At 34.2% G+C, this 59544-nt stretch overlaps 1 protein-coding gene and 4 pseudogenes across 1 annotated transcript; all 5 read left to right on the top strand.

Moving 5' to 3' along the window:
* Positions 1 to 5985: 5985 nt before the first annotated feature.
* Positions 5986 to 6709, top strand: LOC150035091 (uncharacterized; annotated as a pseudogene).
* A 1291-nt stretch (positions 6710 to 8000) lies between these two features.
* LOC150035090 (uncharacterized) lies at positions 8001 to 9317 on the top strand (annotated as a pseudogene).
* A 96-nt stretch (positions 9318 to 9413) lies between these two features.
* On the top strand, positions 9414 to 10243 carry LOC150035089 (uncharacterized; annotated as a pseudogene).
* Positions 10244 to 11114: 871 nt separating this feature from the next.
* Positions 11115 to 12242, top strand: LOC150035088 (uncharacterized; annotated as a pseudogene).
* Positions 12243 to 36246: 24004 nt separating this feature from the next.
* LOC120080773 (amino acid transporter AVT6C-like) lies at positions 36247 to 42676 on the top strand. Its single transcript, XM_039035399.2, has 5 exons — positions 36247 to 36729; positions 36927 to 37079; positions 37825 to 38028; positions 41115 to 41580; positions 42386 to 42676. The coding sequence occupies exons 1-5, from the start codon at positions 36372 to 36374 to the stop codon at positions 42510 to 42512; spliced, it is 1308 nt and encodes a 435-aa protein (XP_038891327.1). The 5' UTR covers positions 36247 to 36371; the 3' UTR covers positions 42513 to 42676.
* The last annotated feature ends 16868 nt before the right edge of the window (positions 42677 to 59544 follow it).

Raw genomic sequence — 59544 nt, 5'->3', positions numbered from 1 at the left:
ATTACACACATTAAGCATGAGCGTAATTGTCAAAACCAACCCGCCTGGACAACTGCAACACACATGTGGGGGAAGAGCCTTAACTATCACTCTATCTACTTTTACAAAGAGCTTCATATTTATCCCTCTCCACAACCCTTAAACTTCAAATATGTGACAAAGAAACCTCTCTCAAATGTGAGCATACTTTAGGCCATGGGCTGAAGTAGTTGTGGGTCATCGCCAACAGTCTTCCACGAATGACTAACAAGTATCAAGAAAACAATGAAAAACAGTAGTGATTTAAAGCAAGAGAATGATGGTAAACTTAAACATCAATATCTTGTGATTGGAATTAATGCATAGTGAAATAGGGCAACAACTAAAATTTAAGAAAATAGATGACCTCTTGAAATTTCTTAAATTTTGTTTGAGACCCCCACAACACAGTTCAATCTCTTTGATTTCTCTCTTGATTCTGCGATAAAATCATACATCAAATGTTATTTAGGTCATGCATATAAAACCTTGAGTCATCATGAAAATTCTAGAAAGAGACCCTTAAACTCTTTCGTAGAAGGCAACCACACGTTTAACATTCTCATTAATCGCTTCATCAAGTCTATCATAATAGACCATTCAAAATTGAGTTATGAAGACTTTCTAGATCATCCATCAATTTTATACCAATAGGGCCACCTAAATAAAAAGATATGGTTAACTATAAGGGGTGTTTGTTTCAATGGTTGGGCTTGGATCACTATCCCAATAGGTTACCTTTTTTCTTTTGCTCTTTTTTTTTTTTTTTTTTTATTTATATAATTTAATTTAGGAAATTTGCCATCTGACTTTTGGACATCACCTCTGGTGACTGTCGCCACCTCTAGAGACCCTTGTCAACCAACTAGTCACCACTTCTAGTGACCTTGCCAACGAACTTTTTATTGGATTTGTCTATCGTAAAACTCACAGTTTGTAATCTTTAAACTTATTATGTTTATAATAAAGTTGTCATTGAGGTTTATTCAATAAAGTAGTTATTGAATATATGACTTGCTTTTTTCATTTTAGAAAACTTTAAATCAATAAACTAAGATCCATGGCTATAACATGATTACTTGGACTTTATGTAGCAACATAAAAGTGGATCAAATTCGAGTAAAGAGTCTAAACGGTCTATAGTGTATGGATAAGGTTGTGTACCTTATTCTGGAGATATATCTGATGCAGCCCACTTTGTATGTAGTACAAACAATGTGATCCTAAATTGTTCATGTGGAGACATTCGAGTAGGGGCGTCCTGTGCAAAGAGTTTGTATAAGACCGAACCAAGAAATAAGTCACTCTTACTTTATAACGTTGTTTACTACTTAAGACTGACTATTTCAAAGCGATGATCTAGGTAACATGACCTTAATCCTGAGCTAATTGTGAACTCTTACTTATTTGGGTTATCTTTAGATTTGCATGAGTGAGGGTTGGCTCATCAGGGCCGACTCAATAAACCCCACATTTTAGGGGTAAGATCGAGTAGATAATTAGGGACATAGAGTGCAGAATGGAATTCATTCCTACTCGCTTTCTGGGCTAGTAGAGAGGTTGTTCCCTTAAATGTTGACTCCAGGTCTTGAACAAAGGGTCCCATCCTCTCGTTGGCTCGGGAAGGACTCGGTTTGGTGATTGGATCACAAACCAATTGTTCATTAGAGGATCAGTGGGACTTAAAAAGCAATATGTAATCTTGGGGATAAAAACAGCTTTTGACTCAGCCATTATTACAAACAAACGTAAAAATGGTTGACTTACTAATTATTGTTATATCAAGTGGACAGAAATATATACTATAAGGGGAATGAAACTACTGGGTTTTAGTGGAGTGACCCGATAGTTAATGAATGTTGGTTAATTAGGTTAAATAGTTTAGTCGATTAATCTCGGATCGTTGGAGCCCATGATTTGTAGGTCCATTAGGTCCCCCTACTTGCTCATATCAAACTAAACCTTAAAACAGTGTGACAAACGAGTTCGAAGTTTTCGAATTTGGTTTTTGGAGTAAAGTGTTGAATATATCCAATATATTTAACCTAATGTTTAATTATGAATTAAACATATATATAGAGAAAAAATATTTAAATAAGATTTGAATATCGAAATTTTCTAAATAAGGTTTAAAAAATGGTCAATTAGGATTGATCGGGATTAGTGTGGTTTTAATTACTTAAAATTTTTAATTAATTGTTTAAATTACTTTTAAATTAAAGAGGCCATAATTGGATTGAAATTCAAAATTGTAGACTAAGTCAAAATTAGATAAAAGTCAAAATGTTGACTTTTGACTTTAAGAGTCAAAAAGTTGGAATGTTGACTTTAGACTTTGAGAGTCAAACTTTGACCTCTCGACCAACTTAGTAGGAAAATCCAAGATTGATTCTAGTGGAAAAATCCAATATTTGTTATTGCTAGGTGTTGATTCCACTTGAATGATATGATATACAAGCATGCAACGGAAGCAAGCAGAATCAATAAGCGCTCTAATTACATTTAATTTGAGTTCATGCTTTTGTAGAAAATCACAAGTGGGTTTCAAATAAACATACCTTTGATGAATTCTTCCAAATCCAAACTGCTCTTTACGTCAATTCAACTCCAAATCATTAGTGAGTCACCAAGAGATCTTCTCTACTATTATCAGCCTTGAATTTGAATGGTAGAACTCGAATTTAAGTGAATTTATGAGGTAAAGTTTCTGGGTTTGAGAGGAAGAAGATGAAGCTTGCAGAGAACCTTTTTTTAGCAACAAAAGTCTGATCTTCTTCAAAATTCAGGAGTTTTTAATCACCATCAGCATGCAAGCACTTCAGAAGATTGACAAATCCAACAGTTGCTTTAAGTTGATGGTGGGATTTGTGTGAATTTGCATGGGAGACACCTTATGCTTGGAGGAAAAAAATGGGAAATTCCCATGTTAAAGCTCAATTTCCATTTCAAATCAATTTTCTTTTAATTAATTCTATAATTAATCAAATTTTTACTTAATTAATCCTCAATTAATAAAATCTAAAATTAAAAAATTCAATTTCTCAAATTGAATTTAAAATTAGAAATTAATTTGATTTTTAATTAATTAAATATATTTAATTAATCAATTTAATATCAAATATTAAATTAATCACACACTTAATTTTAAACATGAATCCTATTCATGTAAATAATATTTAAATCAATATTATAAACTCTCCAACTTTATTTAGTTTCAACATATTAAATATTAATTATATCAAATATAATTAAACAAACTCTAATTTGATTTCAAAGAAGCAAAAACTTGTCAACAAATTGACAATTGAAATGGGAACTTGAAGGAGATCAAGTTGAATCTGAGTTGTTTGTGAAGAATAATGTAGAAAAGACTTTGAAGAAGAACATGAAGAAGAAGTTATCAATGCTATGACTGAAACAAAAAAGGAATATTGAATCTCTAGACCTGAATGATAAAGATTTGAAAAGAACCAAGCCCCATCACTTGAGGAACTGCCAACACTGGAGTTGAAACATTACCGACACACCTGAAATATGCATACTTAGGGAAAGACAACAAGTTATCAGTTATAATATCTTCCTAATTGAACACCTTTGATGAATAATCTTTAAAGAAAGTGCTCAAACGCCACAACAAGGCCATTGGATGGACCTTGGCAGACATTAGAGGTATAAGTCTATCATATTGTATTCATAAAATTCAACCAGAAGAAGGGCACACGGGGACTATTCAATGTCAACGAAGACTAAAACCTATAATGAAAGATGTCGTGAATTAGGAGATCAATAAATGGCTCAACGCAGGAGTTATTTATCCGGTAAGCCCTATCCAATGTGTGCCTAAGAAAGGGGGCATGACTGTAGTTACTAATAATGAAAATGAGTAGATACCTACCAGAACAGTGATTTGGTGGCGAATTTGCATGGATTATAAAAAGCTCAACGCCACTACCAAGAAGGATCATTTCCCCTTACCTTTCATTGATCAGATGTTGGTAGATTTGTACGTGGAGATTTTCATGGTTACTCAGCTTATAATCAGATAATGATTGCACTTGAGGACTAGGAGAAGACCACCTTCACCTGCCTATATAAAATTTTTGCATTTTGTCACATGTCGTTCGACTTGTGCAACGCACCTGGTACCTTCTAGAGGTGCATGATGGTGATTTCTTTAACTTCCTAGAACAATCTGTGGAGATTTTCATGGACCACTTCTATGTTTTTTTACATTCTTATGACGAGTGCTTGATCAATCTAGAGATTGTACTCAAGAGATGCAAGGAGATCAACCTTGTGTTGAATTGGGAAAAATGTCACTTTATGACGATAGAAGGGATTGGGCTTGGGCACAAGGTCTCTCAGAAAGGTTTGGAGGTAAACCCTGCCAAGGTCGATGTGCCAGCAAAATTGCCAGGCTTTTTGATATTAAAACATTACAAAGCTTTTTGGGACACATTAATTTTTATCAACGCTTTATCAAAGGATTTTTCCCATCTTGCCAAGCCTTCATGCAACTTACTCAGACTCACACTACAAGAAAAAGCACATTTCTTGATGTTTTCAATGTTAAATACTCGACGTTTTTATGAAAAAATGTCAAGAAAGAGGTGGTTTTAAAGAGAAAACGTCAATAATTGATTTTAAAAAGTAGGGGTTGTATATTTTTCCTGGAAAATACAGACTTGACGTTTTAAAAATGTCAAGTTCAATTAATAGATTCTTGATGTTTTAAAAACGTTAAGAATTGTAGAATATATAGGGTAGCGTTGCAACGTTACATATTTTGACGAAAAAATGAAAACGCGTGCGCCTCATGCACGCAGCGTTGCTACGCTCTCAATGGCGTTTCAACGCTACGGGATTTGATGAAAAAATTTTGTGCCTTTTGAACAGCGTTGCAACGCTCTTTTAGTAGTGTCGCGACGCTATCAGACAGATTTGAAAGAAATTCCAGCAGTCGATTTTCAGTCTATCCTTCACAACGCTTTTAATCGATTTTTTACGCAATACACTCAATATCTTCTTGGTTTTTCACTTCCCTTTGATGCATCTTTGTTATTCCATCAATCTTCAAAAGATTCTTCATTGAGGTAAGTAGATTTGAGACATGCTTTCAAAGTTAGGGTTTAATCTTGATTTTCTTTTTTAGATTGGGTTTAAGTCTTGATTTTCTTGGTTTGATTAGGCTTAATCTTGATTTTCTTTTTAGATTAGGTTTAATTCTTGATTTTCTTGGTTTGAGGCATGAAGTTTCAAAGTTAGGGCTTGATTTTCTTGGTTTGAGGCATGAAGTTTCAAAGTTAGGGCTTGATTTTCTTGGTTTGAGGCATGAAGTTTCAAAGTTAGGGCTTGATTTTCTTGGTTTGAGGCATGAACTTTCAAAGTGAGGGCTTGATTTTTTTGGTTTGAGGCTTGAACTTTCAAAGTTAGGGTTTAATCTCTCATGTATATTCTTGAATCTCGTAATAAACTCTTGTTTCATATTGTTCTTGAATGAGATTGAATTTTAGAGAACTTGCCAAAGTTGGGATTTCCACTTTGCCAAAGTTAGGGCTTCAATTTTAGAGAACTTACAAGAACTTGCTACTTTTCTTTAATTAAATGCTTGCCAAATTAGATATGTCAATGTGTCTAACTTGTTAGGGCTTTATGAACTGAGTAATTCTTTGCCAAAGGTTCTATTTTTAGTTATTAGAATTATTATATATTTAGCACATTAGAGCATGTGCACACCTTGGGTTCAATTTTTTGAGGTTTGATTACACCTTTGGTTCAATTTTTTTAGATGTGTTTGTCTTTGTTCTCTTATTTTCCTAAAAGTTCTTTGATTTGTCTCATTTTCTTGAGGTTGGAATGTTGTAGAGCTAGAAATGACAAGTTATATGTATTGGGAACTTTGTTTTCCATTACTTGTTTTTTGAAGTTGATCATTGTTTATCATCTTTTTTTACTAGATTTACAATCATGGATAAATCATGGGTGTATAAGAGTAAGTTATCGAAAGATTATGAATTGGGTGTGAAATACTTCATAAAATTTGGATTTTCTAATACAAATAGCTCATATATTAGTTGTCCTTGTTTAAAATTTGAGAATTGTGAAAAGCATAGTAGCAAGGATATTAGAGATCATTTATATGTTAATGGGATTGATGAAAGTTATAAATTTTGGTTTTGGCATAGGGAAAAACTTCCTAACTTATCATTTTGTGGAGAATCTTCTAAGTTTGACACCCATATGTATGAAGAGGCTGATGTTGGAAGTTTAAAAGAAATGGTTGAAGTTTCTCACAAGGAATATTCAAGAAATCCGAATGGATTTGAGAAGTTTCTTAATGATGCTGAAAAACCATTATACGAAGGGTGCAAAAAATACAATAAATTGTCTACATTAGTCAAATTGTATAATTTGATATGGATGGAGTGATACTAGTTTTTCAGAACTACTCTAAACCTTAAAGGAAATTTTGCCCACTAGCAACGAGCTCCCAAATTCAATGTATGAAGGAAAGAAAACTTTAGGTGCACTTGAAATGGAATATGAGAAGATTCATGCATGCCCTAATGATTGTTGTTTATATAGAAAAGAATATGCAAATGCAATTGAATGTCCTGAATGTGGTGAATCAGGGTGGAAAAACGGGAAGGATACAAAATGTAGTAAAAAAAACAAATATCTTCAAAAGTGATATGGTACTTTCCATCAATTCCACAATTCAAAAGGCTTTTTAGAAGTATTGATTGTGCTAAAAACTTGACTTGGCACATTGATGAAATAATTGTAGATGGTAAGTTATGACATCCAACAGACTCTCTGGCTGACTCTAAGTGGCCAGACTTTGGTTCTGAACCTAGGAGTCTTCGTTTAGCATTGTCAGCCAATGGAGTAAATCCGCATGGTAAAATGAGTTCTAAATATAGTTGTTGGCCTGTAATGTTGGTTATTTATAATCTTCCACCATGGTTGTGTATGAAAAGAAAGTACATGATGCTATCAATGTTGATTTTGGATCCAAAACAACCAAGGGATAACATTGGCACATACTTAGCACCACTAACTGAAGATTGAAAACTTTTATGGGAAAGTGGTGTTGAATGTTACGATGCTTATCGAGAAGAACTATTCAACTTACGGCCTATTTTGTTGTGGACAATCAACGATTTTCCTGCATATGGCAACCTAAGTGGATGTTGTGTGAAAGTGTATAAGGCGTGTCCAATTTGTGGAGACAATACGTCTTCTATAAGATTGAAATATGAGGAAAAAAATGGCATACCTTGGACATCGAAGATTTCTAGCACAAAATCATCTGTACCGGCACAAAAAAAGTCGTTTAACGGTCAAAAGAAACTTGGTACAATTCCAGAACCACTATTTGAGAAGGCTATATATTTAAAAATCAAAGATCTTGAATTTCCTAAAGGAAAGAAGAACAATAAAAAACAAACCACAAGGAAGTTCAAAGATTTGTTGGAACAGGTTGTCTTCTTTTTTTCAACTACCATAATGGAAAGATTTCATATCAGACATTGTTTAGATGTGATATATATTGAAAAAAATGTTTGCATGAATATCTTAGATATGCTTTTTGATATTTCAGAGAAAAGTAAGGATGGATTGAATGCTAGACGTGATTTAGTTCATTTAAAATTCGACCAAAGCTTGCACTTATTAGCGGTGACAAAAAAATCTTCATTCCTCCCGCATGTTATATTCTTACAAAGAAAGAAAAATGTTGTGTTTTAAAGATATTATCAGGAATAAAGGTTCCTGAAGGTTGATTTAAAGCTTAATAGTTTAAAATCTCACGATTGTCATGTGCTCTTACAACAATTATTTCCTATTGCGATAAGATCAGTGCTACCAAAACATGTTCGGTATGCTATAACTCGATTGTGTATATTTTTCAATTCGGTATGCAACAAGGTTCTAGATGTTCAACAATTAGAAAAGTTTGAAGAAGATATTGTACTTATATTATGTTTATTGGAGAAGTATTTTTCTCCTTCATTTTTCACAATTATGGTGTCACAGTACACATAATTAGGGAAGTCAAACTTTGTGGGCTATATATCTACGATGGATGTATCCCTTTGTAAGATTCATAAAAGTTATTAAAAACTCCATGAGAAATAGATATCATCCAGAAGGTTGTGTTGCTGAAAGTTATATAGTAGAAGAAGCCATTGAATTTTGTTCTGATTTCCTATCTGGAGTAGATTCTATTGGGGTTGGCACTTATAATTCACAAGACTGTTTAGACAATTCAAATATTGGTAGACCATTGTCCAAAGGAGTTTCTTTAAAACCTGAACAAAAACTTTTATATCAAACTCATCGGTATGTTTTGGAAAATACAATTGATGTGCAACCATATTTAGAGTATGTTTTTTCAATGATTTTGGTTTTATTTTTTCATTTAGTTTTATGATATAGATCTAACTATACAATGTTTCAATGTTCACTTCAAAGACAACATATGATAGCTTTGCAATTACAACATCGAAATAAGTCCAAAAATCAGAAATGGATTCAAGAGGAACATAATTAGATTTTATATCTTGGCTACGAGAAGAGGTAAAATGTTGAACCTATTATTTTACATACACTTTTTAATGCCTGAGTTGGAATGGAAATTCTCATGGTAGGTTGCAACTGAGCTTGAAATGGGGAATGCTGAAGTTTCAGATAACTTGAGATGGATCCCTCATGGTCTTTATCCTTTTGTGATTATGTATGGCAGTTACGTAATTAATGGATGCCGCTATCACACAAAATCTTGTGAAAAGGATCGAAGTGTACAAAATAGTGGAGTTGGTTTAGTTGCAAAAACGATGTAAGTGTCTAGTTCAAAAGAAAAAAACCTCATCATTGGAGATATGACTTTTTATGGAGTGATACAAGAGATATGGAAACTAAATTATCATACGTTCAATGTTGCTGTGTTTAGATGTGATTGGGTTGAGAACAATAGTGGTATCAAAATTGATGAGCTCAGTTTTATCTTAGTTGGATTAAATATAATAGGTCACAAGTTTGATTTTTTTATACTAGCTACCCAAGCAAGACAAGTATTTTATGTTGAGGATCCAAGTGATGTTAAATGGTCAATTGTGCTTACTCCATCACAAAGGGACTTTGAAGATAGATAAAATGGCGACGAACTTAGAGATACAATATTACACTGTCAAGGAATACCCAATGATATGTCGAATGTTGATGTACATAATGCTTTGGATGAGAACATGTGAACATATGTTCCAACGAATTGTGAAGGCACATGGATACCTACATAACATTTTATGGGTAGGTTATATATTATGTAATATGATAATTTTTTTTAGTTTATAATTTTTATCAATCATATTTGATTTTTTGTTAATATGTATACAATGCTAATTGTTTCTTAAATTTGATTGCTGATTTTTTATTTATACACTAGATCGAGCATAGTACAGTAGGTGACGAAGATTTAGAGTTTGGTGACAAAGAAATAGTAGTTGTTAGGTCGAATGAAACCATCAATCAAAAGAAGAGAGAATGGAGAGTTACTGTTATGTTTGATGTAACACGTATTAGGAGTGGGGGAGAAAAGAAGTTTGTGGAATACAATGAAGATGGCGTACCCATTGGTGAAAATGGAGCTAAGTTAAAGTCTTTCATTGGGTCCTCTATGCATTATCATGTACATATTATATATACCTCTTGGAAACGTGTGCCTACTGAGTTGAAAGATAAGATATATAGTATAGTTGAGGTATATATATTCAACTTTTTATCTTGATAATATTGTAGATGTATATGTAATGTTTTCACTAACTTTTCAATGTTTAGGCCGTCTTTTTAATTGATATAAGATCTAGGAAGAACATTATGGAAACTGCAAACATAGCTTTTCGTTAGTTTAAGAATTGGTTAACAACAAAATACACTGTCATTTAAAGATGAACCTCAACTTCTGATAAATCCACAAGAAAAGTATTCATTTATTGATCAAAGTCATTGGGAAGAGTTTGTAAGATCGAGATTGTGTGTAACGTTTCAGGTAAATTATTAATTTAATTTTATAAATATTTGTTATGTCATTCCCTACTAATAATCATTATGTTTGTGTAAAAAAAAAAGATGCTTGCAACAAGAACGTCGATCTAAGAATAAGTACAATCATCGAATTTCAAGGAAAGGTTATGCTAATCTTGTTGAGGAGATGATAAAAATTTAATATATGTTCTCACGATTCCTAAATTTATCACAATATCTAATTTTTTCTTCTTTTGAATGTAGAAGAAAGTATCTTCAAATGAAAGTGATTTCGACCGAACTAACATGTGGAAGAAGGTTTGAGTTAATAAGAGGAGAATACGACAATGAAGATGTTCAAGAAGTCGTCAATCAATAGTAAGACAAGTATTAAATTTACATGAAGTATATGACATATAGCTTAATTATATTAAATTTCATTTCTTTTTAGGATCATATCTCAAAGAATAATATAGATCCATTATGCCACAAACATCACTCTCCCATTGATATCTTAACACAAACTTTGGGTACTCAAGAAAGGCACGAATGTGTGCATGGGGTTGGTGGTTTTGTTACTCAAACGGCTTACTTTCATACAGTGAAACGAAAGTTAAAACATGGGAATGATGAAAACAAGAAAATTGTAAGTGAGGATGAAACACGTCGTCAAGGTATTAGAGAATTAGAAGCTCGTCTTTAAATGTCATTTTCTATAGTATTTTTCGGACTTGAAAGTTGCTCCAAGCAATTTTTAGCAGATGAGATCGAATCTCAAGATAAACAAAAAGGCAAGATAGAGACTGCATATGAAAATAAACGAAAGAGAAGATTAAGGTGGAGGAGATTAAGTTTCCAAAAAAATGAAGAGACAAGATAAATGTAAATGTAAATTGCAGCACAGAAGATTTGAAATTTGTTATGGTAAGTGACACTAATAAAATCAATTAAGTTCATCAAACGTCTAATTTTTTTTTATTTATATACTCTCGTTGCTATGATTTTGCTGCATTAGGAGAATGGAAATGACTAAGAAAAAAGAAGTTAGTGACTCAATGACATTGGTTCTTCCAGTATCTTTGAAATCCATTCTTAGATATGCTGAGAAGGTGATGGCCAAAGAGTCTAGTATTTATTTACAACTTCCAATTAGACTTTTTGGCATTAGTAGAAAGTCCTGCGAGAGGATATAATTAACTTTTGTAACATGGATGAAATCAAGACATTGACTTTGGTGGCTTACATGGTGTAAATAATGTTATTACGTTTGTAGACTTCAGTTCTAACGTTTCTTTCCAATTTTGGTCATCTATATTCATGTTATGAATCTTTCGTAGGTACTTGCACTCATCCTTTATTGATTTAAAGGAAAGTTCACAATACACTTTTGTAGATCCATCTCTCATTTCCTCTAAACATAACTCTCAAGAAGTTAAAACTCGAAACCTGTGTAGTAGACTGATGGTCTTAGAAGCAAACTAATTAGTTCTTGCTCCTTTTAATCTTGGGTGAGTTAAAACACGTTTTGTTTTTATCAATTTACATTAGCAATAAAGATACTAATTATATTTTATTAACTAGTGGTCATTGGTCACTTCTTGCTATAAATGCATACGATGATACTGTGTACTACCTAGACTCAATAAGGATAATATCACGGGTAGATATATGATATATAATTGACACGTAAGTTAATCTTTTTCATTTGTAGTATTTGTTTTAAAGTGTACTTTATTTTAGAATAATTTGTGGTTATTTCTTGACAAATAGGACAATTACGATATTAATCTCAAAATAATATTAAAAAAAGCCAGAAGCAAACCTTATGGGGAACAGTAAAGGCAAGTATAAATTAACAACGACTACTTATTCATAACATTAAGTAGACATCTTGTGCATAAGGATTACTTCAATCTTATTTACTGGTTTTTTCTCTGTATTGTCCTTTACAAGTTAGGAGCACTGAATGTGGATACTATGTCATGAGGTATATGAGGGATATTGTGACCAAAATAAGCATTGTCATCTCAGATTTGGTATGTAATCGTTATTTCAACATTTCAAATAGCATAGAGAAAAATAGAATCCATTATAATATTTGGCTTTTATGTTTATAGATTGATACAAGAAAACCTTACTCATAAATCGAGTTAGATGAGGTGCGGATAGAGTTGACTAAATTTTTAGGTTGCTACATGTGATTGTGGTAGGTCATTTTGGATGTGTTTATTCTAGATGGTCAATTTCTGGACTTACTGGGGGCGGGGGGTTAGGGATAGTTTTGGATGGGTACATGTGTGGGTAGGTGGATGGTTTTGTTGATAGAAGTTTTGGAAATGTATTTTTGAAACTGTTCATATTGGGTTGACAGAATTATGTTCCTTATATTATTTTGGAAGTGCCCATATGAGTTGACTGTTAGAATTATGTTGCTTAGGTTGTATATATTGTCAATGTTAAAGAAGTTAAGTTGTTATAAAGAAATATTGGTGCTTTTTGGTTGATATATAAGTTTGTCAAGGCGTATATATTGTTTATTTGATTGATGAATTTATGTCATATATATACCAAATGTGGTTGTTCAATCAAAATACAGGAGCAATTATAGGTAAAAACGTCAACATTGTAGATTTTTCAAAAAAATCACAAGCAAATTTCTTGATTTTTTTAAATATCAAGTTCACAAAATTTCTTAACTTTTTTCCTTGTTAAGGATGCCCATATTCTTGACATTTCAAAAATGTCAAGTTTCTGTGTTTCTTTACATTTTTTAAATGTCCAGTTCACAAAACTTCTTGACGTTTTTTCCTTGTCAAGAATGCGCATATTCTTGACATTTCAAACATGGCAAGTGTTTGTGTTTCTTGACATTTTTGACACTAGCTCCATTGATGTTTTTAAAAACATCAAGAAAAGTCATTCTTGACATCTAAAATACTGTTTTTGTAGTAGTGTCAATCAACCATACGAGTTTACTGATTCATGTGACCACACATCTCTCAAACTCTCAAGTAAGCACTATCTTCAGCGTCTATTCTCATAACACCAGATTGGATGCATTCCTTTGAACTTATGTGCGATGCGAGTGATGTGGCAATAGGCATCATGTTATGTAAAAAGAATGACAAGATGATTCATCCAATTTACTATGCGAGCAAGACCCTAAATTAAGCCTAAGAGAATTATACAACTACATAAAAGGAGTTTCTAGCAGTAGTTTTCACCACAGAGAAATTATGCACGTATCTTATTGGATCAAAAGTGACTGTCCATACTAATCATTCAACAATCAAATATCTAATGGCGAAAAAGGATGCTAAATTGCGCTTGATTTGATGGATTTTATTGCTTCAAGAGTTTGACGTGGAGATTGTGGACCGCAAAGGCACTGAAAATCAAGTTGCCGATCATCTTTCAAGACTTGATAGTGGGCCTTTTCAATGCACTAAACAAGATATTCAAGACAGTTTCCCTGATGAAAAGCTAATGAAGATAGCAGAAAAGAAATCGCGGTATGTTGATATTGTAAAAATACTTAGTCTGAGGGGCGTGGCCAAATGATTTCAACCACCACCAACGCAAAAGGTTGTTCCATGAGTGCAACTTCTATAGATGGGATGAACCCTCCTTATACAAGTTGGGTCCTGATCACATTTTGAAAAGATGTATTCCAGAGTTTGAAATGGAAGAAATTTTATCGAAGTGTCATGAAACACTTTATGGTGGGCACTGTGGGGGACAAAGGATGGCAGCGAAGGTGTTGCAATGTGGTTATTGTTGGCCAACATTGTTCAAAGATGCTGCACCTATATGGTCAATTGTGATCGCTGTGAAAGGGCTGAAAATATATCCTAGAAAACTAAGATTCCACTCACATCAATCCTAAAGGTTTTATTTTTTTGATGTTTGGGGTGTTGACTTTATGGGACAGTTTCCTTCTATAGGTAGCCACTAGTACATCCTCTTACTGTAGACTATGTATCCAAATGGGTTGAAGCCATCTCCCATACAAAGAACGATGCATCGACCGTATTTAAATTCTTAAAAAAGAACATCTTTACACACTTTGGGACTTCTCGTGCCCTAATAAGCGATGAAGGTACACATTACATCAATCACATAGTTTCTAAATTATGGATCAAGTTCAATATTAATCACAAAGCTTCCACCGCCTACCACCCACAAACAAATAATCAGGCAGAAGTATCTAATAGAGAAATCAAATCTATTTTTGAAAAAGTTGTGAGTACTTCAAGAAAAGTTTGGGCAAAACATCTGGATAAGGCACTTTAAGACTATCATACTGCATACCAAACTTCCATTGGGATCTCTCCACATGTGTTAGTGTTCAAAAAGGCTTGCCATTTACCACTAAAATTGGAACATAAAGCACTTTGAGCGCTCAAGAAGATTAACCTTGATTTATATCTTACAAGTGAAGCCAGGACGAATTAGTTGCATGAATTGAATGAATGGAGGCTTGACGCGTTCAAAAACGCCAAAATTTATAAAGAAAAGACAAAGGCATGGCATTACAGCCACATTCGTAAGTGGGAGATTTTCGTGTAGGACAAAAAGTTTTACTGTTTAACTCTTGCCTACGTCTTTTTCCAGGAAAGCTAAAGTCAAGATGCTCTGGCCCCTTTGTCATTTTTCCCACATGTCGTGGAATTGACAAAAGAAGATGAAACAAACGCATTTAAGGTCAATTGGCCAACAAATTAAGGCATACTATGGAGGTGAATCGATAGAGTGAAGTCCTCCATAGACCTAACTGACCCTGAGTGATGGAAGAACGCGTGGATAATCCCTGGGATGAACTCGACCACACCAATTCAAGGATGCATCCTTCTCTTTTTTATGAAGTTTTGAATTTTTCTTGCTTTCCTTTAATTTTTCTATCTATTTAGTTTATTGAGAGAATTGTTGTTTGGATGAATATGATTACTTTGAATGGAGATTGGGAGGTTTTTAATTAAAGGAGAAATGAAAATAAAAAAGGCAATGAGTTATTGTGGCGTCGAATAATCATATTATTCGTCAGACCATCGCCTAAAGTAGAATACTAAGGGTTTTTATCTGTTAGGAAGTGGAGGCGTGTTCCAACAGGAGTCAGATCAACATTTAATATGGAATGATCACGCTAATGATAATCCTTACACGTACGTAAGCCTTCACATGCATGATATTTCCTTTAAAAACCTTCCACTATGTATTTTTTTCCCCTTCACTTTCGTTTTTTCGAATTTCCTTGCACCCCAAATTCTCTCAGCTTTTCGGTGATCATCCATCGACCATTCCAGCTTAAAGCTCCTATTTTTCTTTCTACATTCCTTCAATAACACCCATGGCCATCCAAAAGAACATTGCTTCTTCCGTTGGTTGAGCCAAACTTGGCCCAAAGACCAAAAGACCTTCTTCACCTTCCATTCTTCAGCCTAGCCTAAGTCGTCCTTTTGTGACTTCGGGTGTTCATCATCTAATTTCTCCTATCACTCAACGGATTTATTCTGCCACTAAAACCAAATGCCACAACTTCTCTTCCTAAACCATCCGAACCTCTCCAACTATTGCCCCTTCATCTGCCTAGAAGCTCAACCTTCCTGAAACCATGAGCTTTTAGAGATAATCCACCCACCACGACTTGCCCTATCGCGTTCATCTTCACCACTCGAGAGGAAACATCAAACAAAATCTTCCACCACCATGCAGGATAGGGAGAGAGTCCACCCCGATGGTTCTGAATAGGGAACAAGCAAATAATCGTTCCCACCAACTACTAATGACTTGGTGGGTGCGAGTGAAGCAAGGAGATGGGATGAAAGACACGTCTTTAGAGATATTCTCCAAAGTATTGAATGAAGGGAATAAGGCAAAGAAGAAAAAGGAGAAGTCAGATAGCCAAGAAGGAATGAGGTTGCTAAGAAGAAGAATGTTGAGAATAAGAAATTGGAAGTTTCACGATATGGGTTAATCCTTGCGGTAAGAGGCCCTGAAAAGCTGCCATCTAACCAATCAATCCCAATCACTATAAGGAGGGGCCAATGAAGGAAAAGGCAAAGAAGGCAATCAAGAAGATGAGAGCCGAGGTGCAAGATGAAAGCTTATGAGGAAAGAGTCGACAGAAAGGCAGCCAGTCCTGAGGTCGATCGTATTAAGGTTGATGAAGAGGAACTATGCAAAATTATTTTTCCCACATCCTCTTTGGAGTGGATGGCCAACAAATTTTCCGAAAAAATAGAGAAATTTAGTCAAAGGCTCAGAAACTCAAAATACGAAGCCCAAAGCCTTCGTGCAACCATTGAGAAAAAGAAAAAGTTGTGCAAAAAAGTCTTAGGAGAAGGGAGTAGGGTGCCCCAAACTCTACTCAGGAGGAAGGAAAATAAATTGATGAAGAGGAAAAACCAAGGGTAGAAGGCCAATCAAAACTGCTCTTGGAATTGGGATTCTTCCCAATTGATGGGCCTTTGCTTGAATTGATCACTGATGTGGTTGATGCTTTTGGTTGGCAGAAGCACTGTGAAGACCACACATCAATCACAGACCAAGCGTTGTAGTTTCTTTCTACACCAACAACTTTCATTGCAAGTTGGATTATGCAAAGATTAATGGGATCAGGGTGCATTTCGATAAAGAGACCATCAACAAATTATACGACTTGCCCAATAACCCAATGCTGAAGGGAACTGCATAAGCCACAACCCCACAGAAGAAGAGTTGCAGCATGTGTTAGAGGTGGTGGCCAAACTGAGGCTACATGGACTTCATTACCTATAGGGTTGTTGTTCTTAACCTCAAATTGCTCATATCTAAAGCCAACATGTGGCTTTACTTCATTAAGAAGAAGATGACCCACTTGCCACGACAATTCAATCAAGAGACAGGGTGATGGTCATCTACTATATAATGCAACACATTCCTATGGATGTCGGAAGCATTATGGCCGCTTAAATTCGTGGCATGCATCAGAAGTCAAGGGGACAAGTTTTTCATCCTTCAACGACAAAGAAGCTGTGTCTGAAGGCCATTTCTGAAATAGCAAATAAGCTGGAGGAGCCCATAAAAGGCACTACACCAACACAATCCTCCGTTGTTAATAAATTCGATGCATCAACCAAAGGCAGTTAAGCTTAAACGACCAATGCAATAATCTCAAGTAGCTCATTCCCCATAGCCTCCTCAGCCAAAAAGAAGAAGATTAGTGAAAGGTGACGCAGTGAGCTCCTAACCAAAAATTGAATAACGCGCCTCGAGTGCCATAACCCTTGTCCCCCTTCTTCCCCCTCCTCCTCAGAAAGAAAAATCTCCTCTCCCTTCTCAACAACTAAAACCCTAGCCCAAACATCAAGCATAACCTCCACTTCCTCGCCTTGAAGAGGAAGAAACTAAACAAACCCCTTCCCTCTTGGTCATTTTTCCAGAACTAATATTACCACCTCCTCCTCTGCTAGTTCAAACGAGATAAGGAAAGGGAACTGCCTAAACAAGAATTCTTGAACAACGAACAACCAGAGTTATTACCCACTACATCAAAAAATTTCCATTAATGAAAGATGTAAATCCATTGGAAAATAAAAAATACGCATGCCGGATGAAATGGTTGTTGCTATCTATTTTGTCCAAAGCCGGTGTAGTCCTCGCGTCTCATGCTTCTACCTTCTCCCACACCTGTTAATGACCCACGCGATCAAGGCACCACTTCATATACTCAGCCTAGATCATTTATTGGTAAGACATGACCACCTCCCAAACCCTCCAATGATACACGACCATCTCAGCTTGTCAGAGATTCATCTTGGGTGGAGTCAGAAGATTTCTATGCCTTCATTACCAACCACGTCATGCGCCCTATCCTTGAACATGCTTGGCCAAGTTTCAAGTAGTTAATAGAGCATGACGTTCAACAATTTGATTTTCAATGCGATAAAAAAGCGTTGGTTAATAAAATTGAGGTGTTAAGAGAAGTTGTCCAACAGTAAACTGAGCGACATGCCCACTTTCAGCACCAACAAGATCAAATCCTACACCAGCTAGAACAGTTGAGGAGAGAGCAGGTCGAATTGAGGAACTTCATTCAGAGGCAATCCCAGCGAAAAGATGAAGAATTTACTGATGGAACACGAGACATACGCAGCGGAAAAAGAACCTAATTACACTCTAATTGCTTTTAATTAAAAGGAAAAGAACATGCAATTGAAGGAAAAATACATTAAAATAAAAATTACCTTTGAAGCTCCCGAAAACCGTTTTTCCTCATTGAATCTCGACCCAAACTCTTCCGGACCACCACTAGAGTTGACCTACTATTCTTTGGACTCAGAACCGGATTGTGGAACCCGTTGGATGAAGAAATCGAGAGAGAGAAAGAGATGGAAATGGAATTTTGGGTTGGGTTTGGGTTAAAAATTTTTCTCCAAAAATGTGATTTTTCCAGCCCAAATTACAAAACAATTTTGGTAAAATGGCAATTTTTTTTTTATTCAAATTGAAAGCCCAATTTATAGAAAAAAGCCATGCAACAATTGCATGAAACAAATCCATAAAAACCCAACACCTAGAATCTACTATCTAAGTAAGCTTAATGTGTCCACTATAAGCCAACACCTAGTCCACTATTTTGTTAGTGGAATTATCCAACAAAAGTTTGGATTTTCCCACTAACTTTAGTCAAAGGGCAAAATAGTCATTTTGTCAAAGTCAAACTTTGACCAAAAAGTAAACATTTTGACTTTTTACGATTTTTTTCTTGTTGACTAATTTTGACCTCCCGAGCATGAATCCGCATTCATTTTCTCGAAATTCAAATCACATTTGAATATAAGGTCGGTCAAATTTTGACTTTTCAAAGTCAAAAGTCAACTCTTTGACTTTTTACATCTTTGACCATTTCTATTATTTTCGAGCTTCCGAATATGAACGTATTCATATTCTTGATATTTAAATCACATTTAAATATTAAAGCTGTATCTCTAAACTGAAAAACTGACCACTATTTCACATATACTTATCGGTTTCTCTCTCTTCACCTAATTCGAACAATTCGAATTATTCTATCATACTTTTCTAAATTTATTCCATTTGAGCTAGTAGGGGAACCTAATGGACCTATAGATCATGGGTTCCAACGATCCGAGATTAGTTGGCTAAAACTCTTTTAGACGAAGCTAATCAATATTCGTTAACTAATGGGTCATTCCACTATAGTCCCGTAGTTGCACTCCCCTCACTATAGATATATTTGTGTCCATATGATATAACCATGATTAGTAAGCTAATCCTTCACAGGTTGTTCGTAATCTTGGCTGGGTCATAAAAACCGTTTTATCCCCAAGACTACATCTTGTTCCTTAAGTTTCATTGATCCTCTAATGAACAATTGGTTTAAGGTCCAACCTATAAACTGAACCCCTCTTGGGCCAAGGAGAGGGTGGGACCCCTTGTTCAAGACCTGGATTCAGTACTAAAGGGAACAACCTATCTACTATCCCTATAACGGGTAGGAGTGAATTTCGTCTTGCAGCCTATGTTCCTAGCTATCCACCTGATCTTACCCCTGAAATTGGAGGCTTATTTGGCCATCGATAATGAGCTGTCCTCACCTATGCAGATCTAAGGATAATTCCGAGTGAACAAGAGTTCATAGTTTGCTCAGGATTAAGATTAAGTTACCTATGTCATCAATTAACGAAATAGTCAATTTTATACGTAAAACGGTATTTAGAATGTAAAATGTGACTATTTCATGTTTCAGTCTTATGTAAACTCTTTACATAGGATGCCCCCACTTTCATGTCTCCACATGAACGATTTAGGATCACATCGTTTGTTCTAACTACAAAATGGGTCACATCCATAATGTCTCCAGAATAAGGCGCCCAACCTCATTCATATACTATAGACCATTTTGGTTATATATTTGAACTTGATCCACATTTATGTCACTACATAAAGTTCAAACTACATTAAATAGCCTCAGAACCTTAATTTATTGGATTTAAGATTACAATTTCAATAACAATTTTATCGAAAAACAAAACAAAATATGTTTATTAATTTACAAACTACGAGTTTTAGGACATAAAATCCAACATTTACAGCATTGATGAATTACATTCATGACGTCTTTGTCCAACGTGTTTCTACTTTAACCATCCCACCAACACTTCAAAAACCCCTACGATTCCAACCGAATAATGCTTCTCCCATGCCCATCGATGACAATGATGTGAGGAGAAACTAAATTTAAGGGAGTTGTATTTTGGTTGTGTCTTTTCTTACATTTTCTAAATTTTTGTAATACTTGTGATCACCATGTTTTCAGTGTCATTTTTATGAATACATCATAAGTTATCCATTCTTGGCTCACTTTCTTTTTCGCTTGTTCCTTGTTTATTTTTATTGCATCTTCTTATTTTAATATGTTTGCAATTATGACTTCAATCATAATACTTATGCTCACCCTACCTTGAGATTCAATAGTTAGGCGTTCAACTCTAGTTCTAGGACATTTTCCTTAGGAAGCATTTCTTACATTTATTATGTACGCAAGATTTATCTCAAACCTATTTTACAAAATTTTTCTACGACAATCTCATTCCTCGATTTCAATAATAGGGACCTTGATGCCTTCATAAATTTAGAGGGATGTGAGGTTTGAGCTAAAATGCGTTGTTCATTTATTTTTCTATTTCCTTTAAAAAGAAAGAAGTGTTGAGATTGGAACCTACTCGTAATTGGATGTCCGCATGACACCCGTGGGGCAAGCCAAAAAAAAAGTTGGAAATCATGATCAATGCAAGAAGAAAATAATTACAACTCCATTGCCTATACTGAAGAAAAATTCCAAGGTAAGAGTTGAGTTTGGAAAAGGGCTCTTTCTTGTAGTTGGATGTCCGTATGACACTCGTAGGGCAAGCCAAAATGAAGGTGAGATACCTGGATCAACACATAACTACTCAATAATACAAGAAGTAACGTTATTTTTTTTATTTTTTTTTTTATTTTTTTTTTTTTGTAAACTTTGAACCATAAGCTCATTTCTAAAAGGAGAAATAAGATCATCTGGAAATGAGTAAGGGTATTTTGAGACTTAAATTTGTCGCATATAAATCAAAGAGATACTTCTATAGGAGATGGAATAAAACTTAGAGGCGATCAGTCTGCCTAGTGAGTCTTGAACTTGGAAGCATCTAAAAATATTCTTGAGGACAAACATTGTTTTAAATTTAGGGGTGTGATAACTTGTGGAAACACAATTTATGATAGCCTTTTATTTAGAATAATTAAGGAAAATGAGAAAAAATTACATTAATTTGATATGAATTCATGAGAATAATCTAAGCTACGCGATCACATGTTTACAAAAGTCAATATCCTAAAATTTAAAAATTTTGACATCCTTAAATGCAAAATTTAATTGAAAGAAGCAAATATTCTTAAGGATTGAAAGCTGCAGTCTTGATCGCAGAAAAGGAAGAAAGGTGATAAAAACTTGCACACGTAGAAGATCCATGCAATGAAGTTGAAGCACGCGATGAGAACCATAAAACAACAAGCATGGTTGGCAAACTGTCAAATTATAGAGCAAGTTGGTAGCCGACTTCGACTCAAGCATGCCAAATAAAATTAATCTATGAATTGTTTAGCCAGTGCAGTAGGGCATAGAATTAAATGCAAAGGTGTCGGATCATCATTGGAAGTATACTCAGAACAAGAGAGACTTTTTACAAGAGATTGGCAAAAGCTCTGTCAAAATTCGTTCATCTTCAACCTCTCGACTTTACTCTGAAGATTCTAAGTGAGAGCACAGTCTCTTCTCTGGAAAGTAGAGAACTCCTCCTCCATCCCAATAGCAATCACCTCAAGCAGATAGCATCAAAGCCAAAGCAAGCAAGAGATTGCAATCAGTGGATTGACACTTCTTCCTTCCACTTTTACTTTTGTCTTTCATTTCTTATTTTTGTTAAGAATTATATGTTTGAGAATTCTGTCATTTTTAATATGAATATGAATACCATTCATTTCCTCTCATCTATGTTCTTTATCTCTTTCATCATGTAAAACTAAATTTTCAATGGGTTGAGAAGATAAACCAACATTTCTAAAAGCATGCATATGTAGAAGTACATCTTGTTTAATTGTGTTTAATTCAATGCCTAATTTAGTGAGAACTTGGTTTAGGTAAAACATAGTCAATTGCTTGAGATAGTAAGCAACTTAGTCATCATTAAACAAGGAAAGAATTAGCTTTAGAGATAAAGTTAGATATTTTTTGTGAAATCAACTCAACATGCATTCTAGAGATAGAGTAAATGTGGCATTCAACACCGAGAGGTGGACTGAGTGTAAGAAGTTGAAACATGAATGCCTATGTATGCATTGCTCAAGGAGATGTTAGTGAATCTTCTTAACCCTACTTCATCAATTAATTTTCTTTCACTTTCATTGCCTACTACTCTTAGTGAGTGTATAAACCATTGCATCCATACACTTCACCATGCACAACATCACATTCGTCACGTCACCATTAACATCTTCGTATTTATTAGATTATACTTAGTTAAATCACATATACAAATATTGCATATAATTCACACTTCATCGAAAAAGATCACTAAAAAAATTCAAGACACTCATTTTACTAAGTCGTTCGACTCTAAACTTATCAGGAAACCTTGTTGTTATTTATACTTGGATTCAAAACAATGAAAACTTGTGCTGCATTGTTATATTCACTACATACATCATCTAGGCACGAATTAAGGCTATAAAGCTCACGTTCTCTCATTCTTTGAACTACAAGATAGCTCATCACCTCGAATACACAAGAGAATACATGAACACAATCAAAATCAATTTATATCGAGAAGTAAAACAAACATGAGAAAAGAAAAGACTATGGGTCATTCCCTATAATGAATCAAACATTGTACAATGATTTAGAGATTCAATCCCTTTTCAGTATAATATTTAATAAAAATTTGGGACAAAAATAGCATTTGAGGTGCATTGTATGTGTGCCTATTTATTATGAATTTTTTCCATATTTACGAGGTCCCTTTAATGTCGGAGAGAGAATATGCATTTATTGTAGAGTATTAATTAGTTGAGATTTCCTTCACATTTTCAATTAATATGATTGTATTTTTCATTTCATGTATCGAACATTTTTATGGCATTGTTAGCTTGTTGGTTTCACGACAACTTATTTTTCTTTCTTCTAGCAAATTCGTGGTTATTTTAAATATACCTTAGAACATTATATTAGGCATTTGAAAATATTCTAACCAATATAGGAAATATACTCTAAAACATATGTCTGTTTGGCACAACTCCATTTGTAAGTATATTTGAAATATACCCAGATAAACGGTTGTACCATTAGAATGTTTCAATATAACAGTATCCATATGGCAGTAATATATAAATTAAGAATATATATTGTTTAACTCAATTTCTTTATTAGTTTTATCACAGTATATAAATTACTCAATGTTCAACATAAATCACAGTATATATCATAAATTCCATTTGAATAATCAGAAATCCCAATAAATCAAAATATAACATCATTCACTATTGATTTATTAACTTCAAATTAATTATGAAACCTCATAATCTTCAAATAAACAAAATATCTACCACATTATATAAATCACAAATGGACTCAATATTCAGCATAAGATATATATACATATAAGCATAGATATCATAAAAAAATAAGTCTAAATAAAAAAAAAAACTCTAAATAAAAAATCGACTTTCACATCTCATTATATCAAATAAACTAATACTTATATCATAGTATATATTGAAATTCCAATAAAATATTAGAGAATCTGCCACATCAGCTACCAAGGAAGAGTCAAGAAATTACATCAGTTGAAGAATGTCATATCACTAAGGTGAGTCATGAAGGATTATTCCCTTAGTGCTCTAGATTTCTGTTAGGATTAGGTGATAACAAACAAATATTCTTTCTCCATGTATTGAACCATGTGTCCTCATTTCATTAGTTATTCGTTATATAATTTTTTTAATTCTTTGTATCCCTAAAATAGGGAATAATGTATAAATTAGGCAGATTGCTCCTTTCCAATGTAAGAAAAGAATACGAAGAGGCAAGTGACAAAGTTCTCTGTCTATCGTTTAGTATTTCAGTCCTATCGTGTACAACGGAGAGCTAAACGATTCAATATTCCATTCATTGTTTAGCGCTGAGAATCCATCGTGTACAACAAAGAGGTAAACGATCAATCGTTTCACTATCTTTTAGTTCTGAGACTTCATCGTGTAGAACGAGGTAAACGATAAGATATACTTTCCATTGTTTGCTCCTTGACTCTATCGTGCACAACGAAGAGGTAGGCGATACCAATCCCATCCGTTTTATTTTCCTAACTTGGTATCAGAGCATCTATGGCAAATGCCACTGTCATAGGATCCAGCATGACCTCTGAATCAACGAAGTTCAAAACACCTCATCTAAATCAACTGCTAAATCTAATAACTAGCACCAAGTTGGAGAGAGGCAACTTTATGCCATGGAAGACGCTAACTCTTCCAATCCTAAAAGGATACAGACTTGAAGGTCATCTGTCTAAAGCTAAGGTATGTCCTCCTATGTTCATTATTGCTACTTTATTAGCTGCTAAACCTGGTGAAGCAGATTCTCAAGCCTCAGAAGAAGCTTGGAGCTCCACCAGCATAAAGTCCCTGAACCCACTGTATGAAGCTTGGGTTACAGCAGACCAACTCTTGTTAGGGTGGTTATACAACTCCATGACTCTTAAAGTTGCTGTACAGCTGATGGGGTACGAAAGTGCTAAGAGTCTATGAGATGCCATTCACTCATTGTTTGGAGTTCAGTCGAGAACAGAAGAAGACTATCTTCGCCAAGTTTTTCAACAAACCCGTAAAGGTAATATGACAATGTCTGAACATTGAAACTTATGAAGCTTCACACTAATAACCTGGCTCAAGTTGCAGCCTAGTTTCTACACGTAACCTAGTGTCTCAGGTACTCCTTGGGCTAGATGAGGAGTATAATCCAGTGGTGGTTGTTATCCAAAGCAAACCTGAGATCTCTTGCCTAGATATGAAGTCTGAGCTGCTATCATTCGAAAAAAGGTTGGAACACCAAAATACATAAAAAAACCACTACAGTGTTTGCACACAATAGATCGACTAATGTTGCTTTCAATCGAAACAATTCCATATTCAAGACATCTGGATAGGGTAACATACAATGAGGTAAGAGGCAATAGTTCAATGGATCTAGAGGAAACAATAACAGTGGAGGAAACAGAGGAAGAGGTCGAGGCAGAGGAAATAGACCTACTTGTTAGGTCTGCTTCACGTATGGACATGCTGTAGATGTGTGATATCAAAGGTACAATCGAGAATTTGTTCCAAATCAAAACAATGGTAAAGGAAATAGTCAAAACCAAGGGAACTCAGGGGCCAATCCTTTAGCCTTTGTTACCTCTCAAAACTTGAATTCATTTCTTCAAAGTGAGTCTGCAGGGGATTTTAATTGGTATGCAGATAGTGGAGCAACCAACCATGTCACAACTGATCCCAACAATATAGCAAGTCCTTCTGAGTACACAGGTAATAAACATATTATGGTAGGGAATGGACAACAATTAGACATATCCTCCATAGGCAATACATGTTTACGTTCTTCTAATTGCAATCCGAGTCTGAAAAACATCTTATGTGTACCAAATATTGCAAAGAATTCGGTTAGTATATCAAAACTAGTTCAAGATAATGATGTTTCTATTAAGTTCTATAATGACAGTTGTGTTGTTGAGGACAAATGTTCAGGACAAGTATTGGTAAAAAGAACTCTTAAAGACGGACTATATTATTTGAATGAAGCAACGATGATCCCAGTCGATGTAAATACCAAAGAGGCAAGCTATTTCCCAACCCAATGAACAAAAATAACAATTCTTCCGCATTTTTTCTGTCTAAAAGTGGAGCAAACTTAGTAGAATCAAAAGGGTTGTGACATTGGAGACTAGGTCACCCTTCTCTTCGAGTTTTGGAGACTATACTAAAAACTGTTAATCTTCCTACTAAGTTGAATGAAGTTTTGTGAACCCTACTGTCTTGGTAAAGCTCACTCCCTACCCTTCCCTAATTCTTTGTGTCGTGCACAACACAAATTTGATTTAATCCATTCAGATGTATAGGGTCCAACCTCTACAAACTCCACTGAAGGATATAGATATTACATATCATTTATTGATGATTACAGTAGATACCTCTAGGTCTATCCTCTTAAACAAAAGCTAATACACTACAGGCCTTCAAACACAATTTAAAATAAACATTAAAGCACTGTAGTCAGATAATGGTGTGAATATATTAAATTGCATCAGTTATGCAGTTCACAAGGCATTGCATCTCGGTTTTCTTGTCCCTATACATCTCAACAAAATGGACGAGCTGAAAGGAAACACAGACATCTAGTAGAGATGGGACTAACCTTACTAGCACAAGCATCAATGCCTCTTCAGTTCTGGTGGGATGCCTTTCTTAATGCTTGTCATGTGATAAATGGTCTTCCCTCGCAAGTACTAAAGAATCAACCACCTATACAACTAATGTATGGAAAACGACTAGATGTTACAAAACGAAGAGTGTTTGGTGGCGCAACTCCACTGTCAACGTTGATGGTGTGATGGTCATGAGCGTGGCTTATTAGCGATTCATTGCGTTACCATGAGTGTTGTTTCTCAAGGATGCTTCATTCGGATCCTATATACCAGAATTTCCTTACGTCTTATTCAAGTGTCTTCTTAAAATATTTCTAAGACCTAGGGATTGTAAGCTTACCTTTCAAAAGAACAACTACTAAATTCCGGAATATCGCATGATTTATTTCAAAAAAATTTTTTTCCCGGGGTGTTAAATGATTTTTTCTTTTTATAAAAATTTTCTTCATTGATATTTTTTTCCGACCTTGCGCTGATCCAAGTGCCTTGCCTTCGTTTTGGATTGCCCCCACGGGTGTCATGTGGACATCCAACTACGAGCAATGCACTCTTCCTCAGACTAAACTTATACCTATTTGGCAATGGAGTTGCGGTCATTTATTTATGCGTTGATCCTGGTGACTTACTTTCATTTTGGCTTGCCCCCACGTGTGTCATGTGGACATCCAACTACGGGTAAGTGTCTTTCATAACTTAACTCTTATCAACATAGGTTTCCCATTGCGTTGACAGTGGAGTTGTTATTCTCAATATATATATATTTGATTTTTTTTTTGAAATAGCAAGGTCAAAAATAAATACCTCACCCCTAAATTTAAAATATGGCAATGTTCTCATTGTTAAAAGATTAAAATAAGTCATGCGATATTCTTAGAATGTGTTGTACAGAGAGTTTGAAAGAAAGCTAGCAAACCCCTAACTTCTAGAAATATTTTATGAGGTGACTATCTTAAGATTAAGTTGACTTTAGTATATACGAAAGAAATAGAAGCATATTTTTCATCATTGAAATCATACTTGACAAAGAGACAGAATGCGGTAAACTAAATTTATCTACGTCAAATGGTTGCGATAATCAAAGAGGATGCGGTGATAAAGCTTTTAAAACTAACATGTGATGTGATAGCGCAAAATTTGAAATAAAGATAAGGAAGAGTACATCCTCAAATTTTGCCATGTATTGACGCATCCATCTTTGCGGCGATCTCTCTTCTTTAGATTGCGGTGATTGAGTAAGATAAGAGGCTTCTTCGCGTAACATCTCCGCAATCCAGTGCCTCGATCTTTTGCAAGAAAAACAAAGAAAGGGTCAAATGATTTAAAACAAAACAACAAGTTTTTTTTAGAGCAGTGTAGATAAATAGTAAACAAAATAATTGCGATAGTAGATAGTAGCAAGTAAGATAGAAGTTGACGAAGTATTTGATACAGGCAAAGGATATTCAAAAGGATTGCGTCCCTGATAAGGTTGAATCATATAATACTCAAAGATCATTCCCATCTCTAGGATGCATGCGATGCAGGTTGACAATCTCTAAGTCCCTATCTCTTGTTTATGCAGTTCTAATCTTGCTCTCTCGAGTCCAGATTCTAACCCAACTCTCTCGAGTCATTAGGTTCTTTCTTTAGACTCTCTCTCGAGTTGCTCTAAAGGGTATTTGGCACAACATAAATCAAGACAATCACAAGCAATGAACTTCCTAGGTCATGTTAGCTTAGTTTTCCTCAACCCATTCGACTAGTTTAGCTATTCATGCATGCCAAGAGAGTGAACAGATGTAGAAATAAAACTTCCATTGTATAGATATGAAGATGAAGTACAAAATAACAATGCAAGTATAGAATAAAAGGCATGGAAGCAATCTTTTGCTGCCCGGCTTTTACACTGATTTCTACTCGTGTTCAAAAGATAATCTCACTCTTGCGAGAGTCGGCCCGCTCTCTGCTTCTTCACCCCAAGGTTCTCTCTCGAGTTGTTCTGAGCGATCTTCAGTGCCACCACTCTTCTCTTGCCCCGCCTTAAAATGAAAAGGTAAACTATGGACAGCGGCGTGAACTTGTGGAACAAAATTGTAAAGAACCCCTTTTCTGAAGAATACCCCTGGTATTTATAGGGCATCCATGGTGAAAGGCAGATTCTCTCTCATGGTTGTACATATGGGACAGCTTTAATTCCTAACTGATGCGCCGAATAATTGTCACCAAAAAGCTGAATGTACTTTGTGACCGTTATCAGCTGTCAACTTAATTCGGATTCGATTGTCTTCAGCTTTCTGTCCCATCGCAATTGATTTGCCTTTCACCCAGATGCACCCACCATGTTGTGCTGACCAAGTTGTGACGATCCTTCTCGAGCGAATGTTTGCGAACACAATCATCACAAAGCCTTGGGGTGAAGTTACGCTCGACCAAAGATTTCCTATGATCACAATTCTTGCATTGCGTCAACGCATATTCTGCACAAAAATAAAAAATGAACTGTTCTAATGTGTTGAACACATGCGACCGCAATATGATGAAATCGATGTTTAATGGACGCAAATTAACATATTTCATCAACACAATCCAATATTGTTTAAGAACTTAGCACTATGATTGAACACATGCGACCGCAATAGGTCCAAGCATGAAATCGATGTCATTTTTTAATGGAGGTGCTCGGCAAATTAACATATTTCATCAACAACGCAATCCAATATTGTTTAAGAACTTAGCACTATGATAACGTGCATTTTTGCCCGTTATCAGTGTCTGCTTTCCATGTCTTCAACCATACCAGCCAAACAAGTTTTAGTTCCACTCTGATAAATGTGTATACTTAGGTCCAAGCATAGTTCACAAGGGAAAACGATGCCTGAACAAAGATGGTAAAGTGTTCATCTCCAAAAATGTCATTTTTAATGAGTCTGTTTTTCTTTCTCCTATGGCTTTCAGGTGCTCGGTCCACCAAACATACAAAACTATAGTGAACAATGGCCCTGTTGAACACATGCGACCGCAATATTATGAAATCGATGCTTAATGGATGCAAATTAACATATTTCATCAACGCAATCCAATATTGTTTAAGAACTTAGCACTATGATAACGTGCATTTTTGCCCGTTATCAGTGTCTGCTTTCCATGTCTTCAACCATACCAGCCAAACAAGTTTTAGTTCCACTCTGATAAATGTGTATACTTAGGTCCAAGCATAGTTCACAAGGGAAAACGATGCCTGAACAAAGATGGTAAAGTGTTCATCTCCAAAAATGTCATTTTTAATGAGTCTGTTTTTCTTTCTCCTATGGCTTTCAGGTGCTCGGTCCACCAAACATACAAAACTACAATGAACAATGGCCCTCAAGTCCTCTCTCCCATCATGACTTCATTGTTGCACACTGCTCCATTCAACCACCACAACCTTCCTCAAATCAATGTAACATTCCCTCACCATTAAATATCTCTGTACCAGATATCCATCCAGCCTTTCCCTTCCTTTATGTCTCAGCTGAAGCTATCCCTTGTCCCCCAATACTAGATGCATTGCCTAGCCCTTGTCCAGACCATATAGCCATCAATCTCCCTTGTCCAACCCTTCCACTCGGTCACCTAGCACCATATCTCCAAATGTCTCACATACATCCCCTGTTCCTAATACCTCTCATCCTTTGCAACCTAATCATCTAATGATTACGAGAGGCAAAGATGGCATCTTCAAGCCAAAAGCTTAGCTAAGCACTGTCCAACGTCACTGGTTCTTAACCGAACCAACGCGGGTGTTTGATGCACGTGCTACACTCAGTGGAGGCAAGCCATGGATACTGAATTTCAACCTTTCATCAACAACCAGACTTGGCACATGGTTCCTCCCTCACCATCGTTCAATGTGTTGGGCAATAAATGGATTTTCAAACTTAAGAAGAATCCAGATAGGCCAATACAAAGATACACACCTAGCAGCCAAAGGATTTCATCAACATCCTAGAGTTGATTTTTTTTTAAACATTTATCCCAATGGTCAAAGCATCAACAATCAGAGTTGTTCTAAGCATTACTGTCTCCAAAGGATGGGCCCTCCATCAACTTGATTTCAACAATGCTTTTCTCAATGAAAAACTAATAGAAGATGTTTATATGCATCAACCACCCGAGTATGTTAACTTTGATTTCCCAAATCATGTGTGCAAGTTGAACAAGGCTATATATAGACTAAAATAGGCCCCTCGGGCCTGGAATGATCTACTCACCACTACTCTAATCAATTGAGGATTCACTAACTCGAAGGCAGATACCTCACTGTTTATACTAAACTCAAAGGGCTCAACTATACTACTCCTTGTTTATGTTGATGATGTAATAGTGACAGGTAGCAACAACAACTTGATCTCTTGGTTAGTAACCACTTTGGATAGCATGTTTACTCTCAAAGACCTAGGAAAGTTGAATTACTTTTTAGGTATCCATGTTCAATATCTGGAGTATGGCTTTATATTGAATCAGTCGAAGTATGTTGATGATCTATTACAAAGGATTGGTTTTTCAGATCTGAAACCTGCAGCCTCACCTAGCAACTTAGGCAAACACTTGTCTATTATTGATAGAGTTCCTCTCACTGATATATTTTTAAACAGAAGTACAATCGGAGCACTTCAATATCTAACTCACGCTTGTCCAGATATCACCTATATGGCGAATCATCTCAGCCAATTTCTCAAAGCTCCCACAGATGCTCATTGGCAAGCAACAAAAAGAGTTCTCGGTACATCAATGGTACTAAAAACTATGGACTACTGTTTCAACCAAGCCCTTCACTTGAAGTTTTAGCCTATTCAGATGTAGATTGGGCAGCAAACATTGATGACCGGAAGTCAGTAGCTGTGTATTGTGTTTTTGTTGGTGAAAATCTTGTCTTCTGGTCCAAAAAAACAACAAACAATAGTAGCTCGATCAAGTACTGAGTCAGATATCGAGCCCTTGCACACACGGCCTCAGAAATTGTTTGGCTTCAGCAGCTACTAAGTGAGATCCAGCAGTCCCATTCATCCAAACCAATAATCTAGTGTGACAATGTGAGTGTAGGGGCATTAACCAACAACCCTATCTTCCATGCTCGGACCAATCATATTGAAATAGACGTCCACTTTATCAGAGACCTAGTCTTTAAAGGGAAGCTTGAAATTAGTTATGTTCCTTCATTAGATCAGTTAGCTGACTGTCTCACAAAACCAATGACACACTCTCAATTTTTCAACTTACGGTCCAAACTTGGGATTGTTGAACTCCCGACAAGTTTGAGGGGGGATGTTAGAGAATTTACCACATCAGCTGCTAAGGAAGAGTCAAGAAAACACATCAACTGAAGAATGCCATGTCACTGAGGTGAGTCATGAAGGATTATTCCCTTAATGCTCCAGATTTCTATTAAGAATAGGTGATAACAAATAAATATTCTTTCTCCATGTATTGGACCATGTGTCCTCATTTCATTTGTTATTCGTTATATAATTTTTTAATTCTTTGTATCCCTAAAATAGGGAATAGTGTATAAATTGGGCAGGTTACCCCTTTCCAACGAAAGAAAAGAATACAAAGAGGCAAGTGAAAAGTTCTTTGTCTGTAGTTTAGTATTTCAGTCATATCGTGTACAATGAAGAGCTAAACGATTAAATATTCCATTCATCGTTTAGTGCTGAGCATCCATCGTGTACAACAAAGAGGTAAACGATAGCCTCTATCGCATAGCTCTCGAATCTTATCGTGTACAATGAAGAGGTAAATGATTAACTGTTTCATTATCTTTAGTTTTGAGACTCCATCGTGTAGAACGACGAGGTAAACGATAAGATATACTTTCCATCGTTTAGCTCCCTGAATCTATCATGCACAACAAAGAGGTAAACGATACCATTCCCATCCGTTTTGTTTTCCTAACTTAAAAGCTTCAAAAAATCGAAGTACTTATATCACAAAATCAAAGAAGAAAAAGAATAAGGAGGCAGAGCGGTGTGAGGTGGTGAGAGCTGAGCAGATCTGACTGGGTAAGATCTGGGTAGAGTTGGGTAGTGTTGGATCTAGGCAGAGCAGCAACGTCGATGGTGGTAGGGTGGACTGAGGAAAACGACGGGGGCGAACTATTACGAACGACGTAGTTCTTAGAGAGAGAGTCAATTTTCTAAGAAAGAGAGATAGGCACCCTCTTCTACGCAGTGGCTCCCGGCGCTGAAGAATGGTGATAGACAAGCTTGGGCAAGCGGTGAGTGACGAACAAACGGTGAGCTGCTGTGAACGGTGGTGGATGACGATCACAAGCCGAGTGAGCCAAGGATAAAGAGAGTCTGGAGGAGGGGAGGGTCTCGCATGGGTTTGCTAAAAAGGGAATCTCGGTGGACTGATTTTGAAAAAGAATTTTGGTTAAAATAAACATTCCACGTGAATCGAGAAAACATGTGAGTCTTCTATTTTGAAATACGTGTATTGATTGTAGGTCAAGGACAAAAAAAAAATAATTGGACTCTAATATTTGTGTAATTAAGAAGTCCATTTAGACATCTTTATAAATAATAGAAAAGTTGGATATAAATATAATTATAGGATTTTTATTGGGCGTATATGTTGTATCACTTATACAATATCACAAACTCAACTAACGTGAAGGAAGATTTTTTAATTAAAAAAATGTCCAAAGTAGTAATAAAAAAAAAAAAAAAACAAATAATCCAAACTCAACCCAATCCCCGAAATCTAAATTCGGGAAACCTAGCAAACTCAACTTTGGATCCAAAATACAACCTTTAACATCTTCAGTAATCTTAATTTTATAAAACCAGTTTTATAGAATTAGATTTTCAGTAATTCTAATTTCATACCAACCAATAATTCAAAAATGTGAATGATAAATAGAAAAATTCAATGAAGTCTCTTAGCATTTCAAAGCAAGACATAGGTTATGCTTTATTGGCCCATAATGTCTACATTTCATAACTTAGCCTCTCATGTTCCATCCTATTATATTCACTACATATATGGTGGGTTTTGTTCATAAATTACTAAATTCTTCAAGAAAAAATGAGTTATCATTTTCTATCTATCTTTTTCCATAATTTCGAACATATTACTATTATTTAATGAGTGAAAATAAATTATTGAAAATCATGTTGTACAAATATATTTGAAAAACAAATGAGTTTTGGTTACCATTTAAAAAAAAACATGTTTTGGTAATTACTTTCTGTTTTAGAAAATTTTAATTACTTTCTGTTTTAGAAAATTTTTACATATTGAAAAAATGTCAAACTATTTACAGAAATAGAAAAAAAACATTAATTAATATTGATAAATTTTTATCAACGTCTATCAGTTTTGACTTCTATCAGTTTCTATCACTGATAATCACGGATATACTTCTATCTGCCTCTACTAGCATCTATTAAAGAATATTAAAATTTTACTATTTTGTGTAAATAGTTTCCCTTATTTTTCTATTTTGAAAATTTTTCTTCTATTTTTTTTCTTTTGTAAAATTGAAACAAAAAGTATGTTTGATAATTGTATTTGTATAAAAAAAAAAATCAAAATGAATTTGGATGACTTTTTAGTTTTATACTTTTTTGACAAGGATAAAATCAAACTATTTCTATAATGACTTCCCATCTATTACACATAATTATAAAATTATATCTTTAGTTTAATTTTCTTTTTAAAAAATCGTATTTATAAAAATATTATTGATATTTTATATACACGTATTAATCACAAATCTAATGAAAAAAATAACAAAAATAAATATATTTATAAAATACAAGAAAATAGTTTCTTTTATTTTTCTTTTTTTTAAGAGCAAATTATAGGAGGATAAGAAAATATTGAAAATAATATATCTAAACCTTATGAATTTAAGTTGTTTTGTGTCTAAAAACAAATTTATGTAGTTTCTTTAAGACAATTTTGTTTTCTCTCTAACACTCAATGTATCATGAACAATCATCCCCCAAGTTATTATGGATTACTAAATATGTGAATGCAACATTTCAAATAATAATAATAAATGTTGGAAAGTTTGTTTCTGCAGTATGATTGACTAATTTTATTATTGGTAAAATTTGAATAACATGTTTTTATAATATGTTTCTTGTCAAGTTGATTCTGCTTTGAGATTGGTTTTTTATATGTTGTTATTTGTAGTGCATATTTCTGGTGTGCCTTTCTATTCTCAACAACATGCTAGACATTTTTAAGGACATTGTAATGTGAAAGGCAGTAGATTCTACATAAATATTTTTTTTCCTATACGTCAGCAAGATTATGTAGATTTTGTCCGTTGTTTTTTTTTTTTCCTTGCAAAACTGATTTATTCTTTCTTGGAAGATTTTCCTAAAGTATGTATATATATATATATATATATGTTGGTCGTTTTGAAGGATAGTTGAGCCGTTAACTTGTGCCAAAAAACACAAGTGTCTCATTCCATGAGATTGTGAAACTTTTGCCATTATCGATATTGAGTGATTCTCTAGATCATCTTATTAATTCGTTCTATTGTATTTTGAGAAGGGATTCTTTCCCGAACAAGCTTTTTATTTGGTAGGTAACATTGATGAAGCTACTGCGAAGGCTACAAACTTAGAAATGGAGAGCAAATTGAAGAAATGAATTAATTCGTTATCAAACCTATCCCTGAATTGTTACACATTAAAGTATAAAGGGACTAATTCTTTACAAATTAAAGTTTAACAATTAAATTGTTACCCCAATTCAAGTACCATAAATGATTTTCAACCAAAAGATCACAATTATTAGAATAAACTAGAAAAAGAAAAAAGATATTATTGATGGATGCACAAAAGCCATCTACCCAACATAAAGGCCAAATACATTCCTTTGCCTTTTTTATGTACATTTTTGTTGTTTGTTATTTTGAAAACTCCTTTTTTGTTGAGCTTGTTATAGAAATATGTATGCCTTCAATGAATACAAAATTCTACCTCAATCATTGCTTGCTATATTTATTTATGGTGACTTACAAAAAAAAAAAAAAAATGAACTGAAATTTCCCATCTTACCCTCGTTAACAACTCTATCCCGAAAGGGTGATAGTTTGGTTTGTAATCTTTGAAGCCAAACAAAAATCAAACCAATCAAATCGATTTTATAAAAAAGAGATCCACATTGATGTTCAATAATGAACAAAACCAATATATTGTTTTTTTATTTGGTCCAGTGAGTTACATTTTCTTTTCTTCTAAAGTTTTTTTTTTATTTCTACTTTTATTTTGAATATGTGTTTTTCAGCTATATTTTAATTAAAATTGCGACAGTTTCTTTTTTTTTTTTTTTTATAAATTAAAATTGGACATTTTTATCTTTTTTCTTGACATTTTTCTAAAAAAAATAAAAGAAAATACACGCTCCATAATAATTGGTCTATTTTTTCTTCTAAACACATATATTTGACTTACGCCGGCGTAATGAAGCGTGTATTTTATTTTTTTTAAAAAAAGTATACATACCTTTAATTCGGGTTTGATTGATTTTTTCAACAACAAAAAAAAAATAAATCGATCTGAACAAATACATTTTGTGTTTTCTCTAAAATACAAATTAAGATTTCCAATTTTATAATTAAAAAAGAAAACTAAGCTGCTTGATCGGTTTGGTTTTCGATTTTTCGGTTTTTTGTTGCCCTCCACTACCCCATCCAACACCTTTCCCCTATTGGGACAATTTAGTAAATTCAACTTTTCCACATGATTCACTCCGTGAATTACACTATTATAGTACCAACACTTCCTTCTTCCTTCTTCCTTCCGCGTTCATCATTTTAGTATTTTCCTCACCGCCGAAATGTCGCCACCGCCGGAGCACGTACCTCTCCTGCCGAAGATGAAGCCGGCCATAAAAACCGCGTCAGTCTCCGGCGCCGTGTTCAATGTCTCAACGAGCATAATCGGCGCCGGAATCATGTCGATTCCATTCACTCTTAAGGTCCTCGGCATAATCCCAGCCGTCGTCGTAATCATGCTTGTGGCTTTCATGACCGACTTATCCGTGGAGCTTTTACTGAGATTCACTCACTCCGGTGACTCAACGACTTACGCCGGCGTAATGAAGGAGTCATTCGGCCCGATTGGTTCGGTTGCAACGCAAATTTGTGTCATGATTACAAATCTCGGATGCTTAATCATGTACTTGATTATAATAGGTAAATTCCTTTTCAGATTAATTCAAAATCTATTTTAAACTTGGGGTTTGAGATTGTTCATTGAATTTGGGAGAATGTCTGGTGAGATCGGAAATTGTTAGCGATTTTGACTTCGATTGATCTCAATTTTAAATTAATTTGCAGCAATTACAGAGTAGGATTGGAAAATTGATCTCCGATTTTGCCCTAATTTGTAGGGGATGTGTTGTCTGGAAATAAAGGAGGAGAAGAAGTGCATTTGGGAGTACTACAACAATGGTTTGGAATTCATTGGTGGAATTCGAGAGAGATTTCAATTCTTTTCACCGTGGTCTTCATTCTATTTCCTCTCGTTCTTTATCAACGTGTTGGTTAGTAAGCGAAAATGGTGAGAAATAACACACTCGAGTTTTCAGTTTTCAAAACTAGCACGTTTTCTCTCGGTTAGATCGATCTTGAAGATTTAGTCCTTCTCGAGACATCTCAAATATATTACAGTGAGGTTTGCTAAATTTTCGTATCTTAATCTTCCCAAATCCTTTTTTGTTCAATAGTGGTATGAATTTCTAAACTTTCAAATAAATTTATTAATGATCTAATAGATATTCAAGATTGTATTTTGATTTTTAAATTTTGGAAAAGATAAGGACCCTATTTAATAACCATTTCGTTTTTTATTGTTAGTTTTTTTAAAATTAAATCTATTTCCTCTTTGTTTATACGATTTAGAGTACAATAGTTGAATTCTCCACCAAAAATAAGTTTTTAAAAGTTACCATTTTTAATTTTTAAAATTTGGCTTAATGATCAAAAGCTTATCAAACGATCTAAATTTTGCAAAAACAAAAAAAAAAAAGGAAAATATATAAAATCATGACATGTATAGAGAATGTCTAAAACAATCAATAATCAATAAATTAGGAATTTTTTTTTTTATGACGGTCTTATTGGAGATGGATAAAGAAAAACTAGTTTAAAGAACATTAAAAAAATGTGCTCGATTTGAAAAGAGAAAAGTTGAGAGTGTTATTTTTGAGAATTTGGTATTCAATTAATAAAAATGAGGAGTGCATGATTTTTCATGGTTTTAATGGGCGTGGGAACTGGAATTTTCAGATTCATTGAGATTCAGTTCGTTTGTATCGGTTGTTTTGGCGGTGGTTTTCGTTGGGATAAGCTCGGTAATGGCGGTAATGGCGATAGTTGAAGGGAAAACGAAGAGAACGAGATTGGTACCGGAGGTTGAAGATGAAAGCTCCTTCTTCGAATTATTCACTGCGGTGCCAGTTCTTGTCACAGCCTTCACCTTTCATTTTAATGGTACGTACATCAACTGTTCACTCCGTACTACAACGAATCTTCATGATTATTTTGGAGAAAATTACTTTTTAAATAATAATAATAATAATGTCCAAAAGTTATAAAAAATCAACTCTTTTTAAGTTCATTCACAACTAACTCACTCTTTAATAAATTTGTTAAAATAGTTTTTCTCGATGTTTTTCAATCGAGATCGACTACCGAAATTTGTATAAAAAAGTTAACATTTTCAACTTACATTCAAACGATCATCTTTTTGGGCTTTTTCGGTGAATCTCGACTATAAATTTTTAAATCTTACTTAATCTTCCCAAGTCCTTCCATATGTTAAAAAATTTAAAAATTACACTACCAAATATTATTAAAAATGTGTGTAAACATAAATTGGACATAAGATTTACAAGCTTTTATATGAGATTTAAGAAATATTATAGAAGATAATATTTGAAAAGAATTATATGGATATCGGTTAATCTCGAATAAAATTGTACTGAGAAAGTCCAAAATTATCCATTCTTTTGTCCGTACAATTTTGTTTGGGATGAACACGAAGCAAAATTTTGTTCGGAATGAAGTGAAATCCACATAATTTTTCAAATATCTTCGCAAAATTTGGTCTTTCCCAAAATTTAGTCTTTTCCACAATTTAAAAATGACACTAATCCATTTAGATAATTGGTAAATCTATTTAGAAATTTGAAAATCCAGATGACTGAAATAGAAATTGGGTGAAATTTTTGAAAATTTCAATATAAGATTTAATAAAGATAACATAATTTGAGGTAAGATTTTGTATAAAATTTGTAAAGATTATATAAATTTTGAAAAATTAGGAGAATCTTCATCAAGTGTGAGATTTCACAATAAAATCCAAAACAATCAATAAGATGAAAAGGTTAACTTTTTATTCAAATCTTGCTGGTCTATCTTAGCCAAGATGAACCAAAAGAAACCATTTCGAGTTTTTAAGAAGGGTGCTAGTTTTGAAAGATAGAAACTTTTAGGTGCTAATTATGACAATTTCTCCTTTTGGTTGTAGTTTTTGAGTTTGGTATCTATTTGATCCATAAAATTTAAAATGGTATATTTTTAGTCTTTGATTTCAATTTGTACTAGGTTTCAAAATGCTATCATTTTATATTTGAGTTTTGTTTCAATTTAATTCATGTATATCAAGATTTTTACTTTTAGCCTTGATTTTTATCAAATATTCATTTTTGGTCTTTAGTAGTAATGTCTATTAATTGATTTAAAAGAATTATGGAGCGAAGTTTTAAATTTAATTTTAATAGGGATGAAAAAAGTGAAATTTAATTAATTATAATTATTTTAATTCTTTAAATTAATTAATAAAATTAATACTAAATATTGAAAGTAAATATTTAGTAAAAATCAAGAATGCATGTGTAAATCTTAATATACGGGGATCAAATTGAAATAAAACTCAAATCTCAAGGAAAACTAAAACCAAGTTCCAAACTTAAAAACTAAAAGTATAACATTGTAAAACATCAAATAAAAACTAGATTCAAAATTTAGGAACAAAAAACGTGTCTTAACATTTTTTTTTTGTCTAATTTCTATCTAGTCTCTATGATTTAAAATGCTACATTATTCATCGTTTGCTTTTGAGTTTAACTCTTATTTGATTTCTAAATTTCAAAATGTTACATTTTACATCTTTCTTTAGTTTTTAGATTTCATGTCTAAACCTAAAAGGTAGGAAGCAAAAAGGTATATCATTGAAAAAAAAAGAGTATAATTCTCCTTTTTGTATGATGTTACTAAAAAAATTGGTTTAAATACTATTTTTTTGTTCTCAATTTGGTCAACATTCAAAATGTTCGATTTAGTATTCGTATTTTTACATTCAATTTGATCCTTGTGCAATAAATTCAACATATCTATTTTAGTTCTTGTACTTTCATAAAAGGACCATTTTGCTACATTGATTTTCATTTTCATATTTTCTTCTAAATTTTATGTTGAAATATTACAAAGACGAACCAAAATGATCATTTTCAAAAGTAGAGAGAGATAAATAAATATTTTGAAAATATAGAAACTAAATTGAATCAAATTTAAAAGAATAAATACCAAATATAATGAAAGAGAAAAGTATAGGGAGTAAAATAATATTAATCAAACAAATTTCTACTTCTAATATTTTTGAAGTTTTATTAAGCTACTTTTGTATATATTATGAAGTTGAGAGGATTTTAAAAGAATTTTCAAAAATGGTAGTTTTGAAAAATTAATTTAATGGTTGTTTTTATACGCGCTCGAGCTTAACTTTGTGAAAAAAAGTGTTATTTATCAAAATTAGTAAATTCTTTAAATTGTTTATATAATGTTTGTTTTTGTACAAATTTGTAGATGATACTTACCTAAGTTTTATAAGTAGCATATTTCGTGCTACAAGTATTTCTTGTAAGAGATGTAGGCTCATTTGGATTGACTTGAAAAAAAGTATTTTTCAAACAGTTTATTTTTATTTAAATATTTTTTTTTTTATCAAAATTGATTAAAATATACTTGAAAAACTATTTTGAATGATCGTTCAAATACTCAATTTTCTTTCAAAACGACTTTTTTTTTAATTAAACAATTAAAAATGTATTTCAAACATATCCTTTAAATCTTTTGATTTTTTTATTGAGAGGGTGTATATTCAAATTAATCGAGCTATTTTATTTGACATTTAAATTGAATTAGATTATAAAAGCATGACCTTTCTTGCCATAATTAAAAAATTATAGTAGTTTTTTTTTTCTTCAAAAGTAAAGAAGACTTAAAATAGTCTTTTGATCTATAGCACATATCATAATAAGTTCATAAGTCATAACTAGTTGTGAGTATTTTCCACTTTAGTTCTCCTTGCTTAAAAAGTTTGAATTTATTTACTCTCTTCTCATATTCATATTGTCCAATTTTTAACCTCTTATCTATCGTATTTTTCAATTTCGCCCCTCACCTTTAGTGAATATTACTTCATCATTCACACATTTCTACATTCACCAATAATAGTGATTACACAATCTTTGTCAATGAATATTTCTCTCATTACTATTGTACTATGTGGGCAGTTCATCCAATAAGTTTCGAGCTTCGAAACTCGAGAGATATGATGACGGCAGTTCGAGTGGCTCTCCTTCTATGTGCCATCATATACTTCACTATAGGCATTTTTGGGTACTTGCTATTTGGGGACTCTTTAATGTCGGACATTCTAACCAATTTTGATCAAACTTTTGGTTCATCAACAGGAGCTTTATTGAATGATATTGTGAGATTAAGCTATGCATTTCATCTCATGCTGGTTTACCCTTTGCTCAACTTCTCATTAAGGTTCAATATAAATGAATTCTTGTTCCCAAACAAGCCTCCTTTGGCCTCAGCTACACCAAGGTTTTTTACCATAACAATGGCTTTGCTCCTCTTCTCCTACTTGGCTGCAATTGCTTTCCCAAATATTTGGTCCATTTTTCAGTTCATGGGCTCTACTTCAGCAGCCTGCCTTGCCTTCATCTTTCCCGGTGCCATTGCCCTCAGGTACTACGTCGCTCCCCTCGAATTCATGTATGTTCATGTTTGTTTAGCTTGAAATTATAAGGATAGAACTCCGTTTGATAACTGTTTAGTTTCTTGTTGTTTGTTTTCTCATATGATCATATTTTTTCATCTTATTTGAGTAAATTTAAAATTAATTTGTTTCTTCTGTTTCGAAAATTTGGCTAGGATTTTGAAAATATTTATATTAAAAAATATAATATAACAAATAATCCAACATGTGAATGTGGAAGTAGTGTTTATGTACTTAATTTTTAAAAATAAAAATAGTTATCAAATGAGGTCTTAGTTATTTTAAATGCTCCCTATTTTTCTATTTTACCTTGTTTTTAAACTAATAAGGGAAAAATATTAAAATTAAATACACATTAAATTATGGCTTAAATACTACTTTGGTTCCTTTGTACTTTTAATTTTGACTCATTTTAGTTCTTGTGATTTCAAAATGTTAGTTTGGTGCCTACAATTTTAACTTTGAACTTTTTAAATATTCATTTTGGTCTTTACAATTTCAACTTAAAAGCATTTTGGTCCACACTTTTATAATATAACTATTTTAGTTCATTCATTTTTCATTTTTCATTTTTATTTTATTTTGAAGAGATCAATAAGATTACTTTTTTAAAGTTCAATGGCCAAAATGAACCAAGTAATAATATACTTTTTGGTAAAAAAATTTCAAACTTTCCATTCTCAAATGTTGAGTCGATTTCAAAAAATATATTTACGTAATAAAAGAAAATATTGAAAATATTATATTAATGAAGTTATTTATTTACACGTGTAGGGATGTGAATGGAATATCCACAAAGAGAGATAAGATGATTGCTTCAATAATGGCAACTCTAGCCGTGGTGACAAGCATTATTGCTATTGCTACAAACATAAACAAGGCATTGAATAATAAGTCTTAAGAAATCATTAATGTTTTGGGAATTTCACTTTTTGTTTTTGGGTTATAGCAATTAAGAGTGGATTTATAGTTTGTAATCATTCCTCTCCTAGATCCAATTTTGTATATTTTGTAAACAATATTTTAATGCTTACTTTAGTAGTGATTTCCCTTTTAGTTTTCAAATTTTATTGAGCTTGTTTCTTTATTGAATAATTTCAAAGCTCAGTTGGATTCTTAAGGGGGTGTTTAGATTGAGGGAATTGTGATGAGAATAAGGGTGGAATGAGTACGGGATACACATCCCCTTGTTTGATATAAGTTTTGAAGCTTAGGCATGAGAATAAGCTATTCCCATGCATTCCTTATACCCATTGATGATACCCATAAAAAAATATGGGTCTATACCCCTTGTTAGAGTTAGATAACATGCAGTGGAAGTATCAAGGATTCATAAGCATTCAAATTCACTAATTTTAGCAGAAACTAAAGCATGCTCTTCTAAAAAGAGGGTTTTAAAATCACACCTTTGAAGAACACTTCAAGAACTTGATCAGTTAGTTGTAGTCTTCACCAAAGATCACTGTGAATCACCTCAAGATTTTCTCCACTATCCTCTTGGAGCTTTAGACTGAGTTGTGGGACTCAAGAATAACTTGAAATGATGAAGAATAATGAAATACTCATAACAGCTCACTTTGAAGAATTCTTTCTTCTTTATTTATTGCAGATGAACATGCAAAAAAGAGAATTATATGGCTTGCAGCTCATGCTTAGAGTATTAATGAAGAAAAGGAAGTGAGCTTTGTGTGAGCATGAATTAGATGATATTGGAAAATCAAGATTTTCCATTTTTAAGCATGTAAAACGATTTTTCCCATTTTTGTTTTAAAACCAAAATTTGATTTCAAAATTCAATTTTGATTTTAATAACTGAAAAATCATGTTCTAAAATTAATTTAATATCAAATATTAAATAATTTTTGTACAATAATCATCTTCATATATTTAATTCATATTTAAATATATATTCTCCTATTCCATTTAATTTGAACGTTTCAAATTAATTTCTCAAGCTACTCTAAAGCTTAACCATTTACGAGCTAGTAGAGGGACCCGCAGACCTACAGATCATGGGCTCCAACGATTCGAGATTAATCAACTAAACTCATTAGTCCAATCTAACCCCCATTCGTTAACTAATGGGATACTTCACTATATAGTTGAACTCCCCTCACTGTAGATATATTATGTCCACCATATAACCATAATCAGTAAGTCGATCATTCACAGGTTGGTCAAAATTATCGGTTTACCCCTGTGAATACATCTTGTTCCTTAAGTTCCTACTAACCCTCTAATGAACAATTCTGATTCATAATCTCTATGAATCAAAACCTTTCTCTATCATGAGAAGGCGAGGTCTCGATTGTTCAAGACTTGGAATTAGTACTTAAGAGAACAACTTATCTGCTAACCCTAAATAGAGTATGATGAATTTTGTCTTGCAAGGCTATGTTCCCAGCTATTCATCCGGTCTTATCCCCAAAATGGGAAGCTTATTGAGTAGTTCTGTTGGACTACTCTCACCGTTTTTAGATAAAAGGATAATCCCGAACAAACATGAGTTCATAGCTAGCTCAGGATTAACATCGAGTTAACCTAGGTTATTTGATAAAAGAAATAGTCAGTTTTAACAGTAAACGGTCGTTATAAAGAAAAATGACTATTTTTGTGGTCTAGTCTATATGCAAACTCATTACATAGGATGCCCCCACTCACATGTCTCAACATGAACGATTTATGGATCACATCGTTTGTAGCACTTGTCAACTTTTTGTAACAACTACAGAGTGGACCGCATCCAATAGTGTTACTAGGATGAAATACCCAATTTCATCCATATACTTATTAGACTATTTATGCTATATACTATTAACTTGATCCTGTTTATGTCACCACATAAAGTTATAGTACTCAGACTATAGCCAATAATACGTTTATTGGATTTTGATAATAAGATGCAAAATCAACAAGTCATTATTATTGATAAATAGAATGTTTAACACGAAGCGAGTTCTAGGACATTCTACGTTTGTGACTCCTGGGTTCCTTTGAGTTGGCAACTGCACCACTATTGTCACAATACAGTATGATAGACAGGTGCATATTTGGAACGACTTCCAAATCAACCAAGAATTTGTGTAGCCATACTGCTTCCTTAGCAGCTTCGCATGCAGCCACATATTCTGCTTCCATGGTGGAGTCAGCGATACAACTTTGCTTGATGCTTCTCCCAACTATAGCTCCTTCGTTAAGAGTGAAAACTGATCCTAAGGTAGATTTCCTAGAATCTACGTCTGTCTGAAAATCGAAATCAGTGTATCCTGTAAGGATCAAATCCTTAGGTCCATACACAAGCATATAATCCCTCGTTCTTCTTAGATACTTGAGGATATTTTTTACAGTGGTCCAATGACCATGTCCTGGATTAGATTGGAACCTGCTGATGATTCCAACTGCAAAACATATGTCAGGGTGTGTACACAACATAACATACATCAAACTCCCAACTGCATATGCATATGGAATTCTGTTCATCTTCTCAACTTCTTGGGGTGTCTTAGGACATTGTTCCTTTGACAAATAAATTCCATGCTTAAAAGGTAATAAACCTTTCATGGAATTGTGCATATTATACCTTGACAACATCTTGTCAATATAAGATGCTTGAGATAGTGTCAATGTTCTATTCTTTCAGTTCCGAAAGATCTGTATTCCTAGAACAAACTGAGCATCACCCAAATCTTTCATTTGTAGTTGTGTTGCTAACCATCTCTTTATGTCGGCAAAGAAAACTTGTCTCATTCTCAATGAGCAAGATATCATCAACATATAAAACTAAGAATGCTATAGTTTTGTTGATTATCTTCTTGTATACACAAGGTTCGTCAACGTTCTATTCAAAGCCATAAGATTTGTTCGCAGTGTCAAATCTTATATTCCAAGATTTGGATTCTTGTTTCAATCCATAAATGGATCGATTAAACTTACAAACTTTCTATTCCTGTCCTTTTTCGATGAACCCTTCTGGTTGAGACATAAAAATACTTTCATCAAGATAGCCATTTAGAAAAGCTGTCTTGACATCCATTTTCCATATCTCATAGTCATAATATGTGGCAATGGCAAGAAGTATTCTTATTGATTTGATCATGGCAACAGAAGAAAGTTTCTTCAAAATCAACTCCTTCTCTTTGGGTAAAATCCTTTGCCACGAGTCTGGCTTTATAGGTCTGTACCTTGTCAGTTTGGTCTCGTTTTCTCTTGTAGATCCATTTACAACCTATAGGTGTAACACCATGTGGTTGATCTACAAGTTCCCAGATAGAGTTGAAGTATATAGACTCAATTTCATCGTCCATGGCTTTTATCCATTGTTCCCTATCGACATCTTCCATTGCCTTCTTATAGGTTAATGGATCCTTTAAACCATCATCTTGTATGACGTTTTGAACTTCTGTTAAACCCATGTAGCGTTCAGGTTGTTGAATAATCCTCCCACTACGACGAGGCATCCCGAACTCTTGGGATGGACGTGACGGGATAACAACCGTTGTTGATAGACCAGCTTGATCAACAACTCTTGTTGATCTTTCTGTAATATCTTTAGATAGTTCTTGAAATATTAGTTTACTGCGAGGTAGATGATTTTTAATATGATTCTTTTCCAAGAACGTTGCATTTGTCGATACAAACACTTTATCTTCTTGATGATTATAAAAGTATCCTTCTTTTGTTTCTATGTGGTATCCTACAAATAGGCATAATTTCGAACGTGTTTCCAATTTGTTAGGATTCTGTACCAACACGTGTGCTGGACAACCCCAGATCCGAAAATAACATAAACTCGCTTTGCGTCATTTCCACCAGTCATATGGTGTTTCTGAAAGACTTTTGGACAGAACAATGTTTAGAATATAAACTACAGTTTGTACTGCATACCCCCAAAAGGATTGAGGTAATTGAGCATAACTCATCATAGACCGAACCATGTCCAACAAGGTTCGATTTCTCCTTTCTGCAACACCGTTTTGTTGTGGTATTCCAGGTGCTGTGAGTTGGAATTTTTGGGTTTTATGTCCTAAAACTCGTGGTTTGTAAACATTAGAACTTATTCTGAGAATTCAATAAAGTTGTTGTTGAATATATTGTTTTTTAGAAATCTAAAAACCTTAGTCCCTTGACTATTATATGAGTACTTGAACTTTATGTGGAAACATACACGTGGATCAGGTTCGAGTAAATAGTCAAAATGATCTATAGTATATGAATAAGGTTGGCTACCTTATTCTGGTAACACTATTGGATGCGGCCTACTCTATAGTTATTATAAAGAGTTGTAAAGTGCTACATACGAAGTGATCCTAATTCATGCATGTTGAGACATGAGGAGTGAGGGTGTCCTGTGCAAATGAGTTTTGTGCAAGATTGGACCATGAAACCTGTCATTCTTACTTTATAACGTTGTTTACTGTTTGAAACTGACGATTTCAAAACGATGACCTAGGTAACTTAACCTTAATCTTGAGCTAACTATGAACTCCTATTTGTTCAGGATTATCCTTTGATCTGCAAACGTTGAGAGTAGACCAATTACCTCTGCTCAATAAGCTTACCATTTTGGGGATAAGACTGGATGAATAGCTGGGAACATAGGGTGCAAAAGGGAATTCACTCCTAACCAATTAGGGTTAGTAGAGAGCTTGTTCCCTTCAAGTGATGATTTTGGGTCTTGAACAAGAGACCTCACCCTCTCATTGACCTCAGAGGGATTCGATTTGTTGATTGGATCACAAATTAATTGTTCATTAGGGGATCGGTGGAACTTAAGGAACAAGAGGTAATTTCGAGGGTAAAACAGAGATTCGACCCAACCGTTATTACGAACAACCTGTGAAGGGTTAACTTACTAATCATGGATATATCAAGTGGACATAATATATCTACAGTGAGAGAAGTTCAACTATGGGCTTTAGTGGAATCACCCATTAGTTAACGAATGGAGGTTAGATCGGTCTAATGAGTTTAGCCAATTAATCTCGGATCGTTGGAGCCCATGATCTGTAGGTCCGCGAGGTCCCCCTACTAGCTCGTAAATGGGTACGCTTTAGGATAGCTTTAGAAATTAATTTGAAACGTTCAAATTAAACGGAACAAGAGAATAAATATTTAAATATATAAAGATGATTATTGTGCAAAAATTAATTTAATTTCTGATATTAAATTAATTATTTTTAATTAATTTAAGAAAATCAAATTTTAAATTAAAATGATTTAAAAGCCTTTTTTTTATTTTAAAAAGGAAAATGGAAAAATCATTTTGCATGGCACAAAGTGGAAAAAGGTTATTTTCCGTTATCATCATCTTTATGCTCACACACAAACCATGATCTTCTCTACCTTGATTCTCCAAGCATGAGCTGCAAGCCATGAACTCCATCTCTTTGCATGTTCATCTTGATATATAAAGAAGATTGGAGTTGTTGGAGAAGAAGATGGATACAGAATTTTGAGAGAAAATCGTAGTGAAGAAGAAGTTGTCTTCTTCAATTTGCTGCTGTGAGCTTCCCTTGTTTCTCCACATCTACAAGCTATTCTTGAGTCCCACAACTCTGCCTAAAGCTCTAAGAGCATAGTAGGGAAGGCTTTGAGGTGGTTCACTTTGATATTAAGTGAAGACAGCAGCTGAACATCAATTTTCGTGAAAAGTTCTTTAAAGGTATGTTCTCAAAACCCATTTTTATGAACAACATGCTTTAGTTTTTGCCAAAATTAGTGAATTAGAATGCTTATGGATCCTTGATACTTCCGCTGCATGTTTTTAACTCTAACAGGAATCGAATTCCATGATCTACTAGATAGTTCTAGAATTGCAAATCCAAATATTCACCACCTCGATCAGATCGAAGTGTTTTAATTCTTTTACTTAACTGATTTTACGTCTCGGCCTTAAATTCTTTGAACTTTTCAAGAGTTTCAGGCTTGTGACTGATTAAGTAAATATGGCCATATCGAGAGTAATTGTCAATAAAACTGACAAAGTACTGATATCCTCCTCGAGCTTTAACATTCATCGGACCACATAGGTCTGAATGTATAAGTTCAAGAGATTATTTGGCACGAAGACCTTTGTCAGAAAAAGATAATTTCGTCATTTTTCCCTCAAGACATGATTCACATGGAGGTAGGGAGCTGTCTTCTAACTGATTTAGGTGACCATTTTTTACCAATCTCTTAATCCTATTGAGATTAATGTGACCAAGCCTGAGGTGCCAAAGATAGGTGTTAGGAGAAATTTTCCGCTTTTTATTATGAGTCTCAGTCGTTTTAAACATCTCTATATTTAAAATGGCTCTTGGTTCAGTTGGTTGTAATATGTATAAGTTATTTTCAAGTCTAGTAGAACAAATATGAACACCTCTTGAATAAACAAACATTTCATTACATTCAAAAGATACACTATACATATTCTCTAATAAACAGAAAATAGAGATCAGATTTCTTTTCATCTTTGGTACAAAGAACACATTCTTGAGCAAGATCAAAGAATCTCCAAAAAACAACTTCACATCTCCCACTGCTTCAGCTGAAATGACTTTACCTATTCCCACCGTAAAAGTCATGTCATATTCAAAAAGTCTTCTCCAAGAACTAATTTCCTGTAGAAAAGTACAAACATGATTAGCGGTGCCTGAATCCAATATCCAGGTTAGGTGAGAATTTTCCACTATACATGTTTCAACAACCAGTAAATCAGATTTACCTTATTTAGCCTTTTCTGCTTTCTTTTCAGCCAGATATTTTGGGCAATAAAAATATTTTTCCTTGGGAGTTTTGTTTTTATTTTTCTTTACAATGGCTTTCTTTTTCCATTTTCCTTTCTTCTTCATTTGTACGGTTTTATCTTTAGAAGAAGAAGGACCAACTTTCTTATCATCAGTTGGTTTTGTACCTGGCGTTGACCCTTTATAAAACTTTTTCGACTTCAAAATAATATTTATTTCTTTTTCCTTCAGTTTCATCATAGATTGATAAGTTTGCAACTCATTCAACAGCATCGTTAAGTTATAAGTGATTTGTTCATGACAGCGTTTATCTTGAACGACAGATAACTCTCAGAAAGAGATTCTAGTATCATGCTCACTTGACTTGTCTCGTCTTTCATTGCCCTGTGAGCCTCCACAATTTTAAAATAAACGATCATGTCGAGAACATGTTCTCTTACGTTCGTTCCATCTTTCATGTGTGTTACGTAAACATATTTGATAGCTTCATGTCTAATAAAAGATAACGGTTGCCCGAACATCTCCTATAATGATGCCATAATCTCACGGGCTGTGGGCATGACCTCATGCTTCTTGTTGAGTACATCAGATATACTCGCCAAGATATAGGCACAGGCTTTCTCATTCGCCTTCACCCACCTATCACAGACGTCCCGAACATTTCGGGTAGCTGTTGAACTGGGAACTGAAGAACACTCCTCCGTCAACACAAACCTCAGATCGTCTATTACTAATATCGTATTGATATTTGACTTCCAGCTCGATTAACCCTCTCCATTAAATTTATCAAAAGCACGCAATTGTATGATTGAGTTCGATATTGCTGAAACATTTTAAACAAACTCTATTAAATATGCATCTAAATCCATTTTTAGAAAAACTAATAAAGTACCCAATAAATCTTTATTTATTTGCAATGATACTTAAGTGATTTAGAACAAATGCTACCGTGAGGCAATCAAGAATTCCTTTACAGAAGCAAGACAGTTCTTGACCAAATACTATTTCCAAAATAACTCATATTCCAATATTTCTTTTGGTTATCGTTTTCAGTCAAGCTCTTTACTAAAAATTAGTAATTCTTGTAAGTGTGACCCGCCATTTTTCAGATTTTATAGGATGGTATGAATATGCCTCCGAGATAAAAGACAATATCCAAGACGGAACTATAAGACCCTATTCATTTTACTGAAGCTTGGGTTGTTCTGAATCCTATGTTACAACCCTTCGTAGGGATCGCCGCGGTTAACGACTAGCTAGTGCCGCATAAAAACGACAGCAGGCACAACATAGGAATCTCACGGTTCAAACTAATGGAGGAGACCGTAGGACAATGTTGACACATTTCCTTCGCCCACTTACTATGAACTACTTCCCTCATTCACCTTTTTATTGACCCATGTAAATACTTTTCGTATGGAGCAGTCGAGGTAAAATCGACATGAAGTCGAGCATGGATCTCACGGTGTGAACTCTTAAGGATGTGAGAGCTAATCACTATATATCAAATATATTGTTAATCTTCTACTGAAGTGTTCTAAATGTTTGGGTATTTACTTAGGCATGACGGCTAATTTCATATAACCTAAGTCTAAGTGGTTTATCCAAGTATAACTCTTATAATTGGATTTAACCTACAATATCTAGGTGATAAATCATTTTATTACCTCACATCACTCACGCAAGCTCATAAAATCAGTTAATAACTCTCTATCATTCGGTCATAATCCCAAGGTAGGAGGTGTTCCATAAACCGTCAACTTAATTACCCCCAACATTAGACAGGTTTATGAACCGATATGAGTTTGTAACCGTATTTTATAAAGTAACAATCCATTTTAACATTTAAAATTAGTTGTTAACCTAAGTGAGCATGTAGCTATTCTTTGTTATAGATTTTAAATATCTAACCAATTTTATAACAACTTACAAAATTTAGACATGCTTAACATCCACATAATTCAACAAAGGCATCTAATATAACCATTACATTAAACATAACCTTAACATGAATACTATATATTATAACTGTTATAACATACTTTCAATGCATGTCGCATGCTTCCTACGGTGGGGTTTTAAATCTACATGGCATATTGTATGCATATACATGAATTATTTAATTATTACATATATTTCATGCATAAATAATTAAACACTAACTGATATGTTTTCTTTTTGGCATAAACAAGCAAACAGATGCCCAACTATTATAAACAGCTTCAAAATCGTCTTTGAACCACTCGAACCGCTCCAAACTGAACCCAAACATCTTGAACCGGACTGGATGAGTCTGAACCAGACTAGCCGAAAACCCTTTGAGGCTGAACCAGATTGTACCTTGAGAAAACTGGTCGAACCAGCTGCTCTCGGTCCGACCTCAAAGTCTTGCTAAGGTCGATCGTGTAACGCTGAAGGCAATCGTATAGTGTCATCGTCTTATGTTGAGAAGAGGTACACGATCGCTTAGTGTCTTCCGAAGCTAAACGATTGCTTAGCTCTATCGTATAGAGCTACACGATCGCTTAGTACCATCACCTAGCTATCACTTAGCTCTATCGTATAGAACTACACGGTCGCTTAACACCATCGCTTAGTGCTTTCATTGTTGGATCTACACCAGCACGCAACGGAAGAAATTAGGATCCATAAGCATTTCTAATTTATTAATTTTGGATGAAAAAGAAACATGCTAAAAATATAGTATATGGGTTTCATGAACATACCTTGGCCGAACCAACGAAATCTCCATTTTCAGCTGTAAAATCCTCTGAATCCTTGTGTAGTCCACTACAAGATATTCCCTACTATCCTCTTGGTGCTCTTGATTTAGTTGTGGGACTCAAAATAAGCTGGAATAAAAGGGAATATGGAGAAAGCTCATTGAACCAACCCATTGAAGAACACCTTCTTCATCCGAATTTTTCAGTAAAAATTCAATTAGTTTCTTCCATCATTCTTCACTCCAATCTCTTCAACATATTGCAGACTATCATGCAAAGAGAAGTGTTGTATGAGATGCAGCTCATGCTTAGAGTAAATTAAAGAAGAGGTGGTGGGTTCCTTGTAAGCTAGTTTGAAGATGAACTTTGAAAAACCCATTTTCAATTTTGTGTAATTTTTCAATTTTCAAAATCTATTTTGATTTTTAAAAACATATTTTATTTCTAAAATCAAAATTTATTAATTTTACAAATAATTTCAAAAATTAATTGTCTAATAAAATTAATAAATAATTATTTAAACAATTTAAATAATTCTAATTAATTTAATATCCAATATTAAATTAATTTTTACACAAATTCATCTTCATATATTTAAATCATATTTAAATATATTTTCTCCAATTTTGTTTGATTCTAATTTGAATGTTTCAAAATAACTTATCACACTACTCTAGAGCTAACTCATTTCCGAGCTAGTAGGAGAACCTTGTGGACCTACAGATCATGGGCTCCAACGATCCGAGATTAATCAGTAGAACTCATTAGACTGATCTAACCCTCATTCGTTAACTAATGGATTACTCCACTAAAGCCCATAGCTGAACTCCCCTCACTGTAGATATATTATGTCCACTCCATATAACCATGATTAGTAAGTTAACCCTTCACAGGTTGTTCGTAATAACGACTGGGTCAAATCTCTGTTTTACCCTCGAAATTACCTCTTGTTTCTTAAGTCTCCACTGATCCTCTAATGAACAATTATTTTGTGATTCAATCACAAAACTGAGTCCCTCTCATGCCAAATGTGTAAATCACGAAGTTAGGTTCCCTAGATAAGCATGTTTAGCCAAAGGGATGTTATATTACATATGTATTAAGTAGAAATTCATGTTGTTTATAGGGATTATGAAGGAAGGGAAGTAAAATATATTAAATGATCATTAGTTTGGCTGGAGGCACAAAGTATGGGGTGACGTGGCAATCTACTCTTTGAATTCAGGAATTGGCAGAAAGATAAAAAGGGAAGTGAAATTTCAAAAGCATGGTTTCGGCAATTGACAAGAGCAAATTTAGCGAATTCGGTGCCATTCAAAAGCTGAGAGAATCTAGGTTGGAGGAAGATTTCAGGAGAAAAAGAACAATAAGTGAAGAAAACCAAGAGAAGGCAGAATCTCAGGTTTAGGTAGGGCCAAGGTGAAATTTGGAAGTTCCAAGCCAAATTATAAAGAATTCTAGGCTGGAATTTTAAGATAAGGAAGTTAACTCAAATCTAAACAAGTTTGTAGAAGGAAATTTCTTCAAAAGAGCTCTAGATTTTGGGTTATGAATTTTTGCATTTATAACAGGGAATTGGTGCATAAGCAGACAGCTGCTTGTGAAGAACAAGCAAGCAGTTCATCGTGGAGAATTATAGCGAGATTTGGGCATGAGGATCTCGTTTATAAAGGGAATCTCGCTGATTTTGTAAGAAAGATCTCGCTCTAGGGGGAAATCTCGCTAGGAATTGAGGTGAGTATCGCTTAGATGAAAAGTTGACAGGAAAAGCTTGATCTCGCTCTAGAGGATCTCGCTGGTATCACTCTAGAGGAACTCGCTAGCATCGCTCCAGAGGATCTCGCTAGCATCGCTCAGGGGGATCTCGCTGGCCTCGCTCAGGGGGATGTCGCCAGTAAAGTTGTCTATGTTGATGAAAGTTCCTTTAATAAATGAATTAATTAAGGTATTTTACTAAGAATTCTAAGTAGTTTAACCGGGAATTATATCTTTTCAGGCCAAGAAGAGCTAAGGAAAGCGTATAAATCATTAAGAGTCTGACAAACTGTGGGTGACTAAATAAAACTTAAGATTTTCAATACTCATGCATATATGATCAAGTAAAGCACAATGACATTAATGATGAAATTATACTTCCTCAAGCAACAAATAGTTAGAGAATAACTTAACGCATGTTTCCCGGCTTGTATGGGTGTAACACAGGCCAAGGTATGTCGTATAACCATTACAAAAGCTATGTTTCTAATTTTGATATATACTTCCTAAAGGAATGCTATGAGAGAATGAGTTCTTATGTAAATGAGTGGCAATGGAACAGTTCTTATGTAAATACTAGGCAAAGGAACTTAATTTGATGTTACAAAATACACATTTGATACCGAAGGACGTTTGAGAAGGTATCTAACCAATTTGGTACCGAAGGACATTTGAAAAGGTACCTGGCCAATTTGATACCGAAGGACATTTGAGAAGGTATCTGGCCAATTTGATACCGAAGGACATATGAGAAGGTATCATAGTAGCTCGATACTGAAGGACAGATTTGAGAAGGTATTTGAGCAGAAGTACCTAAAATATGATGGTACTTAGTGTGGCCACGTGCACGTAGGCAGTTATGAATGAGAGACCGAAGTATGGGTCTTTTGGTCGGTAATAAACGTTTGGGAGCTAGAGCATTTAGGCTCGTTCTCAATTAGGGAATAATAATGTTTAATGATGTCTGAGAATGGTTTAAAGCTACATTTCGAGACAATTGCTTGAGTTTACTCATTGGTATATTTACATGTTTATAGTGATGCTACGTTTGTTGCTTTACGATTCTATAGTCACTCACTAGGCTTTTAGCTCACCAAATTTCTGTGTTTTCCCTTCTCAAGTAGCGGTTAGATTCCTCAGGGTTGATCCTGCTGCTGCTTGCCACTAAAAGACTCGGCTTATTAAGAAGATTTAGGTTATTGATCTGTCTATGTACACATGTTTTGAGAGGGACTAGGGCTCTATTAGAGTTGTTTGGGCCATATGTGAATGTTTCATCTCTTAGATGTTATATCATGGTTGCATGCATGTGTTATATAATATTTTTTAGAACCTTAAGGAGTCGTATCTTATTCATACATTATTAATATTTAACAAGTTGGCATTTGAGGGCTAAGGCGATGGGTATTGGCAGTAGGGCTAGTAACTACCGCAGTCATATCCCCTTCTAGTTTTGAGAGGGTAATCTGGGAGAGGGTGTGACAAAATGAGAGGGCGGGATCCCTTGTTCAAGCCCTAGAATCAGCACTTAAGGGAATAACCTCTCTGTTATCCCTAAAGCAGGTAGGAGTGAATTTCCTCTTGCCCCCTATGTCCCCAGCTATCTATCCAGTCTTACCCCTGAAATGACAGTCATATTGAGCCGGCACTGTTGAGCCAACTCTCACCTATGCAAATCTAAGGGCAATACTAGATAAACAGGAGTTCATAGTTAGCTCAGGATTAAAGTCAAGTTACTTAGGTCATAGCTTTGAAATAATCAGTCTAACAGCGTTATAAAGTAAGAGTGACTCATTTTGTGGTCCGATCTTGTACAAACTCTTTTGCACAAGAACACCCCTACTCCTCATGTCCAACATGAACGAATTAGAATCACTTCGTTTGTAGCACTTTGCAACTCCTTGTAACAACTACAAAGCAGGTCGTATCTACTAGTGTTACCAGTATAAGGTATCCAAACATATCCATGTACTATAGATCATTTTGATTATTTACTCGAACCTGATCCACCTTTATGTCTCCACATAAAGTTCAAGTACTCATCCAATAGTCAAGAAACTTTTAAGTTTATTGGATTTCTATTCAAGTAATAGATCTATTCAATAACACCTTTATTGAATTTTCAGAATAAGTTCCATTGTTTACATACCACGAGTTTTAGGACATAAAACCCAACAAACTCCCACTTGGACTAAAACTCTAGTGGTAACTTATACATCCGATATATAAAACTGAGTTTCTGAGTTTTATAGAGAAATACAATAAACTAGGGCATCCTATACCCATCTTTTACCATTCGGTATCTCTATACCCGATATTTCTCCCACTTGCCCTAGGTTATCTGGTATTCCTAGTACTACGAGGTAATTCTCAAACACTTTAGCCAAGAGAATTATTATAAACATTGTAGTATACAATAGGCTTTAGATAAAACTATATTGGACTGCATCTTAATCTCAATAATGGCTAAGAAGCACATTTTCCTCCAACTATATTGAGGTACTCTCAACTCTTTGAGCAAGATGCGTGTGACCTGTCTCAGCAACTCTTTATTAACAGTCAGATCTAGAAATCTTTAAACTTTCTATACTTTGAACTAGCCATTTAGATATCTGAATATTTACAAATGGCATTTAACAATTTGATTCTCAATAGAGGTTGCTAGAACAAACATAATTTTTTAAAATGAATATTTCATTTAACACAAAAATATGTACAATTTGTTCTATACAAGTTTTAACAATTAAAAACAAGTAGCAACATCTCCCACTGGATGAGTTGAGCAAATGGTCCCAGGGTCAAGTTAGCCTGGTTACCTTTTCTCTGCTCTCTTCTCGACAAGATATTGAGGGTAGTATTTCCTCCAGTGCCTTTCATCGTTGCAGTGGAAAAAGTTCCCTTTGCAGCGATATCCTTGCCTTTAGTAGGCTTCTTCTTCCCTTTCCCTTTGCCTTTCTTCACAAGAATATTGTTATTCTTTGAAGAGGAAGCAACTTCAGGCTTGGAGGATATTTCTCTCTTCTTGATAGTAGTAACATTTACTTCTGGCATCAGACTCTTTGTTCTCAACATTGTCTGGTAAGCCTATAGCTCATTCAGTAGAGTAGTCAAATTTTATTCATTAATGCATTCAAAATTTGCAGAAAACTCTTCAAAAGAGATTCTAGAATAAAACCAACTTAACTTCTCTCGTTCATGACAACACCGTTTACTTCTGCCATATGAAAGTGGACCATTATGTCCAGGACATGTTCACAAACATAGGTCCCTACTTTGATGCGACTGTTGTAAATATAATTAATGACATCCCTCGCAGCTAAACGATTGCTTAGCTCTATCGTATAGAACATCATCGCGTTGCTTAGCACTTCTTCTACACGATCGCTTAGCGCCGCATCTAAACAATCGCTCAGCGCTATCGCGTACCATTTCAATGCATTGCTTAGCATACGCTGTAGCTAAACGATCGTGTAGTGCCATCATTTAGCAAATCCAACATATCGTTTAGTTCCCACACCAAAGCTAAACGATCGCGAAGTGCTATCGTATAGCATTTGAACGCATCGCTTAACTCTCGCAGGTACACGATCATTTAACGTTCAACATCACAACGACCAGCGCTCATTACTATACGATCATCTAGCTTTTTTTCACATCGTGTAGCGTCGAGAACTAGACGATCGCTTAGCAACTGAACCTCAACAACGAATTTGAGTAGAATATGAAAAACTGAAACAGAAGCTCGACTTCCTTCACTTGTTTCTTCAATTTCATCTTAATTTCAACTCTAATGACTCCAAATAAATTATAGACTCATGTAAACACATTAAAGTTCATCAAACAATAGCTAATTACAAATTAAATGAGAAATTAAAGAGAATTCAAATGCCAAAACTCAAAAAACCATATCAGTGCATCAGTTTCATATATCTCATGAAAAACACCCACCACACCAAAATTAAACCGATTCACTAATTTTAGCAGAAACTAAAGCATGCTCTTCTAAAAAGAGGGTTTTAAGATCATACCTTTGAAGAACACTTAAAGAATTTGATCAGTCAGCTGTAGTCTTCACCAAAGATCACTGTGAATCACCTCAAGATCTTCTCCACTATCCTTTTGGAGCTTAATACCGAGTTGTGGGACTCAAGAAAAACTTGAAAAGATGAAGAACAGTGAAATACTCACAACAACTCACTTTGAAGAACTCTTTCTTTTCACTGAAATTTTCTCTCAAAATTTCTGTGTTATGCATGCCTTCAATTCACTCCAATCTTTTTTATTTATTGTAGATGAACATGCAAAGAAGAGAATTACGTGGCTTGCAGCTCATGCTTGGAGTATTAATAATGAGAAGGAAGTGAGTTTTGTGTGAGCATGAAGAAGATGATATTGGAAAATAAAGATTTTCCATTTTTAAGCATGCAAAACGATTTTTCCCATTTTTGTTTTAAAACCAAAATTTGATTTCAAAATTCAATTTTGATTTTAATAACTGAAAAATCATTTTCTAAAATTAATTTCATAAATTAATTTAATATCAAATATTAAATTAATTTTTGCACAATAATCATCTTCATATATTTAAATCATATTTAAATATACATTCTCTTATACCGTTTAATTTGAACGTTTCAAATTAATTTCTCAAGCTACTCTAAAGCTTAACACTTTACGAGCTAGTAGGGGGATTCGTAGACCTACAGATCATGGGTTCCAACGCTTCGAGATTAATCGGCTAAACTCATTAGTCCAATCTAACCCCCATTCGTTAACTAATGGGACACTCCACTAAAGCCCATAGATGAACTCCCCTCAATGTAGATATATTATGTCCACCATATAACCATAATCAGTAAGTCGATCCTTCATAGGTTATTCATAATCACAGCTAGGTCAAAATTACCGCTCTACCCCTGTGAATACATCTTGTTCCTTAAGTTCTTACTGACCCTCTAATGAACAATTATGATTCATAAACTCTATGAATAAATAATTTTCTCTATCATGAGAAGGCGGGGCCCCCATTATTCAAGACCTAGAATCAATACTTAAGAGAACAATCTATCTGCTAACCCTAAATAGGGTAGGAGTGAATTTTATCTTGCAAGGCTATGTCCCTAACTATTCATCCGGTCTTATCCCCAAAATGGGAAGCTTATTGAGTAGAGTTGTTGGACTACTCTCACCGTTTGCAGATCAAAGGATAATCCCGAACAAACAGGAGTTCATAGCTAGCTCAAGATTAAGATCGAGTTAACCTAGGCTATTTGATAAATGAAATAGTTAGTTTTAACAATAAACGATCGTTATAAAGAAAAATGACTTCCAGTCTATATGCAAACTCATTGCATAGAATGCCCCCACTCACATGTCTCGACATGAATGATTTGTGGATCACATTGTTTGTAGCACTTTATAATTTTTTGTAACAACTACAGAGTGGGTCGCATCCAATAGTGTTATTAGGATGAGATACCCAATTTCATCCATATACTTATTAGACCATTTAGGCTATATACTGTCAACTTAATCCGGTTTACGTCACTACATAAAGTTACAGTACTCAGACTATAGCCAAGGATATGTTTATTGAATTTTGATAATAAGATACAAAATCAACAAGTCATTATTATTGATAAATAGAATGTTTAACACGAACTCGAGTTCTAGGACATTCCCAACGACCCTATCTTTCCTTTTCAATCTATGAATTAATATTTTATTT

Source organism: Benincasa hispida, chromosome 7 (assembly GCF_027475165.1).
Source record: "Benincasa hispida cultivar pf3 chromosome 7, pf3_genome.v1.1, whole genome shotgun sequence".
NCBI classification, from domain to species: Eukaryota; Viridiplantae; Streptophyta; class Magnoliopsida; order Cucurbitales; family Cucurbitaceae; genus Benincasa; species Benincasa hispida.
Note: the sequence above shows the minus strand (reverse complement) of the source record. Positions and strands in the feature narration are given on the sequence as shown.

Excerpts from the sequence above, each read along its gene's own strand:
- LOC120080773 (XM_039035399.2), top strand. The coding sequence starts at position 36,372 with ATGTCGCCACCGCCGGAGCACGTACCTCTCCTGCCGAAGATGAAGCCG. Across the intron at positions 36,730-36,926 it reads CATGTACTTGATTATAATAG|GGGATGTGTTGTCTGGAAAT; the intron begins GTAAATTCCTTT and ends CCTAATTTGTAG. Across the intron at positions 38,029-41,114 it reads CTTCACCTTTCATTTTAATG|TTCATCCAATAAGTTTCGAG; the intron begins GTACGTACATCA and ends CTATGTGGGCAG.